Source organism: Zeus faber (genome assembly GCF_960531495.2).
Source record: "Zeus faber genome assembly, chromosome: 10".
Classification (NCBI taxonomy): Eukaryota; Metazoa; Chordata; class Actinopteri; order Zeiformes; family Zeidae; genus Zeus; species Zeus faber.
Genome location: NC_137199.1, coordinates 25,555,798 through 25,627,886, shown reverse-complemented (window position 1 = coordinate 25,627,886; position 72,089 = coordinate 25,555,798). Strand labels below are relative to the sequence as shown.

General features: G+C 43.3%; 4 protein-coding genes across 4 annotated transcripts in view; 2 read left to right on the top strand and 2 right to left on the bottom strand.

Annotated features, from left to right (window-relative positions):
• The window catches only part of tnmd (tenomodulin), a 46,576-nt gene extending 46,181 nt beyond the window's left edge, over nucleotides 1-395 (top strand). The window contains exon 7 of the mRNA XM_080008586.1: nucleotides 1-395. This exon is cut by the window's left edge and continues 1,127 nt beyond it. The gene's annotated coding sequence lies outside the window, so the exon portion shown is untranslated.
• Nucleotides 396-21,906: 21,511 nt separating this feature from the next.
• On the bottom strand, nucleotides 21,907-37,839 carry elf1 (E74-like ETS transcription factor 1; the record flags this gene model as incomplete). The annotated part of the gene is made up of 8 exons (XM_080007738.1): nucleotides 21,907-22,672; nucleotides 23,229-23,600; nucleotides 24,609-24,801; nucleotides 27,432-27,515; nucleotides 29,608-29,766; nucleotides 29,856-29,960; nucleotides 31,608-31,779; nucleotides 37,768-37,839. 8 exons carry the CDS (start codon nucleotides 37,837-37,839, stop codon nucleotides 21,907-21,909), a joined length of 1,923 nt encoding a protein of 640 aa, XP_079863864.1.
• A 26,722-nt stretch (nucleotides 37,840-64,561) lies between these two features.
• Nucleotides 64,562-69,810, top strand: ube2a (ubiquitin-conjugating enzyme E2A (RAD6 homolog)). Its single transcript, XM_080008102.1, has 6 exons — nucleotides 64,562-64,801; nucleotides 65,749-65,829; nucleotides 67,188-67,213; nucleotides 67,945-68,034; nucleotides 68,149-68,237; nucleotides 68,671-69,810. The coding sequence occupies exons 1-6, from the start codon at nucleotides 64,758-64,760 to the stop codon at nucleotides 68,797-68,799; spliced, it is 459 nt and encodes a 152-aa protein (XP_079864228.1). The 5' UTR covers nucleotides 64,562-64,757; the 3' UTR covers nucleotides 68,800-69,810.
• Nucleotides 69,811-69,821: 11 nt separating this feature from the next.
• nkrf (NFKB repressing factor) overlaps nucleotides 69,822-72,089 on the bottom strand; it is a 3,985-nt gene continuing 1,717 nt past the window's right edge. The window contains exon 3 of the mRNA XM_080008101.1: nucleotides 69,822-72,089. This exon is cut by the window's right edge and continues 720 nt beyond it. Within this exon, the coding sequence (XP_079864227.1) occupies nucleotides 70,564-72,089 (1,526 nt within the window). The 3' untranslated portion in view covers nucleotides 69,822-70,563.

Below are 72,089 nucleotides of genomic sequence, written 5' to 3'. Positions count from 1 at the left end.
TTATATTGGCATAGTTTGCATCAAAAAATATAAATATTTTCATTAAATTGTGCTCTAAGTAAGGACAAAAATAAAGACTTTCAAAAATATATAAATAAAGTATATATCATACCTAATTGCATATGAAAGGCACATAATATGCTTCTTCTGTTAAATGGATCTTATTATAGAACTGCGATGAGTGTGTTGATTGTGATGTCATCTCATTTAATGTTTTATCTGAACTGTCATGCTAAGTGATACGCAAAACAATTCACGTGTAAATGATGTATTTGAAAGAATTAGTCGGACTGAAATATTTAGGAGAAAAAAAATAAACAATAAGTTAGAAATTTGTCTTTTTGTTATGTGAATTTCTACCATTATTCTGATTAAAATTTAATTGTAGGAATAAACTGTTTGTTTTGTAATATGGCTCTGTCTAAAAATACATACATACATACATATGCTTTCTGCAACATCACTCACTCTGCCATTTGATGACTAAATATATTTAGACACACGCACACACACGCATTTACAGTAGACATCACATACTGCTATGCTAAATAGTGTGAGAAGAGTGTGGTAGACCATGATGTTTCAGTTTCCGTATTAGCAATGAATGTGTGTGCGTGTGAATGGTTAAATGGGTGAACGTTTCGCCCTGGTCTAGAAAAGGCGCTCTGGCAAATGCAACCAATTTAACACACGGTTCCCAAACGGCCTTGTCAAAGGAATTCTGAAGTTCTACAACATTCCCTTGCCGTCAAATTGGGAGAGGGGGGGTGAAGTAAAGAAATAAAATGAAAAATACTCTATAGTAAGCTCCATATTCAGATTTAAATAAGGTTTTGGCCCCCAAAGATGAGCGTGAAACACAAGTAATTACAGTCGATACGGGCGACATGATGGCGTTCCCGCTCCTCAGGGTGAAGCGGACGATCCAGTTCCCTTCAGCCAAGCCCGAGACCCATTATAAAACTTTGCAGAAGATATATCAGGAAAACAAATTATAAATTCATTTTCAGGATAGATTTCTTCCAATAGCCTCTGCTCCTGGAGAGGAGGAAATATATACAGGTTCCCTCCTCGCGGGAAGCAATACCTCCTCAATCCCAATGTACCTTGGCAAGGAAATGTTATATATTCAACAAAATGTGCGGCCGCTGGATAATTCATGTCTCTCAATCTAACAGTGGAGGGGTGAAAATCCAACAAAGGCCACAGACGTTGCGGGAAAGGAGCGCTTGGATCCGTTCCAGAGCACAAGAAAAAACATCATTTTTCAAACAGAATAGATCCACCACAAAATCAATGCTCTTAAACATCTCGTTCTACATTCTCCAACAGAGGTGATAATGCACATTTTAGAGGCAAAGTGGGTTTCTTCTAATTGCAGTCGTTTTAGACTGTGATGCCGCAGCCACACATGGTAATATTATCCCAATTCACGCTCCCCCACTTCGTTAGTTTGCTACCCACGGAGGTTCACTCAGCCAACCACATCCGAACAAATAACAGCACGGTTTGTTTGATTTGGAATTTGTTTATTTGCTTTCAACCTTAGGTAGTTTTACACAAAGTACACACATTTAACACTGTATGGTCAGGCAGACAGTTTTCTGTTTTATTAACCCTTTGTTTCTTTGTCTTTGAGTTAGGGTGGTTGTTGGGGGAGGCAAAGGCACTTAGCAAAAGGCAGTGAAAATGAATATACTACCAAAAATAAACTATATATTTTCAATGACCCCAGTCCAACTAATGGTAAATTGGTTTAAAACTCTGGACCAGCGGTTCCCAACCTGTTCGGACTGACGGCCCATTTGAAAAAAGTGTTGGCGGCCCACATCCGACCGGAAGTAACACGTGAGCCAAAGCGTGCCTACTCAGAGGACGTATATTTTAACAATCATATGCATTCTCATACATACAGTGCAGTAGCGGTAAAACAAAAAAAGCGGTGGGTAAAAAATAACCTTTATATCTATGGAACTTTCGCGTAACGTTCGCGACGTAAAACCGACGTCAACAACAGAAAGCACATTGATACGAACTCAGATTGATGTCTGGCTTCAGGGACGACAGTCTCAGGCGTAGAGCTGGCTCAACACTCAGTTCATTCCTGTATTTCGTCTTCAACGCCACAAGCGCCGAAAAGCCAGCCTCAGCGAGACACGTCGTCGGGGAAAGGCGTCAGAAATCGCGAAAGCTCTGTCGGTCAGATCGGGACACTCGGACCCGAGATGAAGCCAGGGGTTTGTCAGGTACTTCTGCGGGGAAGCCGGTTTCAATGCGCCGTCGCAGGGGGAGAGATCCCCAGGAGCGTCCTCCACCTCCACCTCGTCGCTGTGGCCGTCGGAGGACGCACACGACGTTTCTTCTCGCCCTGATGCTCCTTGATCTTATTATCGAGAAATTCCAGCGGCCCATGATTTGGCGGCCCACTTGCAATACCCTCCCCATAGGTCCATAGGTTGGGAATCGCTGCTCTGGACGGATTAATCAAGAAATTCTATTGGAAACACAAGAAACCGAGAATTAAAATACCAACACTACAGAAAAACAAAGACTGCGGAGTCCCGGCAGCCCCAAGGTTCAGATACTACTATCTTCAATTTATAATTAAATGGTCACAACCAGAGTTACAAACGGGCCATGGATGGTGAGACATTGAACAAACAGAGTGTCAGGATTTATCAATATCTGATCTCCCCGTCCTTACAGAATCAATGAGGAAACATAATTGCTTTAAAAAGCCATTCATCGCAACGACTTTGTCAGCCTGGTGGAGATTCCTCAACATCAGTGGTCACACTCTATCCCCAAACAAATTCAGCCCAATCTGGCACAACGTGGATTTTCTGGTTAAAAAAACAGACCAATAATCTTCCAGTCTTGGAAAACCCAAGGAATTACTCATCTGGAACTTATTTTTGAAAACAATTTGCTTACATCCTTGCCAACCTTACCCCAAAGGTATAATAATGGTGGCCTCAGTTTCCTGCAGTTCCTTCAACTGCCTTTCTCCAAAGGTTAAAATCAAATAGACGAACAACATCCTACAACCACCTCCGATGATTGAACATCTTACTCATATAGGTCATTTTAAAAAAATATTTCCAGAATATACAAACTTTTATTAAAAACAGATGACACTTTACCTTTATAGACCTTGCTGTTTCTACTGATCAACCTGTGGAAGCTTATTTATAATAACACCTTTTCTATGATCCTCAATTCCAAAATGCAACTCATCCGACATAAGATTGTGCAGAGCTCATATCAAAATGTTCAAAATGGGTTTTGTGGATACAGATGTTTGTTCTCACTGTTCCCTTAATAGCAGAGATGACTACTTTCATGTCATCTGGCTCTGCTTACCTATTCCAAAACATTCCGGACCAACATCACCAAGAAGCTATCATCTCTTCTGGGTCACAGCATTCCAGTCTCCCCGTCTGTATGTCTCCTCGCTGACCTCTCCTCAGTTGACCCACCACTTAAACACCACCAACCCATTTTGATTGCCTTAACCATTGCCAAGAAAATTATATATTACGCAATTGGAAAAACAAAGATTATCTCATCACATCCCAATGGTTACATTTTTTAATAAAATACATCTCAATTTAAAAACTATTGGCAATATCCAAAAACAATGTTGATTTATTTAATGAAATATGGGCTACTTTTATCACTGACATAACTCCATTAACTAACACTTGAGTCTTCCTAAGTCGTGGCAATGTCGCAGTGTTTTGGGGCATGTGGGGGTCCCTTGGGTCTCACCGGGGCTCTGCGGTTGCCAGCCGCCGGCAGCTGTGGGGCCGTGGCACTTGGTGCTGTGGCCATGGGGGGGTCCCAGGCCACAGCAGGGTGTTAGGGGCGCCGGGTGGGTGGCCCATTGGGCTGGGGCCAGTTAAACGTTCCGTCTGGTCCTGACACCCGGGCGGGGTGTTCTCGGTGCGGGCTCCTTATGTGGTCTCCTTCGGTGGAGGGCGGACTCCTGTCGTCACACCCGACTGCCTGGGTGCCTGTTCTCGAGCGCTGTCAGTGCACGGGTCATTCGTCGCTGGGTGGCCGGGCTGTGGGTGGGGGGGCCGTCTGCCCCCCTTTGTTCTGTGGTCCGTTGTGGCAGCTGGGGCGTCTAGCCGGTTGCGGCGGGGAGGGCCTCGCCCCAGCGCCGGGCGCTGGCAGCCGTGGGGGGACGGTTTGGACGGGTTGTCAGTTTGTCGGTCCGTGCCTGGCGCCAGCGGCCCGTGTTCTGCGCCTGCGGCTGCATCTTGTGCCTGCACGTGGGGGTGGGTTTGTATGTGTGCGCCTCAGGGGTGTGGGGGTCTCTTCGCGCTCCCTGGGACTGGGTTATGCTCCTCGGGGCCGGTTGTGGGTGTTGCTCCGCGGGCTTCCAGCTTCTCTGGGGGCCGGGGGGTCTTCTGTGGCTGCGGGGCGGAGTGCTCGGGGCTTTCCTGCACTTGTGGGGTGTCTATACGGCCGCAAGCCTCGGGGGTGGCGTCGGGCCTTTCCAACTGCTTGGAGGCGCTACGATATATGTAATACCGACCTCATACACCACAACCAATTTGGACAAGCACCCTACATTCACCGGTGGACACTTCACACGCGCACACACCACATGCAAATGCACGCACACACACACACACACACACACATACACATATACTGTACATACAGGCGATTTCCTCACAGGCACACACACACCACCAGCACCTGATTTGAACACACCCCAGCACCCTCCTGCTTACATTCCTCTCCTTTCCTCCCTCATTTACTGCCATAACCATGACAGGGAGAGGCCACGTGCCCAATTGCTGTTCCAGTTTTCCTGGACATAATTAACTCTGTTTGTTCTCACTGTTCCCTTAATAGCGGAGATGACTACTTTCATGTCATCTGGCTCTGCTTACCTATTCCAAAACATTCACAGCATTCCAGTCTCCCCGTCTGTATGTCTCCTCGCTGACCTCTCCTCAGTTGACCCACCACTTAAACACCACCAACCCATTTTGATTGGCTTAACAATTGCCAAGAAAATTATATTACGCAATTGGAAAAACAGAGACAATCTCACCACATCCCAATGGTTACATTTATTAATAGAATACACCTCAATTTAAAAACTATTGGCAATATCCAAAAGCAAGGTTGACTCATTTAATGAAATGTGGGGTACTCAACTAATACCTGGGTCTTCCTAAGTCGTGGCATTGTCACAGTGTTTTGAGGCATGTGGGGGTCCCTTGGGTCTCACCGGGGGTGTGAGGGGCGGTGGGTGGTGGCCCATAGGACTGGGGCTAGTTAGACGTTCCGTCTGATCCTGTCACCCGGGCGGGGACGTGATCCTGGCCGGGTGTGCTCGGTGCGGGCTCCTTATGTGGTCTCCTTCGGCGGGGGGGCGGACTCCTGTCGTCACACCAGACTGCCTGGGTGCCTGTTCTGTCGGTGCACGGGTCATTCGTTGCTGCGGGTTCGGACCAATTTGGACAAGTCCCGTACACTCACCAGTGGACACTTCACACGCACACACATCACACACACACACACACACACACACACACACACACACACACACACACACACACACACACATACAGTGGGGCAAAAAAGTATTTAGTCAGCCACCAATTGTGCAAGTTCTCCCACTTAAAAAGATGAGAGAGGCCTGTAATTTTCATCATAGGTACACTTCGACTATGAGAGACAGAATGGGGGGAAAGAATCCAGGAAATCAATATATCCAAGGGAGAAAGCTTTCATTTTTTGATCTACCATTGACTTGTCAGTCTTTTGATGTGCTGTAGGTTTACGTTTTTCATTAAGGATCAGACCCTGAATGTCTCTTTTATTATGTGTTTGATTATGTTAATATGTCATTTAGAACCAATTTTTCTTTGAATTATCTTAGGTAAAAGTTGTTTTTCGATGTCATTCATGTTCCTGTCAAAGTCTTCTTTATGTCTATAAATCTGGCTGAATGGGAGCCTATTATCTTTTATTATAAAAGGTGTTAAATGGGGATCTAAGCCATCCAAGAAAAGTGGTTTGTTTGCAGTTCATAGTGGGGCTGCTGTGATTTTCTGGATTTTTTTTCTCATTTTGTCTCTCATAGTTGAGGTGTACCTATGATGAAAACAACAGGCCTCTCTCATCTTTTTAAGTGGGAGAACTTGCACAATTGGTGGCTGACTAAATACTTTTTTGCCCCACTGTATACTGTACATACAGGCGGTTTCATCACAGGCACACACACACCACCAGCACCTGATTTGAACACACCCCAGCACCCTCCTGCTTACATTCCTCTCCTTTCCTCCCTCATTTACTGCCATAACCATGACAGGGAGAGGCCACGTGACCAGTTGCTGTTCCAGTTTTCCTGGACATAATTAACTCATAATTGTTTTTTCGATACAGGTTGTCGTCTGATGTTTATGTTTTTCCATGTTCATGCTGTTGTTTGGTTCTATGTTTATTTGTCTCACCCGTGGTGACTCTCCCCCTCTTGGAGTTGTTATTCGTTTTTTAAAGACTAAAACATGGTAAGATAGTTCTCCAAAGAGGGGGATTGGTGGCGGCTCTGTATAACAAGCTGTGCTCTTCTCATTCTACAAGTCGTCCACAGGACAGAGTTATTGCAGCAGTTCTTGATGATTAAAGAATCTATAAAGAGTTGCGTTGCAGGTTGAGAACTTGAACTCTACTTGCAGACTAACTCTGTCCTAGATGCAATGGCATACAAATACTCCGTGTTGTATGCCGAGCATAGGTTATAAAAAAAAAGAAAAGAAAAGAAAAGAAAAGAAAAGAAAACATAACCACATTGGCCAAGCTTAGCGTGTAAAAGCGTCCTTCTTACCACAATGACTTTCCAGGGCTTCTATGAGTATTATTCATGAAGCCCTTGATAGTCTCACACACAATGAGGAAGAAATCCTCTAGAAATGCAGAATAGATATTCCCAAAAATGGAGCATCCCATTATTCACCGCATTTCAGGCCCTACCAAAAAAATACATAAAAATCCTTGAACACCCTCTTGGAAGAACGAATGGCAGATCCCTCGCTGCTCTCTTTGTTTGTTACTGTTGCAGATTACTTTATTTTATCGGACCATTAGGTCCTTCCTTCATAGGGTACCTAAATACGCCTAATGCCTTTTGTTTTCACCCTTTTTCCAACTTGTGTATAAATAAATAAAAGTAAAGTATTGGTAAAATAGCCTTTTCTTTTTTCCTACGTATATATTTCCTCCCTAGCTCTTGTTTGGTGCCCTTAACTGTTCGCGTTGTGCACGAGGGACATGAGGGACCTCATTCCTTCACCGTAATGAACGCTCTGGCACGTTATTTAGACCACGAGCAAAATTCGGAAACAGATTTTTATCATTCAAACGTCTCTCGAATCCTCAAAGTCTCATCGTCAATTTCATGTGTCAGTGATGTTTTCACGCCCAGGCAATCAAACGGTGCGCATACATTAAACACTGTGTCTGTTTCAAAGATGTCAGGGAAGAAGCAGAAAGATCTGTTTTCATTCCGGGCGGCGAAAGGGTCAGCCCCCTGCCGAAAAAGTTGCCAGGTCAGAGGAGACGGTGGAGCATAAGTAATAATAAATAAAACAAACAAAAGAAACATTTAGTCTTTCATGGAATGTTTTACATGTCTTACAGAAAGCTACTGGAAAGGGTGGGAAACAAAAAAAAAAAGATATATGTATACATATATATTCAGTATATATCTATATATATATATATATATAGATATATACATAGATGAATCTTTTTTTTAAATATATGTGTGTGTATATATATATATAAAGATATATATATATATATATATATACGTACACACACACACACACACACACACACACACACACACAATTTCAGTCTGACGTGCAGCTTTAATCTGACAGACCTTATCATTAGCAGGACGAGAGAAGACGAAACCCACTCACTGTGCGGGTCTATGACAGTTGACACCGGAAAAGTCGCCCACAGGTTTTTGGATATGCGCACCACCAGTGGGCATAGCTGCGGCGGCAAAGCTCAAGTGATCTATCAAAAGATGAACGAGGCCTCGCAAAAAAAAAAAAAAAAAAAACGCCATACCGTGAGGAAACTGTATAAGTAAAACAATGGATAACGCACCTGTCAGTAAGCATAGGTGTCATCTTCGGGTGGGCATCGGTGTGATTTGGGCGGCAACAACAAAAATGTTGCCTTGCGGAAACAGGGTCCGTAAACGAGGGCGTGGTTTAATTTTGAGGCCCGAAAAATGCCAGGGCCAATTTTTGTCCCTGTCCAGCTGGAAGTGAGAATATGGAAATACTCCAGCACATTTCCATTCGATGGTTGAGCCCGGAGACGTGTTTGACCCGCTATCTGCGGCAGCGTGAGGCACTGTCCAGCTACTTCAAGTCATCAAGTAGGTTCTCATACGTCAATGTTACGCACACAAGAGACTGAAATGTAAACTCGTGTAGTATGCGCAACCTGTGCTTTTTTTTATTCACAGATGAGAAACAGCCGAGGTTCCAGGAGGCTGTTGGAAGCAGTCCCTGACCCAGTATGGGAGGCGTGCCCGCTCTTCTATCAAGCAACGCTGGCAACGTCTTCTCCACCTTCAACCTCCTCCTCCAGAGAGAGAAGTCCTCCATCTTCCTTTTACATGATGAGGTCAAACGGGAGGGTTTGGCTGTGTTTTTTTACTTTTTTTCTTTTTTTTTTTTTTTTCACTTTACAAAACCTCAGGTTTTGAAAATCTTCTCTGAAATGCAATTTTTTTGTAGATGACAAATTTCATCCGCAAGTTGCGCTCGACGTTTTTGAAGCCGGTGTGGCGCCGCAGAGCCGGGAAAGAAAATCCTCGATAAAGGACCCATCAGACCGAGTGCCCGGTAATGCTCCAATTTACCGAGTTTAACATGAGCCGATCCACGCACCGACCTCGTTCGGTCATCACGATGTTATTGTAGACTCATCAGTACTTACCTGTTCCTCAGGCTAAAGTCGTTGATTTACTGCATGAAAAAGCCGAATATCGACTTCACTTCTCGAGCTACGCCCAACAGGCTCGTTGAGGAGGCATCACAGCGCAGCAAGTGGAGCGCTTGTGCTTGGTCGACAGGTGAGGGTTTCACATTTTCTCAACATTTTGAACAGGTCGAAAAGTGAGATGACCGTATCTGAAAAAAAAAATAAAAAACTTTATCAGATTGCGCTCTTTTCTTTGGTCTGCTGAACTTTCCGCCTACCGCGGACCTCGAGGGCGCGACCCGCCGAGGAGTGAGGGGTTCCTGGATGACTTGCTCCGTGTTTGTGTCCTCGCACATGGAATTTCGCTTGCAGCAACGGGTCCGGATTGTCTCCGTTTAATTTTAGTCCCAAAAAGTTGATGAAATGCCTCTGCGATCGCTCCGTCGCCACCATCCCCCTCCAGCCATGTGCAGACAGGGCTCCTACATTACCCACAATGCATCTCACCCACAATGCATTACCCACCGTGTAATTGTTTGCGATACACAAAAATAAAACGGACATTACAGTAGTTTTAAATTTCTATGTTTCATTTATATTCATTGAATTATTTAAATTGTTTTTCCCCCAGATATTGTTTTTTATTTCAAGAGACATTTTTGTTGAGTTAAGAAGAAACTATCCATCTATTCATATCGTATATAATGGTGTTTTTATTTTTCATATAAATGACAAAGAATGAATATCCTATGTCTGTTGTTAATCACATCACAATTGTGCTGCAATTTGGGATAGGGCAAGATCATTGCCTACTCCGTGTATTGGCTTAAAAATTCATATACACTTTGGCTTAATACCTTAGGCTTAAAGTATAACGGTTTAGTGGCTTAAAAACATATTACATATACATTTCCACATTTTATAGTATTTACGTTTGCGATCAAAGTTTATGTTCATTATATTTAGCAATTTAAACACGTCAGCCCTGCAAGTTTGTTTGCTGACAGATGGCGACGGGTGGTTGGGGTGGAGTTATTGTTACCACACATTACCTGCCTCTGAAGTGTGAAAAACCTTCAGGATCTTTAAGGTGGATTTTCTCTGCTGGAGGAGTTTAGGTGTACCAACATTCAAATAAGCATAGCTTCTTCAAATATTTTCAGATTCCAATGTATGACGCATCATTTGAAAGCTTTCACTCTGCACTTTCACAATTCTGTAAAGAAGAAACTGGAGAATGACCTTGGTCAACCCACTTTATGCCATGGGCACACGACACAACTTTCAAAGTTGTCAGGTCGCTGTACCGTACACACTACACAACTCTCTGTCTTGTGATCGGGAATCTGTCGGGTCTCCAAACTACGTTCTGTCACGAAAACACACACGCGAGAAGTGACACCAGAAATGACGGGATAACACGCGCGGGACAGGAATATTTATTTATTATGAGATTCTTGATCGCTGTAAAAAAAAAAAAAAAAAATTTTATAATAAAATCTGAATTTAAATAACAAATATATTATGTATAATATATATTATTACAATGAACGACAGTCAGAAGAGTGGGTGCGGCTCTGAGTTGTGAATGAAATCCTCACAAGAATCATTTCATTCTGTCAAAATTATTTCATTTGGTGGACTGAGAAAGTGTAAATCAGTCACATTCACTTTGGCCAATAATCTCCCTGGCCTCAGGTTGGCACCGGGGGTATGTGGTGTGGGGATGAGGGGGGTTTGAGCAGCCACACCTGAGTGGGATCTGGGAAATTGGGATCGGAGTGGCTGCATACCTTATTGATTGATTGATTGACTGATTGATCGATTGATTGGTCTAACGAGCAACAGGTAAAACCCTCATCCCCCCTTTTGCCGCGTGTGACTCCGTGCTCCTGAGTCATTAAAAAAGATTTGTTCGCTATGAACGAGCCGTCAGCGAGTCTTGCATCACTAACTATTACCACCACTATGTGTTTGTGACGTTGTGAGTGTTCAACAGGATAGTGATGTGCTGTGGGATTATTTCATTGTAAAAAGTGTGCCATTGCAGAAAAAAATCTTTGAGAAACGGACAAATGAAACAAATTAAATCAGGGCTGCCAAATTTCACCAAATGTTCGGAGTAAAGGTATGTGTTTCGTGGGGGGGGCATTTATGTTTACCAATTTTCTACAATTTTCCATGTTTTTCATAATTTAGCTCACGTAATTTGTTCACAAGGAGAAATGAAAAACAATTGGGAAATTTGATAAGTTGTTTTATTTATAAAATTTAAATGAATGGATGTGTAATTCACCCTCAGTACAGAGCCTAAAAGAAAATTGGTCCCCATTAATGGGGTTAAGGAATTATTCATATCAGCCCCTTGGTCAGCAGCAGTGTGTGTGTGTGTGTGTGTGTGTGTGTGTGTGTGTGTGTGTGTGTGTGTGTGTGTGTGTGTGTGTGTGTGTGTGTGTGTGTGTGCGTGTGTTTCGGTTTACAAACGGTTCCATGTTGTAGGTGTTTGTGGCAGATTTGGATGCCTTGATAACAGAGGTAGGCTCCCACTTGAAACATCGTGGCTCGACGCCGGCCATCTTCACCGACATGATGGCCGGCGTCGAGCCACGATGTTTCAGGTTTTGGGTTTTGTTCAGCCTCGCCACAGGGAACACTCGTTCCGCATCAGAATTTGAATGTGGAAGTATCAACACCAGTTTGGCAATACGACAAAGCTTCCCAAATCTGCTCATTCCGGTCACCTTTGAAAACTGTACATAGGAAGACTGATTAGTGTCATAAATATTTTCGTATGCATTAAGTTTATTAAGTCAATGTTTATGTAAAAGGGTGCAGAACAATTACACTATGGATTTACTATGAACTGCAAACAAACCACTTTTCTTGGATGGCTTAGATCCCCATTTAACACCTTTTATAATAAAAGATAATAGGCTCCCATTCAGCCAGATTTATAGACATAAAGAAGACTTTGACAGGAACATGAATGACATCGAAAAACAACTTTTACCAAAGATAATTCAAAGAAAAATTGGTTCTAAATGACATATTAACATAATCAAACACATAATAAAAGAGACATTCAGGGTCTGATCCTTAATGAAAAACGTAAACCTACAGCACATCAAAAGACTGACAAGTCAATGGTAGATCAAAAAATGAAAGCTTTCTCCCTTGGATATATTGAATTTCAAACCCAATGTTCTTACATGCGTCTTTCAGCCCAGCAGCAAATTCCAGGGATTCCTTGGGAGTCCAATGTAAAGTGTGAAAGTAGTTTTGATTTCTGGTGCGATTGACTTTATTGTGACTCTCAGGCTATTTTTCCAAAAACCCAGGATGTGCTGTGTGCTGGTATGAGGGATACATGGGATATATTTCCTGTCACTGTTCGTTAAAAGTGATGGGTTCGGCTCCAGTCCTCCACATTGTCGACCTCACCCGGGGGTTTAACATGATTGTGTAATCGCTATCACCATGTGCCAGTACCATGTTGCTACTGTGTTGCTGCTGTAATTGTCTTTTAGGCTGTAATTGCCTCGTGTTGAAGACGGCTGTAGGGCCGAAACCTCAGCGAGATGAAAGCGAAATGGGTATGGAGCTCGAGTGTGCAACGCATGTTCTCTCTTTCCTGTAAAGAAAATAAACGAATCAAATAAATGGAACATGATGGCAACAATAAACAGCCTCTTATGTAATCATAGTTTATTTTGTTGTCATCTGAACGAATGCTGAGTCCTGTCTCCTAAGTCTAAATCGAAAAAGAAAGAAAATCTCACAAAAAAAAAAACGGAAGGGAAAAGGAAGAAAGCTTAAAGCCCATTCCAGAAATGCTGAAAATTCCCTTACATAGAAAAATAAAAGATAAACCACATATTGGGGAGGTACAAGGTGCTAGTGGCTGGGAACGGTAGACCTGACTTAAGGCGAATTGATTTATATAGCACACTTCACATCTTCCCTACAAGTGCTTTCCACTTGTATGAAAGGGCCTATGTTGGAAAGATGATGAAATTAAAAAAATGATGAAAAGTCAATAAAATCAGAGCTAAGAGCGCAAAGGTCATTTTAAAACGGACTGATGACTCACTGAATGGCAGCTGCAAATATAAACGGAGCCTGGGTTTAAAAGTGGTAAGCTTGTTAGTAGTGTCGCCCAATTACTGCTTCTTCTTGTCTAGTCTTTACTCGAGCCGACCGGTCCCAGGTGACCTGAGAGGTCTGAAAGGTTCATGACGTGACAGCCAATCAGAGAGGAATTTCGGCTCAAAGGCGTTGACAGATTTAAAGACGATGAGCAGTATCTTAAAATAAAATATATGACACACTGGAAGAATGGTCTGGTGTTCTTGCTCTTTGGTAGAACTAGAGCAGCAGCGTTCGGAGTGAACTACATTTGTTTTGGAGGCACATGAAAAAAAATAAAAGGGCACTGCACCGGCATAGAGCAAATAAAGGCACGGGTACCTTTGTCTAGGTCTTATTTCATCATGAATCCTCTAATTCTTGTTATATATTTTTAGATGAAAATAAGAATGTTTTCTTACACACTTAATGCTGCTATTAAAATGTTGATCTTTGATATGGGGAGATGAGGAGTGGAGATCAGGAGATCAGGTCCATTTAGTCTGAGGAAATTCTCACAGTTCTTCTCGTCATTGTAGTTCAATGCACTATGGCATAGATCTATTGGACCATAATCCTCTGTTAGATGGATAGATAGATTCAGTGTCGTCAGCATAGATATGGCTTGCAATTTGCTTATTTTGCAGCATTTGAGTTAATGGGGGCTCGTAAAGGTTGACTAAATGGGGCCCGAGGATTGAACCTTGTGGAACCCCTCAACTGATGTTAGTCCGCTCAAAATCGTAGTTTCCAAGGGAGACAAAATAAACCTGTCAAAATAAAACCCTGTCTTGTAAATAAGACTTGAGCTTATAGGAGATCATGCCCTAGAGTCCAATTCATTTTTCCAGTCCGTCTAGTAGAATTGTATGGTCCATTGTGTCAATAGCACTAATGTCAAGTCACACTATGATTCAGTCGATGTTTAGATGGATGACAGTCATTAAGGATTTTGAGTGTTGATGTCTGTGATGTGCTGTGATGTGGCTGTTATATTGGAAGTTGTCCAACACAACTCGGTGGTTTGAGATTAGAAAGCTGCTAACTTGTTGCAAGACAAGTCTTTGCTTTTTGCATTTTTTTTTGCTTATCAAGACTAGATTTGATTGTAATTGTAAATTACAGAAGAGTCGAGGCAAGGTTAAAATTCTCCTTAATAACTGCCCAAAGCCTGTGGAAATGCGGTGGATGGGAGAGACCTGTTCACTATTTGCAATAAATCAGCGGAAAAGCACTCAAAAAGCACTTTTAAAGAAGCCTGCAGACAGAGCATCCGGGCAGCAGGTGGAAGGCTGGAGATGCTGCTCAGTTTCCTCGTGAGTTTTTTAGTCCACGGCATTGGGTTGTGTCATGTTTACTTATGTGAGTAAGACATTATGTGAGTGTATTGGGGTCATAATATTTTAGTTTTGTCTAATATTCTGAACTTTGTACCTGTGAAAGCAAACAGACCCATTGCATTTGTTAGTGGAGAGGAGGAAAGTGACGCTTACTAAATGGCTAATGACTAAATGACCTGACCAAAAAACGGAAATGGACTATTAAGCTGGGCTTGGCCAAATGATAGAAAATAAAAAAACATTTCAGGGTTTTATTTAAAAACTGCATTTTAGCAAATGTAGCTTACAAACAAACATAATGGTTTGTTATTGTAAGGTTTGTCCATTGTCTCAGTGTTAATGCACCTGTATTCCAGGGATATATTCTCCAACAACCGGCACTCTGACAACTCTTGACAACAAGAGTGATATCTCTAAAAAGTTCCCTTTCTAAGTCGCTGGGATGTGATTTTGTAAGAGCCAAACTACCACCGACCCTCTTGAGAGTGCCATCGACAAAATCCACCTTCCAGTTCTTGCCATTATGTTAGGATTCCATGTCATTGCAATAGTCAGTGACTGAAATGGCAACTGACACGGAAGCGGTTTAGGAGGAAAATAAGGGCAAAACATTATAGTGTGTTAATGTTATATGGATAAGCCGATAAACTGTGGAGTTCACAGAGCAGCCATGTTGTATTTTTAAATCAATAATGTCAATGGCCTAAAGCAATATGTCAAGTAAAAATAGTGGCATTAGTGAACAAATTTGCAAACATAGTTCAAATAAACTGACAAGGGCACTGCCAACCACCGAGGCGGTCCTGAAAAGTTCATAAATGTGTTGATATGTTCAGATTCTCTTTCCTTCTCACTTCAAATGGTGCAGTGTTTGTTAAAGCTCACACTCCTTAGCCCCTTTCCCACTTGCACTGAAAGCCGTAAATATACTGGCAACGTTCCATACTGGCGTCATGTGGGTAAGGAGGGCGGTGTCGCTGTTACGGGAAAGCGGCTCCGTAAATCTCCCCCCTCTCGACCTTGTAACATTTCCGGTAAAATGCCGGTACGGCTGTGGACGGAAGTGTGTGGGAAAGGAAGCGTCAGATTTCCGTAAAGTAGGGGTGGAGACATATCCAAATAAATCACGAATAGTGGGTTTTAACGAATATTTATTTCGTACAAATATTTGAAAAATGATTTGTTTTCGGGAAGAAAAATAAACCTTTGGAAAAAAAACGCATCCCATCTGAACCGTGGAGCTCGGCTGCAAAGACAAAAAACCCGAAACACGTCCAGTCTCTATGGAGACAGGTCTTTATGTTCTTAAATTTTATTATTTTTCTTCTAAAAAATACAATTCAGACCCTAGATGTGTCTTTAAGAGTTGTGGCAGGGAGACGGGGAGCGAAGCGCTGGTCTAAAAATGAAACCATTCTGTTGCCGTGTCTCGCGTGATATCAGTGACCCACCGCAGCGAAACCCGCTGTCTCACGCATTTCTAAAATTGCCAGGAAAAAACCTTTCTTGACAGAAAATTCGATTTTTCCAGATTTGTGTTCCTTTGTGGTTTTTCTTTCAAAACCGATTTTGATTTATAAATAGTAGAAAGATGTTAAACCGTGTAGTTAAATATTCCCATTAGATTACATGGGGTCACTTACCGAGACGCTGAACAGCGTGAACAACGACGATCGATGGTTTCATTTCATTTGGTTTCAAGCGAGCGTCCAGGTGAAGATCATTCCTCCATATTCCATGTGATGAGTGGTCAAAATGTGAAACCATTTTGATAGAGTTCAGCCTTTAAATTGTATTACTTTCACACACACACACAGACATCAAGAAGAAATGCTGACGTCACTGACGTCACTTCCGTAAACAAGACGAGGATCCCTCGGTTTCACTTGCCTGTGAAAACTTTCATTTCCCTGTGTTGTTATGGATTACGAGAAGCGGGTGGAGGAAGATCTAAATCATATTTCGGACCTAAATCTGACTAGTGCGATAGATCCAAGTCAGTGTAAGCGGCGCGTACTGGACTTCATTTTCCGCGATGATAGTCAGTTCTCCGATGGCGACGCTGAGAACGACGGGGACGCTGAATCTGATATTACTCCGGACATTTCAAAAAAGCGGATTTCAAACTTAATGTGACGATGAAACCGTATATTTTCAAGAACCACCGGAGGAGACCGACGATACGTCAGTTGTTACAACGGAAGAAGCTTGACTACGCCCCTTTGTCCGCCCACATTTATATTTTGAATTTTATTTTCAAAATTGTAATTTCTCTTACCTGTTTTACTTTAAAATGACACCGAATAATTATTTATCACTTGTTAATTGTGATGAAAAATCTGGGCTCAAAATTGTCTGCGAGCCATATACCGTCATGGAAAGAGCCATAATTGGCTCGCGAGCAATAGGTTCTCCACCCCTGATCTATATAATGTATATCAAATATGGAAAAGGAGAGAGGTTTGAAATGTTTGGCACACCCACAACAGCCAGTCCATTTTGAGCCAACACACAAACGCTAGGTGCACAGAAGCACCGTCGCCGGCGGCATGACCTTACAGCGACGGGAGGAGAGCTGCTCGGCCTCACGCTGCAGCTGCCTTACGACTCCAAAAGGAACCTTTCCATAAAGGAGGCGCAATGTGTGAGTGACATTGGCGGATATTTTTTTATCCGGCAATGTTATGGGTTCCACGTGGTAAAGGGGCTTTTGTTTCCGACCGTTGCGCAGCGCTGGTGAATGAGAGGTTGAGAGACGGCGTAAGGCGCTGGTTTATGAAAGATGTTGTTTGTTGTTTGCCGTGGATCTGGCAAGGTCTCACAGGACACAAGGGCCTTCTGGGTATTGATGGGAGTAAATTGCCATGGGAACATTTGAGTATGAGTTTAAAATGCGATATAACTCAGCCTTCGATGGCGAGGCTGAAAGAGATATCACAGCTGGTTCTCGCAGAGCTTTTCATGCCTGTTGGGACAAGTGTGGTAAAAACCATGAAAGTCAAACTACTTATGGGCAATCCTAATGTGCTTTCTCTCACAATTAAATGGGAGTTCTGGAGATTCGCAAAGTCAAGGGACGGGTTTTTCGCCGTGCCCGCCCACGTCGAACCAAAAGGTCAAAGTTCCCAATTCCAAACAGTGGGTCTGACTGATTCTATATGAAGAAAAGGCAGTAGTACGTCAAATAAACTTTAATCTAAGATTGAAATAAACTGATTTCATATTATTTCTTATCTGCCTCTCATATGCAAAATACCTCCAGCACTTGATTATTGTTGCTATAAGAAGAATATGAGCGAATCAAACACGACTTGTTGTATTATTCAGAGGTTTTGTCCATGGAGCAGGTATGCATGGTTCACAAATGCGCCAGTGAATAGTAGGCGTCAAATAGGGGAGGTGAAACGTCTTACCTCCGGCTGTTTATTTTCATTTAAAGTATAACTTATCCATCCGTTTAATTTCTTTGAGTTTGTATTCTGTAAACCCGATGTGTGGTTATTATATTGCATATATTATATTACTCTGCAGATGGATAAGTCAGAACTGAAGTCTGCGCTTTAAAACACGTATCAGCAGTGCCATCTAGTGGAGGGATGGGTGCACTGCACTTGCGTTCCGTTCCCAGGATGCAATCATTGTACAACCTCAAAGTTTTAGTGTTGGCATACTAAGTGATTCCAATAAACACAAATATATTTTTTCCATAAAAGTTCCTCTTTGAGAATCCCGTTTTCATTATCGCACTCAAGGTTGCTAGGCAATACACAACACTCTGAGGCTGCAGTGGCCTTAAGGCGTCCACGACTTTGTTCCACGCACGTTTGGTGGCCTGATGGTTAAATAATCTCTCCCTGTACTGTCCCTGCAACAGGCTGCAGGCACAGTATTGTCAGCCGTCATCCTTCAACGGCTCCTGCCGCGAGAAGCAGGATGGGCGCGGCCATAAACACTCGAGCTGTGTTGCAGGCTGCAGGCGGCGCAAAAAACACAGAGCTCTCCCAGGGCCACACTCCACTTGCAGATCAGGGTCTTTGACTCACTTACCAGAGAATAGCAGACTTTGTGGCTCTGCAAAGACTTTCATTCTCCACACAATCTATCTGTTGCAATCTTCTCTTGCCGTGCGGCTTCCTTTCAGCCACGGTGCAGGGGGGGAAAAAAATAAAACCTATTTGAAGGTTATTTGTTGTTCCATGTATTTTTTATTTTTATTTTGTATATTCTCTATTCGATCTATTCTGTGTTGTGCCTCCAGAGACTGTCAGGAAGTGCATTGAAACCTGCAAAGGGTTGGGAAGTCGCTGCAAAGCGGAGAGCGTTACGTGTGTGTGTGTGTGTGTGTGTGTGCTTGCATGTGTGCGTGTGTGTTCACCCTATAGGAGTCTAAATTGTGTGGCACACAGCTGTGTGTGTGTGTGTGTGTGTGTGTGTGTGTGTGTGTGTGTGTGTGTGTGTGTGTGTGTGTGTGTGCGCGCGTAGAGAAAAGGGCTGCATGGACACAACAGATGAGCCCAGCTGCTCGACAGCCCTCTCAACAGAACGTACTCACCACCCCCACCCTCAACACACACACACACACACACACTATCCTCCTTCACTCAGCAGGCCATGGTAACCAGCACAGTTTTCCCCAGCTCTGGGCATGTGACATGCTAATGTATTCACCACCCACCGCCACGAGAGGAAGATTGGGAGGGAGCGGGTGGGGTTCTTAGTGGAGTCCAATCAGTCTCTGGCTTCCTAATGGCTGTGTTTCACTCCCCTACTCTTCAGACTACACACTACGCAGGATTCTGTCCTCAGAACAGGCGACATAACGCAAAAGAAAGAGCAAGAGAACTCTCCATTGTTTTATCCGAACCGTGAAGGCAAATTGTATCAATGGCCCTTTGGAAATCGCCGGGTATTTCCATTGTTTTATGGCGACGGCGAACCAAGCGGATCGTTTCTGCTGGTGAGTCTGGAGGCCTGTGCTCCCATGTGAACAACGACAGATTATCACGGAACCTCACTTGCCCAAAAAGAACAAATGAGAAGGTCGCCGTTTGATTGGAAACATGTTGCGCTGTTGCAAAACATTTACCTCCTTCATTCCAGCCACGTCGGTCGCTCTGCGGCTCCTCGTTTTGTTTTGTTTTTTCCAACTTTTGAAGCAAGTAAAACACGAGGTAATGCACGTCGTTTAAAGGAAAAATTTGTTTTAATTATAACAATCTCTTTCCTCAAAAATCTAAATCTATCTCAGCATAGCGGATGCCTTCTACAACAAAAGACAATGCAAAAATAATAATAAAAACCATCGGCAGAAATTAAAGAGCGGACATACCTCTGTCCCTTACACACAGCAGTGCTTCGGAGGGCGGTATAGTATAGACACTAAACTATTTACAAAGAAAGCCTTTGTAGAGCAAAAAAAAACAACAAAAGCAGCTCCCACCCATGGATGATGCTAACATAATTGAGGATTTAATGCTGATTTCAATGCAACCCAGTGTAATAGATTGTCTTTTTTATTTTTTTTTGTGTGTATTTTTCCAGTTCGTGTACATTCAGATTGTCATTGGGGCAACACCGGTGTTGTAAAAAGCAGCCTCCCCCCCACTCCTGTTCTCGTGATGCCGGAGTCGGATGGAGGTCACCGTGTCTGACCGTCCTCACTCTCCTCAATTCCAAAAGTAAAAAAATAAAATAAAATAAAATAAAAAACGACATATATACACCAAATTTAGCCCGGTCAGCAGTTGCGATCAATAAGGCTTTAGCACTGACAGCGGTTTCTGCGCCAATCACACTTGTTGCCTGAGAGTTCCTTAACAAACCAGGAGACAAATTAGAAAGCACAGACCCCACCGGGGGCAGGAGAGGAGCGTGGGAGGAAGATGGAAAATACAGGGAACGTGAGAAGAGGACAAAAAAGGAATGATGCTGATTGTTAACAGTGTACAACGTCATTATTGTTAATGGACATTTTGGAAAAAAAATGAAAACAGAAGTATGTCCGCTGAAAAGGGAGAAACCAAATGCATTATGTTACATAAGACCCACCGTGGGCGATATCTATAAACAATTAATCCGACAGCGGCAACGAAGCTGCATTCTGTCCCACGCAGAGCTCCACCGACGATACAGGCAAACTTTACACATGGGGGGGAAAAAAATGCTGGTCTTCCTGATTTACGACATTATTTGTAATATTCCCTCGTGATGTAGCTAAAAAGAAGGAAAACAAAAACACAAAACGGAAAAAAAAGAAAAAGAGATGTGCCTTATTTTTTCGAGACAGAATTTAGAAAAAAAAATTAAAAAAAATAAATACATTTATCGTGGCCTTAATATTGAATCTCAATTGGATATTATACGTCTATATATATTCTCATATATATTTCATTTAATATAGACAGGACTTAAACCGTTGAAGACACAAACATCTGCAGAACTCTCTCTCTCTCTCTCTCTCTCTCTCTCTCTCTCTCTCTCTCTCGCTCTCTCTCTCTCTCTCTCTCTCTCTCTCTCTCTCTCAGCTATTTACAAACACAACAGATAGTAGTCTATCCTTGGCGGACAGGAAATGCCCGTATCCATAGTAACACAGTGTTTTAAGGCCAGAAGGTAATGGGAGAATTATTGAAAACATGGATAAAAAATAAAAAATACAAATGAATCAGCTCCAAAGAGTCACAATTCTCCGAGAGTTAAAAAAACGTCGACTCCATATTATCTTTTTCCCTCCAGACATTTCCATTTCCAGAGTCTGTTTGAACTTCCTGTAAGGCACTCTTCAGTTCATGTCTGTGGTGTGGTTTCATCTCACACCATGGCATTGCATCTCTAATTCCTGTGTACAGAATCGAATGTGCGGTGGTTTTAAAAAAAACAAAATAAAATTAAAATAAACTTCTTTAAATAAAAAATAGAACTGAACTGACTTTTTTTCTTAAGTCTCGAAATTTTTAATTGCACCGTTTGGCTTTCATCCCTCCCGCTTTTTTTGGTATGTTGCATTCTGCTGTTGAGCTACAGTCTCTGTATGCATTTGCGCTAATCTAATGAGGCTGCTCATTAGATTAGCGTAGAAAAGGACATAATGGAACTGGCACATTTTGGTTCAAAGGGATCCCTGCTCTATCCGATGGCTGTTCTCCTAGTCGCTAAGGATCACTTGTGTGTCTCTGCGGTGGTGGTAGTCCTAATGGCATCCGTAAAACACAGAAACAGAACCTGCACACGAGATCAAAAACGCAGGTTGAGTAGACAAACAAAAAAAAATTAAAAAAATTAAAAAAAATACACACCCCAGAGGGCATCCAGGCGTATCGACCATGAACCTTTCAAGAGGAACACGCACGATCCCTTGCTCAGACGAGTGAGATTATTATGGGGGGGGGGGGATCAAAAAGAAAAACCTTAAAGTCAGACGTAATGAATTTCGAAGGAGATAAGTTTGCCGCGCGCGAAAGAGTCCCTAGACCTCCGTGGGCTCCATCTTTATCGGGATAAAGTTTGCGGGGAGCTGGATGGAGACGGGCAGCTCCTGCAGCCCCTTCAGCCCCTGCTCGGGCTGCAGGGACATCTCGCCGCGCACCTCCAGCTCCTCCACGGGCGTCAGGCCCTCGCTGAAGTGTCCGTTCGACGGCGCCTCGTCCCCGTGGAGGTCCTGTCCCTGGATTTGGCTGGTGTCGATGATCACCGTCCGGTAATTGAGCTCGGCCTCCCCGAAATCCCGCTCGTCTTTGTCGAAGCCGCTCGCCAGGGACGGATCGCCGTTGACCAGCGTCTGGAAGTAGTTGCCGTCCAGCAGCTCCTCCTTCACCTGCAAGCCGTGGAAGTCGGCGGATTTAAGCACCGTGGCGATGACCGTGCCGGGCTGCTGCGTCACCATCGTCTGGCCGCCGACGCCGTTCAGGGTCAGCAGGCGGGGGAGGCCGTTGACGGTGGAGTGGGCGGAGGAGAGGGTGACCAGCGGCTGCTGCTGGTGGTGGTGGTGCTGGTGGAGTTGGAGGTGGAGGCCGCCCTCCTGGAGGCCGTCGGCCCCGGCGCTCTGGATGGTGAGCATGTCTTTTCCGCCCGCCGTGGTGGTGGTGGTGGAGGAGGGCATCGTGTGGAGGAGGACCTGAGGGCCCGAGACGTGGCCCGAGTCCCCATTGGCCAGAGCACCAGAGAGAGGAACCGACTGCAGGGAGCCCGACGAGGTGAGGACAATGGGGAGGGAGACGGGGACGTTCATGGTCCTTCAGGGGGGAGAAGAAAACAAGAAGCACGTTGGAGGAGCAGCAGGTTAAAAGATTCACATCCTGATATTTATAATCAAACAAAAATCGAAACATACTATTTTGAGAGCAATCAAAATATTCTTTAAAACGCAGAACAAGCAGCTGCATTTGCATCCAGTCGCTTGAAGTTATTTAGCTGTGTTGCTCCACGTTATTAAATAATCAAAAAATGTTACAAATATTGATTGGCCATAGCTAGTATTCGCTCACTGTCAGCACCCCAACTTAATAATATAAGATTAGATTAGATAAGATAAGAAATTGCCGCCTTGCAGCAGCTCGGGAGTGGAACATGAAGTACAGAGTAAGAGCATATACACAAAATTCACAAATACAGTGTTTGAAAAAATAACTGGCCAGTTATTTTTTCCTCCAGGACATAGTACAACGTTAAATACTGCTGCTGTGCTGTAAGTAAAAGGCTTACAGAGAGAATACGTGTGACAAGCGTCTCCATCTCTCATCATACTACGACTTTCGAAGCCAAATATATGTGTGAGTGTGTGTAACTCACCTCATGGCTTGTGCTGGGACCGTCATGGCCGCCGCCTGGCCGGGCTGTAGGAGGTGCACCGCCTGCAGGATCTGCTCCGCCTGCTGCCCGTTCACCTCCTGGTACAGGCCCTCGTCGCTCGGCTCCTTCTTCACCTGCTTCGCCTGGTGGTGGTGGTGGTGTTGGAGGGGTGGACCGGGGGTCTTGCCGTTCCCCCGGGCTCCGCTGCGGACCACGGACCGGCCGCCGCTTCTCTGGTTCCCGTACGGGGGATTGGCGTCGCAGCCCTGGTCCTCGTCCTCGATCACCACCAGGTCGGACGGCATCTCCTTGAACTGGTAGACCAGCCGCTGGCCTTCCACCTTGGCCAGGATGCCTCTCTGGTAGTAGTACCTGGAGGAGAAAGTGTGACAAAGAGTGTGGGATCACCAGTTCAGTGTACACTAGTGATGCAATGCCGGCAAACGATTCGTTCGCAGCGGACAAATCTTTTAAATGTTTGAACTTTTGAATGGAGTCGGTTGTTACTCCGCTACTGAAGATAATTACTGTGGATTAAATGAATGTCGAGAAAAGGTCCAAATTAAATGATTCTTGAGGGAGTTCCGTTCACAACTCAGAGCCAAACCGACTCTTCTGAATCACTGACATCGACTGAATCAAACAAATTAAAAGCCAAATATTTTTATTGAGTCACTCGTAAAGAGGCAAAAAAAAACCCCACACATTTTATTCATTACACAGTGGAATACTAGATTCTGATTGGCCAGTAGCTGCAGTCAGCGCTGAGTTATTGCTGAATTGTGACGGCTGGTCTGTTCACAATGACCCTCGTCACCGGCAACCCAGTAACCACCCAGCTCAGCCTGGATTCACATCCCTCGTATCCCTACGCCTACATGCTCATGATAATGCAAACACATATTGTGACGTTGCAGAGAAACTACAATGGAACCCCTGAAGAGATGACTTTGAAAATGTCTTATGTCCCATAATAACAGTAAATGTGTTAGTCGTACGTAGGGAGAATGTTTTGCTGTAGGCAAATAGTTTGCTACGTTGCTGCAGTGTTTTTTTTCTTTGCGGAAGCTCTTAAACTGGGCCTACTAGTAATAAATCATTTCAAATCAATATTCCGTCTCAAGTTTTTATTTTACTTAGCCGTCTAATAAGTGGGATAATGTGCAGGTCGTTATCCTTTACATACGTTAAGGAAGTGAGTTTTTCGTTTACATATTTCTTTGTAATGCCACTGGACACACTACATGTCTTTCAAAGTCCTGTGGTCGGGAATCTTGGGAGTCGTGGTTTCACACGCTTTACTCTGCAATCTCCAAAAAGACCTGTCGGCGAGCAGAAAATTGGGCCGCGATCACGTAGTCCGAATTCGGCATTACTAACCTGAGCGCTCTTCCCATGGTTTCGTAGTTCATGTCAGGCTTGTTCTTGTGCTTGCCCCACAGCTTGGACACGGCCTTCGAGTCCACCAGTTTAAATATGCCCTTTTCCCTTTGGGTCCACTTGATGTATTTGGGACACGTGTTTTTATCCTGGAGTAAAGCGAGGAGGAATTCCCACAGGTAGATGGTGTTGCCTACAAATTATGGGCCAAAAAAAGGACACATTTTCATTTTCAGTATAATTTGGACATTTCAATAGATTTAATTGAGCAAATGCAAATTGGCTATTATGCTACCCATATTCATATATAAATAAATTCACAGAAGCATGTGTACATACACATGTGTGGGTGGATTTTTGCATGTACTGTATGTATGTGTATGTGTGGGTGGACATATGTATGTCTATGTATATGCTCGTGTGTGGGTCTCCGTGTGTGTGTGTGTGTGTGTGTGTGTGTGCATGCGTGCGTGCGTTCGTGCCTGTGTGTGTGTGTGTGTGTGTGTGTGTGTGTGTGTGTGTGTGTGTGTGTGTGTGTGTGTGTGTGTGTGCGCGTCAATGCGTGTCTGTGTACCCTGGCAGGGAATTAATTATGCGGGTCTTGGCAGTAGATTACTCTGGTTTCCGAGAGGCGCTACGGCTTGAAGTGGTTAAAAACAGCATCACTTCCAGCGACCCCCCAAGGCCCCCAATGTCATGATAGAGTGATGAATGTGTATATACTGTATGCGTGTGTGTGTGTGTGTGTGTGTGTGTGTGTGTGTGTGTGTGTGTGTCCTCCATTTTACGTCTGGCCCCATACAGTGCGTTCAGAGGCCACATCTATCCAAGCTTGCGTGCCTCTATTAGCGGTGGTTCTCTTTTGCCTCGTGGCTCCACACTGGCTTCTATTTTGGCTTTTTCCCGGTGACTGCTGAGAGCACCTCATCAATTAACTCTCGGAAAAACTGGCGTTCTAAAAGAGTGGAGCACCAGCGCCACTGTTGGCATACTCCACTCGAAAAAGAAATGTGGATTCAACGGAGGAGCAACCCCGTCACACACTTTTTTGTGCTCATAGTCACGAAAAATGTATCTGTTGAATCGTGTCGAGCTTTACATAACGAAATTTAAACCAATTCATTTGAATGGAGAGATTTTCACAGACTTTAGAAGAGGGGGCATGGGGATGGGGTGGGGGGGCAGATACGTACACTTAAACTTAAACTAACCTGACGAAAGTTCAGCACCGCGAGGAGGTGAAGGGGGGTGCATGGATTAAAATTGAAAATGCATGGGTTTAAATTTTGTTCTATCACAAAATACAAGCTTTTTCTCTATTGAATGGACTATTACATTCAAGGCTGGGCGAGAATAGCGATATGGGATCATACCCTCAGTATGAATTTCATTCATAGATACAATTTAACTGTATATAATAGGCGTTTGCGCGACTGTATACCCATCAGCCAGTGCGGTAAACATTTCTATGGTAACAGCGAGCTCCACCAATCAGAGACGTCACTGTGACACTTACTCGCGTAGTCTCCATGGCATTGTTAATAAAACATGTTTCTTAAAACAAGGTTGATATGACACAGACTTCTGGCTTCTACAGGAGCAAAAACAAATTTATATATATATTCTGTAATATTTACACAGTTCTTTATAAACGTTTCAAACTCTAACGTAATCCTAATCCTAGAAACTGCAAAAAATTAGATTCTGTTAATGCAATTAACTCATGGGTAAAGTTGTTATATTATTAAAAACCTGAAAAAAAAACTATTTTATGGGTTAAAAACGACATGCATGTGTTCAGACAGATATGTTTAGATATCTTGGATAGATATGTGCAAAGCCATATATCTTATGCCATCTTAAGTGGCGCCCCCGATTGACACTAAACGACTAGAAAGAGTTAGTAGTTAAAAGAGCTACCAAAATAAGGTCTTGGACAGCTCTGGACATGTACTTTTAGCGGGGTGGTAGTGTCAATAGGAGGCGCCACTTATAATGGCCTAACAGGATTTTGCAAATTACATATGTCAATTATGTCAAACACAGGTATATTCACCAATGAAACTAACGCCTAGCAATACATGCATGTCGTTTTTCACCCATACCTATGGAGGTTTATAATAATACTTACTATAATTACTGCTTTACCCATGAGGTAATTGCGTCAAGACGCATAACAATGATTTTTGTAGTTTCTTGTATTTGTTCTCTTTATGATATCATAGTTATGATATCAACTTTGTTTTCAGAAAAGTATGTCTCATTAATGATGTCATGGAGACTACACAACCCATGACCCTAAGTGTAACAGAAACGTGTCTGATTGGTGGAGCTCGCTGTCGCCATGGAAATGTTTACTGCACCGGCACTACACAGGCATTACACAGGCACGTAAACACTGATATTATATACAGTTAAATTGTATCTATGAGTGAAATTCATACTGAGGGTATGACCCTATATCCCTATTCACACCCAAGCTTGAATTTGATAGAACATTCAGAGAAGAAGCAAAACCACTATCCCGTTTTTATTTTGTGATAGAAGGAAATTCAAACCCATGCATTTTTTAATACATCCACACACCCCCCTCAGGTTAGATTTAGTTTTAGTGTACGTATCTACGACCAACCTACTTCCCCATGCCCCCCGTTTCCAAAGTCTGTGAAAATCCCCCCATTCAAATGAATTGGTTTAAACAACAGATACATGGGCACGAAACAACATTAGACCGGGTTGGGAGGAGGGAAGACCTTATTTTTCATCTGCCCGTTGCCATAGAAGGTCGCTGGGTGTTTTGGTTAGCTGATGCGGGTTAGTTACCTTTCCCTTCCTTGCTCTTTTTCCGCAGCGGCAGGCTGGGGTTGCTGATTGGGGAGCAGGGGCGCGCCGCCCGCGGCTTCCGCACTGTGAGGAGCAGGGGAGGGGGGAGGAAGACGTCAGTGTGTTTCAACAGCAGGGAAATCTCACCCACATCCCTGTCTACAGATGTTTATTCACTACGTATGCAGATAAGATAGATAAGATGAATTCATGATTAATTCTATCTTTATCTATCATATATTTTATTTACAGATTAATTTATTAACAAATTAACAGATTATTCATTGGTTATTGCTTTTATTTGGTAATTCATTATTTACATATTGTGTATTTGTAAAACAAATTGTGTTTATAATGTATGTATTGATAACTCATTTTGTATTGAATTATGTATTCTATTATTTATTTGTTGGATTTGTTTAATTAATTATTTAAAAAATAATATAAATACTAATTTAAAAAACAAGAAAATCCTAACTTTTACCAAAGGCAAAGGCAAAATTCTGGGATTCAAAATCCTGAAATGAGACAATTAAAGGTGCAGTGTGTAGAATTTAGTGGCATCTAACTGTGAGTTTACAGATCGCAGCCAACTGCCCACCGACTCCCCATGGCGGCCTCCGTAGAAGAGACGGTCACCGCGAAACTTGCAAAGAACGTGAAAGTCCCTCTCTAGAGCCAGTGCAACATGGCAGCCTCCGTTAATGTACCCCCTCCCATGTAGATAAAAACGGCTCATTCTGAGATAACGCAAACACAAAGAGTCTTATTTTCATGGGAATATACACTGAATAAAAGATACTTATGAATATTATATTCCATTTCTGCCAAGTCTGTTCAGTAAATTCTACACACCTTTAAAGTGTGAAAGAGTTTCACTTTGTGGAGTTCATCTTGATTCCCTTTCCGTAAAGGCAATTATTATTGACTCAGATCAAAATTTTAACACCCACATCAAGTCAACAACAAAACTGGCCCACTACCATCTTAAAAATATAGCCAGAATAAGAGGATACATGTCCAAACAAAACATAGAAAAAATAATTCATTCTTCATTATTATTTCGAGTAGGTTTGACTACTGCCTAGCTGTCAACCCTCCCATTTTTTCCCAGGATTCTTCTATATTTTACCCTTCTCTCCCACTGCCCTCCTGTTATTTTCCCGTAAATATCCCGTATTTTTGACCTTTTAAAAAAAATAAAAGTTGACAGCATGCTGCGCCGCCAATCTCCACGATCTCCGTTCTACTGCGTGATCCGCTCGCTGTACGCCCCCGTATCTCCGAGGCCTGTTTTCTCAGGCTTTCCCAAAAAAGCACTTAGGCAGCTACAACTCATTCAGAATGCTGCTTCTAGAGTTCTAACAAAAACTAAGAAAGCTAAACATATTACACCAGTTCTCAGGTCTATAATTGACTTCAAATACTGTTACTTGTCTATAAACCACTCAATGGTTTAGGGCCCAAATACTTCTCTGACTTCTTAGGTCATCACGGGCTGACCTGAGAACGGTTCCTAAGATTAAAACAAAACGTGGTGAAGCCGCATTTAGTTATTATGCCACACCTAGCTGGAATAAACTTCTGGAAGATCTTAGATCTGCCCCAACGTTTCCTTTGAAAACAGTTTTTATGTTCACCTGTGCCTTTAAATGCTGTTAATAATTGCACTCTGACTCTAAAATGCACTGTGACCTTAAATTATTTTCAGGTCTTTTATACTTTTTAAATTTCTTTATTTTTCTTTGCTCTTTACTTTTTATCTATTTTACGTAAAGCACTGTGAATTGCCCCTGTGTATGAAATGTGCCACATATATGAATAAATAAACTTGCCTTGCCCTGTGCTTGTGTTTGTCCTTGGTAATAGTGTATTCCTCCCAGAAAAGGGAGTAACTGTCAACATGGTGTACACTCATATTTTATTTATATTGACTCATAAGGAGTTGGTTTCAAAAATAAAAACAGAATTTACTGTACATATTTAGTTAGGTAGTACTAACAGTATAGCATTAGACCCTTATTACAGGATTATTGAACATACTGATTGCCATATAATCCATGTTCTCAATTAGAGGCATCTACCATGCTTTCATGTGTCCAAAAAGCAGAACATCAACTTGAGAAAATTCATGTTGCAAGGGACCCAGAGAACCCAGGGAATTCTACTGCGTTACCTTTGGTTTTCCTCTGGGGTTTGGAAAGACTCTTTTGGGGAAGGTCGTCCATGGACGAGGTGTCTTCATCCAGGGAGATGTCCAGGCCGCCGGTGTCCATCTGGTCAGGCCTCAGCGGGTAGGCCAGGTCCGACTCCAGCAGGGGGCCGTAGGTGTGGACTGGACACGGAAATTCACTGGTGTTTATTATTGTGATCAGGAATAGGACGGCATTGGCATCGTGATTATCACATTCAAAAGTCACATACTCATGCGTTTCTCATCCAGAATGTTATTGGGAGACTCCATGTTGAGCAAAGCTGCTGCCGCCTGGCTGGTCTCTATGCTGTCCTCTGTACCAGACATGTTGCTTTCTGAGTGGAAAGAGAGACAACACATCGTCAATGTACTGGATAGATGGTGTGGTGTGGAGGTGGTGTGGTTTAGGCAGCCACACCTGTCTTGGGTCTAGGTAATTGGGTCCGGCAGAAGGGTGGCTGTGTGCCTGTTGCTCTTGCATACCCTTCCACACACACACACATACAGGGAGAGCCTCTGCCATGGCATGTGTACGTCTGCTCCAAGCTTGTTCCATCTTCCCACTCTCTACAATAAACTGGTGTGTTTGCAACATCTCTGCCTGTGTCTCTGCGTGGGAGGGCCCTGAAAATGCCGTTCGGGTGGCGTGTGGCAGGCGGCTCTGCCACAGATAGATCGACTGACAGGCTGATGGTCAGATAATACACAAAACTAAAAATTAACAATAAAGCAGAAAATAAACCTAAATATAATAAACGATGAGCAATAAAATTTGCCAGCATACAATAAGCAGACACACCTGTCTTGGGTCTAGGTTATTGGGCCTGGGATAATGATAAACGATAAATGTAAAATTCTAAATGTACAAAACAAAACTAAATAAAAAATTAACAATAAACAATAAAAAAATAAACCTAACAAATATTGATAAACAAAATTAAATGTCAAATATAAATTATGAAAAATATAAATACAATAAACCCAATGAGAAACAATATGTACAATATACAGTACATAGAATAATATATTATGTAATAAGATATATAAACATGTATATAATATATAACGAGATAAAAAATCCTGTTAATAAGGCCCCTTTCCCCCTTGCACTGAAAGCTGTTAATCCACTTGCAATGTTCCATATTGGCGTAATGTGGGAACAGGAGCCGGTTTCAATGTTCCGTAAAAGTAGTTCCGTAAATCTCCCCAAACTCAACCTAGTATCATTTACAGGAAAATACCGGTACAGTTGTGAATGCAAGTATGTGGGAATGGGAGCAGTTACATTGCTGGGACAAGAACGTGTAGCAGGGCTGGCGGCGAATCCGTATACCGGAAAAACACAAATATTGGGTTTTTACTAATATTTTGTTTGTACAAATATTTGAAAGGATATTTGTTTTCGGGAAGAAACAACATTTGGAAAAATGGCGAGTCCGAACCGTGGAGCTGGGCTGCAAAGATGACAAACTGAAACACGTCCAGTCTCTGCGGAGACAGGTCTTTATATTCTTAATTGTTATTAATTTTCTTCTTAAACTCAGACACTAGACGTGTCTTTTAGAGTTAGGGGTGCGGTGCGGGGACATTGGGCACAAGTTACTAGCAGGCTTTTTTTCTTTTTTTCTTTTCTTTGTTTCTATTTGTGAGAGCATCAAAAGCTTGCTTACCTGTTGGTAAAAAAAAAAAAAAAAAAGTACCACAAATTAATGTTGTGGATTAATTTGTTTTAAATACAACAAATAACATATGTAGGTGAGCTGGGTGATTCCGGGTGTACATTTCCCTAAAATATACATCTTGTATAATAAATTCAAATTGAAATGTAATAGTTAGTATGGTGCTACTCCATGTTATCCTGGTGTGTAGATAGTATTTTTATTTAATTTTAATTTGCATCGCTCTCTCTCACTGAATTTACCTCTGAGGATCAACAAAGTCTTGTCTGTTCTTCTCTTTATCTTGAATTCCCGGGGGCTCACCTGAGAGGTCGACGGTGCCGCCCAGGATGGGCTCCTCCACCACGTGCAGCGTGCTGTCCACCATGATGCCGCTGGCCACCTCGTCGGCCTCCATCCCGGAGTAGACCTGCATCAGGTCGGCGGCCGGGACCTGCTCCACGATAACCGCCGGGAAGACGGACGGGTCGTCCAGCTGCACGCAGAACGGCCCCAGCAGGAGGCGGGAAGCAGCGGAGGAAAGTGTTAAACGTCTTTTATGCCTTTTTCTTGTCCTTTTTTTGTTTTGTCTTTTTTACTGCCGGGCGGGCTGCGGAGTCTCCACGTGGGTTGGGGTTCGAGTCCTGTCATGTTTTAAGTCTGTAGGCCTGTTTTTATATTTCACTGTGATGTCTATCTGCTTTTACACACACACACACACACACACACACACACACACACACACACACACACACACACACACACACACACACACACACACACACACACACACACACACACACACACACACACACACACACACCTTTATTCTTCTTTGCTTTCATATGTCTTTTCATTTAATGTTATTTTGAGATGTATTTTATGTTGTCGAATCAATCTTCTCTTTCAATCTTCTATTTCACAATTAGGTTAATTCGATTGTTTGATGTATTATTGTATATGTGCTATTTTTTATTGTTCATTGTTTACTTTTGGGTTTATTATTCTGGTGTATTGTTTATTGGCAAATTTTAGGTTTATTGTATGTTCGCATTTTCATTTTCTATTTTTATTACATATTATTATTGGTCCCTATTTTTGATGTGAGCAGCTGTGACAGTGCAATTTCCCTCCAGGGGTGAATAGAGCATGTATTCATCCACCCATCCACCCATCCACCCATCCATCCATCCACCCACCCACCAACCTATCCATCCCATCTATCCTTATGCCTTATGCAAAGCCCCATGCAAACCCCACTGAATACCATCAATATAAAGTGAAAAAACTAGTTCCATACTCTCCAGCTGTGTGACCATCCATGACAGACAGTCTTGGAAGGTAGAACCAAACCACATGTGGTCAAAAAGACAGGAACCAGCCGTTTGGACCTGCTCTGTGTGACAAGGCTTCAGTACGTCGGTATATTAGCACATTAATGTTAACATGTGTCCTCTGTGTAAGTTATTTTACTGTACTATGATATTACTGTACTGGTTTGACTTCCCTAATTCAACAAAAAAAGGAAGATAATAGATCAGCTGTGTCCGATGCTGGTTTAGTGTTTTCCTAAGACGACAATGCCTGTTTCAGTCCTGGAGATGGCAGCAGACTTCACTTAAAAGTTAATCTCATCTCATATCGGAGCTATTAGTAAAAAAAGGGGCAGTTTAGTTTGTTGCAATTATTTCTCATTCATAATTCATGACAACAACAAAGCGGAAAATACACATTCTGATGGAAAAAATAAATCCAAAAGATTCAGCCAGAATGCCGTTCACACTGTACATTGTAAATACTCTTGGAAGGATCTTGGACGACTTTTTATTTTTTACAAGGAGACCATTGTTGACTAAAGAAGGACTAGAACTCAGTTCATCACAAAGCCCTGGCATTCACATCCCATAATACCAACGGCGTCAATGAAAAGAGGGAGGACTGAATGGGCAGACATTTAAATAGATATTTTTATGTTATTATGACACGCTCCGTACTGGCTTATTTAACCTTTTCTCAGTATTTGTATATATAGAATGATGGGACTGGCAGAACGAAGGCAACGAGCAGCGGCACAGGGAAATAATACAGTAATTCTAGGGGGAGGATCATTTCGGATAGAGGCTTATCTGTCTTTTCACACAAGTCCCCATTGTTGTGCTGGAGACACGGGGGCATTCCAGGTGTCGAGGGGGGTGGGATCAGTGGAACGAGTGGGAAGACTGGGCAGTGGAGTCCAAGGCCATGCTCACACTCTGACGCACAAATGATCAATTCCAATTTCAAATGACCTCAAAGCTATGGTGGATAGTTTGAGAATATTCTTATTTAAGTTGTATGATTTCCCATGTAAGATATTCACCATCAAACAAATACTAACTAAAAAAAATATATAAATAAAAAAAATTGCCAAATGTCTGGATTTCAGTTTGAGGAGATGTATCACATGTTTCACATTAATTAAATTCTACAAAAGTAGACTCGCTATCAGGACGTAGTGATGCTCGCTGTCTTTGAGAGAGAGAGTGAGAGAGAGCGGGAGAGGGGGGGGGGGAGAAAAGGTGAGAGGGTGGGGAGAGGGGCAGAGAGAAAAAGAGAGGGGGAGATAATGGGAGAGAGAGGGAGGAAGAGAGGAGGAGAGGGAGGGGGAGAGCGAGTGAGAGAAAGAGGGAGAGACAGAAGGTGAGGGAGGGGGAGAGAAACGGGGGAGGGAGAGAGAGGGGTGGGACAGAGGTGGGAGATGGGGGGAGGAAGCGAGGGGGGAGAGAGAACGTGAGAGAGGGGGGGATGGGGGGGGGCGGAGGGAGAGGGAGAGGGAGAGGAGATAGAAGGTGAGGGAGAGAGAGAGGGGCGGGGGAGGTTGGGAGAGAGGGGGAGAGAGAGAAACTGTGTGCACGTGCGTGCGTGTGTGTGTGTGTGTGTGTGTGTGTGTGTGTACGTGTGTGTGCGCGCGCGTGCGTGTGTGTGTAAATCTAAATATTTGGACACACTTCATTCTGATGAGTTCCCTGGTCCGTGCTTCCACGCCAGTGTTGTCTTTCCCCCCCTCTCTCCATCACTGCTCTCCCTCCCTCCCTCCCTCCCTCCCCCGCCAGACTGACTGACTCCCACAGTCTGCTGACGTCTCCCCCCCCCCCCCCTGCTTGTTTTGATATAAATGGACCTTGTTTGCAGGCAGTGTCTTTGTTGTTGTTGTTTTCCCTGCAAACAGATCTGGAGTTATCATGCAAACTACGGGACGTTTTGGCAACTGAAAACCTGCCGCGAAAACCAAATACAACCTCTGTGAAGGTCTTAGAAATGTGACGGCTTTACACAATGGCCAAAATGTTCGTCTTAATTGTTTTTAGTGATCATAGTTGGAGGGATACCTTCCTATAATATATGGTATAATATAAATTAAGGTCCTTACCAAATTTATGATTACTGCCCTAGATTGTAAAAAAAGATGTACATAGAGACGTACTATGACAAATTGCGTGTGTGTGTGAGTGTGTGTATGTCTGTGTCTAACTACCGTTGTCAGAATGAGTACATATAGACGACTTAAATATAGAAAAGGAAAACTTTTTTTTCACAAATTATAGAATTTGTAGTATCCTATTGAGGTGCTACTGAGTACCTATTGAGTTAAGAAGCCCATTTATAAATATCTACCCCAAAAAAATATATATATATCGGTGCGCAAAAATGAATCAAAATATTAAAAAAAAAAATTATTTAATATATAAAATTATATTTTACTATATATCTTTGATTCGCATTGATATGCATTATTTACGAGTACTTTCTCTGTACTCTGGATTTATAGGTAGGCCTGTATATTAGGTTTTGTATCAGATCCGAATTAATAGCTGCCCTATGTTCTGGAAAAACGCACTGTTTCAAATTATTTTATCACAAAAAAGTTGAAACTACACGGCTCGTTTTGTTTTTCATAGGGGAACAGGGGAGAGAGAAATTTGGCGCTATACAGTATGTATTTCTGAGTTCCCTGTTTGGGTGTTAAAAGCAGCAGTCACAGTTCCCCCACACCCCCCTTCTCTTCTGCTTTATCTGAAGTTGAACCGAGCATCTGTCCTCATAATAAGGATATTTCAGGAAGGGGGTATCATCGAAGGCCTTATCTAAAACGTGGCAAATGCATTTGTTTCCTCACTTAAAAAAAAAATGTGAAGGGCTCCATTTGCATTTACTAGTGCATTTAATAACGACTGTATGTTTCTGTATTAACCACATAAAATACCAACGCAGGGAGCTGCTATAGAATTAGTTTTATCATTTATAAAGTTAGCTACTGTGTGCGTTCGTCCAAAAGAAACCAGTTGTACAAATTGAACAACTCCCATAAGGTGAATTTGTTGATACAGTGGTGGATGCTTATTGCTAATTTATTTTGGTTTTATTGCCATTCTGTTTAGTGTTTAATTTTACGTTTGTTTTTCTATTCGCTGTTTTATTTAGGCTTATGTGTAATGTTTTGCGATTAGGTTAATAGTACATTACAGTTTTTTTCTCATCTTAGGTTCATGGTTTTGATTCAAAGCTCACACACACACACACACACACACATACATTATATACATTACATTTCACTGCATATATGTATGAAAGTATGTATATGTATGTGACAAATAGAAAATCTTGAAATCTTGAATACATATATACACATATACACACATATATTGTTTTTTTTTAGGTTGTATATTTTTTTGTTTAGTGCATAATGTCATGTTTTATTGTGTACAGTACATTGTATATTGTATATTGTATATTATACAGTATTGATCTGACTGATCCATTTGATTTCACTCAGTAGTTGGACCTCTGGTTCATGCTGATTGACAAATCCAAACAGTTGAGTGGAATTTTACTTTCTGAACCCCAGATTTTCCACCTCTGTCCATATATTGCTATTTTCTTCGTCAATCTTCTATTTCATGGCTTTATTGTTATTATTATTGACATCATGTAAGCTGTTGCTGACACCGCAATTTCCCTCAGAGGATGAATAAAGCATCCATCCATATCTTTCATTTCACAATAGAAACAGCGATACGCAAACAAAATGATAGAAGCAAATCGTTCACCGGGCTATTCCTGGAGCTACGTTTGGGGGATGGGTGAAAGAAAAGTGACGGCTGAATTGTCTGTGTCAGGTGGAAGGAGGAACAGAACAGGGCTGGTTCTGCTGGAACAATGAGAGAGCTTTGAGAGGCAACCGCTGCTCCGACTGGTCAGGCAGGTTAGGCCAGAACCTGTTCCACTCAGGGTTCACACTGACGTCACACACACACACACACACACACACACACACACACACACACACACACACACACACACACACACACACACACACACACACACACACACAGACAGACAGACAGACACACACACACACACACACACACACACACACACACACCTCGTTCACCCCCTTTCCCAAGCAGCGATGGAGGAGTGAGATAACGCCTCAGCTGGCTGGACACTGAAGACACTTGAATACATAGGTGTACACACACATACACACACACACACACACACACACACACACACACACACACACACACACTCTCTAACCTTTCGCACCAAAAATATATTTTGTGTCCAAGCCACACCCTCCCCCTCCCACGCACCAACCAGGCGAGCGAGGCACCAACTGCAGATCTCTCACTTTTTCCATCCCCTGTTCTGTTCTGCTCTTCTACCAGCCTGCTCTCTCTCCTTTCCGCCCCCAGAAAATCTCCTCTCCTCTCCCCTTTACTCCTGTCCTTCCCTCCTGACCTCATCAGATAATAGATCAGATGCTTTGGCCCGAGGTTGTAACTTTGGCCCAGCGGCCATGTTATTTAAAAAAAAAAGCTTGTTTTTTCTTGCTATGAAAAGTCGACATTAATCAAACAAGATCCCAACTGAGGTGCATCTGGAGAGACAATAAAAACTAACAAAATAAAAACAAACATCCAAAGGCCCGTTTTCTTAATTTATACATTTGTTTTAGTCAGAATGTGAACTGTTGATACAGAGGTTTATTATAATGTTTACTGTATATTGCCAACATTTTTTTTCTATTTTGTTTGTTTATTTTTAAGTATATTGGAATTTATTTAGATTTTTTATTGTTATTGGTTTATCAATAGTATCAATAGTATGTATTCTGTCTCTTCTTACTGTTATTTTATCGTTGTTTGTTTATTGTTTTGGTCAATATTTATGTTTATTTGTATTGTCTATTGTTTATCATTAGATTTATGAAATACTGGCATTTAATGTATTGTTCATGGTTTATTTTATGCTTATTTTTATGGCTTATTGTTTATTTATGATTGATTATTATTTATATATATGATTTATGATTTATTGTTTATTTTTTATTCCTTTATTAGTGTTTCAGATAGTTTGTTGTGTTTTGATCTATCTATCTAGATGGTATGCAGCTTCTAAAAACACTGGAACTGTTGATATTAGTATTCCCTTTGATAGCTACCTGGTTAATCTCATCCATCCCGTTGCTGGCGAACTCAAACACCAGCTCACTGGGCTGGACTGCAGTCGTCATGGCAACGAAGGTCAGCGAGGAGGTTGGGCGGTGGTGGAAACCCACCCCGCTAAAAAAGCCGTCCAACCGCACCAAGTGGTTTCCTTTCGGTGAGAGTGTGACCCCGACCCTCCCCAGCCGGCTTCTCACTGGACCCGGGGCGTGCTTTCAGGCGGGAGCGGCCTCGTCCCTCCCCGATGCAGAGACACCTGGAGGAAGAGGAGAAGAACCAGAGGAAGAATAAGAGGCGGAGGGCAGGAGAAAAAAACTGGACCAGTTCAACTCTGAGACTCCCAAGACTAAAGGGATGTTTAAACACACCCGAACACACACCAGCCTTAATGGAACATCGGGATTGTCAGGACTCTTTAGCGTCCTCGTAATCTTTTATCAGGCTTTAATGTTCTTTTAAAATTGTAATCTATTCCAAATGCATGTGCTGCATTTCCACCAGTTAAAATAAATGAAAAATTTAAAGGCACTGTCAGTCGTCAAACCAGCATCCATTTCCACCATTTGTTGTCTTTAGAGACTAGATGCACATATGCACAGATATGACTTTTTATTGAAACAACATATCATATTGAAACTACAAAGATCATCAACCAATCAATCAATCAACCAATCAATCAATCAATCAATCATTCAGTAAAACACAATTTACATCATTAGCAAAAAAAAACGACATTTAAAACTGGATCCCTGACTAATTCCCACACTGTTTGCGCGGCACATTTACAACCCTTAGGTGAGGGTTAGGTTAGCGGCATGGGAGAGAAATGTTTATTTTAATTGCCCCTGCTATGTAACAGCGGGCGTTCCCGCCTCAAAACTGTTTCTACTGTACCTCCCTGCACTCACACAGACATAAGGACACACAGGCGCACACACACACACACACACATAAACGCAATCCTCCCTGATGTATAACCCATTCAGTCCCCTGATCATAAGGCTCAATCAGCACGAACCAGGAGGCTGCAAACACCACATGACTGACTTCTGAAGTGGAAAGCATCTGAAAGACACACTGCACCCCCCTCTCTGACCCACACACAAATAAAAACACACACGCACGCACACACACACACACACACACACTTCTGAAGGCACGCCCCAAGTCCCACAGGCCCCTCAGGCAGTGACTTATTGCATTGGGGTGGGGGGGTGGTCTACAACTTCAGGTCATGTGTCTACAGCCACATTGGTGTGTGGGTGTGAGTGTGTGTGTGTGTGTGTGTGTGTCAGTGTGTGTGTCATTGTGTGTGCATGAACGGGTGTGTCCCGGGATGTGTGTGTGTGTGTGAGTGCAGCCAAAACAGGTTTGTGTGGCCGAGGGAAGCGTGAGGATAACGTCAGGTTCTTAACTGGAAGGAAGACATGGAGAGTGGGAGAACTTGCCAGTCCTTGTGCCCCCCCCCACACACACACACACACAGACACACACACCAGAGACTGACAAGACAAGAGAGAGAATACATGGCAGTGCTTAGTAACACCCCCACCCCCTTCACCCACTCCATTCCCACTGCTGCAGGGTGGGGCCTATTTGCTTTGAAATGCCTGTGGAACTGACCGAGTTACATTCCAGGCCCAATTGTGTTGGGCGTTAATAGTGGGAAAGATATTGGAGATCGGAGGAGAGTGTGTGTCTGTGTGTGTGTGTGTGTGTGTGTGTGTCTGTGTGTGTGTCTGTGTGTGTGTGTGTGTGTTTCCCCATCTATGTATGTGTGCATGTTACCCATTACTGAATCAACAGTATGATTCATTTTTGCGCACCGATTTGTTGTTACAAAACATGTCTTAATATGTTTCTGAGGTCAGAACATCATACTTTCATATAGCTGTGTCAGCCTGTGTGTATCTATTTGTGTGTGTGGACTGAAAATGCGTATGTGTTTGTATAATATAGTTGTGTGCGCGTTTTTGTATGCTCCCATCTGTTGTATCAGGGCACTGGATCTGACAAGTACTTTTACTTTTAATACTTTAAGCACATTTAAGAGCGGGTACTATACTTACTTTAGTAGACGTTTCCATTCGGTACTTTTACTGAAGTAAACGATCTGAGTACTTCTTCCACCACTGGTGTGTGACAGAGTGTGTGTGTATTTAAGGGGAATAACAACATGTGTTGTCATTCTGGAAAGCATCAATTGGGGAGAACAGGAGCGATAGAGCCAAAAGCTTCCCTATAATAAACCTTTATTATTATTTATTGTCCCTCAGCTGGATGCCGCCGTCTGTGGGGAGACTGTCTTTCTTGTTTGTGTTTTTTGATTTGTTTGTTGTTTGGCACTACTGGTGCCTGGTCCCCTTGCCATACCCACTGCAGGGTGAGCCAGGCTGGACCAGACTGGGGGAGAGGGGAGTGGTGGGAAATATACAAGGTCTCTTTAAGTCTCTTTAAGGGGAAAATACGCTCAGATCTTCTTGAAACCCTCTGTGAGCAAGCATGTCCCCGTAAGTCCACCCTACTAAGTGACTCTCCACATGCAGAGTGACATGGAGGCACCAGGCACCCACCCATCTCGCTCTCCATGACCCCATATGGTCAGAAGTCGGCATCCGGGGATCTGGGTCATATGAAAATTGGGCAGAACCGATACCTCTTTTCTAGGCACGAAAAAAGAGAAATAACCCAAATCCTCCAGGCTTCCCCAATACTTAACTGACTTCCACCACTGATAGTCTGCGAGTTCCACCAACTCTGGCCTGTTAGAACACAGGCTTGGATGGCTGATTAGATGACAGGAAACGTTATCAAATCAATCTGCGGTACTGTACGTGTACTATTTTGGTCTGTGGTTTTTCACCTACCTTCCTGCCAGTGCCTTTTGGCCTGGATGGTCCAGTTGGCATTGAGCAGGATTAGATACAACGGGACCGTGCCCATTAGGCCCACACGGCCTGCACATTATCCCCAAAGCATATGACAACAGCTGCCTTCTCCCAACACAGAGGCAGCGCTGTGAGCGAGCTCTTGCTACGTCAGCTTCAGAGCAGAGGAGGAGGAGGTGGAGGAGAGCAGGAGTGAGAGACAGGAGGGAGGGACTCGGTTGGAGGCTTAGTCAATGTGTAACGCTCCACACAGCAAACAGACTGTCTGTGGCTGTGCCTGGGTGGTGCCTCGTAGGACAAACATAAGCGTTTCACTCTGGTTTATATGGTATTGCTACCATGCTGTGACTCACGTCAGGTGACAAGGGAGCTGAGCTGCTTCCCATCCCCTCGTCCCAGCTTGCCGGCCCGTTGTAGATTGTGTGTTCTATGCCTTTGTATGCAGCGGCGCAGAGGGAACAGTACGAAGCAAACATTGCCCTACTCCACCCCCTCTTAGCGCAATGGCTGTGAGTCGCAATAACAACCAATTAGAGTTGAGATTCATGAACAAATGTAGCATTCCCAGAAGGCCCGACTTCCCCCGCTTTCGTCTCCTCAGTCTCTTCAGCTGAGCTCATTGTTGACCATGAAAGGAGGTAATTTAAGCCAATTGAATGACTACGAAATGAGTCACCCTGAATGTGGTAAGCACACACATTGTGGAGTAAGAGCACCGGGGCAAACTATACTTATCTGGCGTTTACAGCTCAGGTTACAGAATGCATATCTTCCTCGAGAAACAAGATGTTCCCCCACAACAGAGGCGAGGTGGTTGCTATAGAGCCATCGCAGGTGATGCTACAGCTCCAATGAGAACACAGACAGTGCAGTCAGCATTCTAGGAGAGAGGAATCTCAGAATATCTCTGATGTGATAAGCACTTTGGACAAGCAGCAGCGTGGAAGACAAAGGGGAGGCATTTGAAGGTTCTTCCTGCTAGCCAAGAAGAGCGAGTGGCATTCCTGGAATTTTAGAACATTCCTGTTTTTTCCGACACAAGGTTAGACAGAACAGATAGCCCAGGGAACACTGAACTGGGCCTAAGTCAAGAGACTTCCCCACATCTGCAGTCCAAGACGAGAGAAGTTCTCGAAACAGGTCATCACACACGACCCTGTTATGGTCCTTGCTGCGAACTTAGAGCAGGTTTGGCCTGAAACTACGCCCAAAGACCTTGTCACCTCTAAAGGGTTATGAGTGAATCACCCTTCTGCAAGTAAGGGAAAAAGTAGAGTCAACAACTCTTTTTACGTGGTCACTTAATAGTGTCAGCAAAAGAGTGCTGTTTTTTCAGGATCCTGCAAAGGAAATGACTCAGTGATAATAAAGCTTCAGTTGGGTCCTGAAACCTAGCGATAGTTCGTGTTGGAGCATTTGAGAACCCTGGCTGTTATTTCTGGAAGCACATTTCCAGCTTTTGGTACGATCCTGTACTGCTGTTGGTAAAACAACAGTACTAGATCATACATACCCCAAATTAGTTATTCCCCAAACTTTGATGATTGCGTGAATTTCCCTTTTACAGTTAAAAAACATTTTCATATGGACGCAGAACCTGGCAGACTGTTGACTGTGAATTATATAACACAGAAAAGGTCATAGTACTTGGAGGTGTTTGCTAATTCAACAGCATATGAGGACGGTAATTAAGGATTTTCCTTGACAGCAGACAAAGAGCCCACACAGGTGTGTTTTTTTGTTTTTGTTTTTTAGTCTTTGTATCATAAAAAAAATAATAATAATTGTCTATGCAATGTAGGATTCTGCTATGGCCCTACTTTTCCCCACCAGAAGAGGTTGCACAATGTGACATGCCTCACCATGTTTCGACTCCCGCTCGACTGTATCGGCAGGAACCCAGGCCTGGCCTATAGCCAATCATAAAAGGAATATATATATATATATCGAAAAAATGTATCATATATAAATGCACCATGCCATACATGAAGACACAAGAGGCAAAAGGAGCATGTGTGTTACTATAAAAAAAATATGCAGCTGTGGGGTATCAGAAGCACAGACGGATCAAACAAGCTTCTGCACTGATGTCCGTCTGTGGCGCTGGGGAGGCTGCGCTGCGTGTCTGAGCCAAATGAAGACGAGAGGAAAAACGTCACCTCGAGGAGGAGAATGGAATTTAATCTCATCTCTCGCGAGCCTTGTATTTTTCCACTCGGCGGCCTGAGGCTGCGGGAGAATGCTATTGCCTCTCTGATTGTGCTAACTAATGGTCTGCTGGCGGTAGCACTTACGGTAAAAGAAATATAACGGTGACTTTGATAAGGGAAACGTGGTTGTCTAGACCAAGAGAGAGGAGGTTCGTTTTCCATTAGTTCCCTTTTCTCTTCGGGCAAGGACTCCCTTGGATTATGTAACTGGCTAGAATCACTTCGCTGGCTGGTCTCTGTGTCCTATCTGCAATCATCCCCAAACCTTTTTCTTAGAAGAGCAATCCCAGGCATGAAAAAGTAATTATAGTAAAAATAGCTGGAAATAGATGTTGGTGTAAGGTAGATGAAAAAAACAAAGAAAAAACACCATCAAAATGACCTGTGATTTTTGCACACACAGGAAAAGCATCAGTGAGCAGTCGGTTTCTGCTTCTTCCTGTCTGTTAGACCACATTGACTAGAAAATATCTCTCTTGCTGTAAGAGTGGAAAGTTCTCTCAACCCCTGCCCTTCCCTTCTGACTCACTGAGATAGTGCTCAAAATATTTATCTTCAATAAATGCTTTTTAAGTTATTTTAGTAGCAGTATTATAATATGAAATATATACAGCGTATACTTTTATATATATATAATATATACACACACAGAAATGGTATCTGCCTTTTTGACAAAGCAGTTCTCCATGAGCAATTCAAATACCTGCACATGCATTGTACAGTATAAGAGCAAATCCACTGACATAGTGATTGATACAGTTAAAAACCGTAGGTATGAACTGTAATAATAATAATAATAATAATAAAAAAAGAATAATAATAATAATAATCATCATCATCTGCTGAAGTGGTATGTATGTATATGACACATGTCCTTATAGGTTATAACTTGTGTAAACATGTAATACAAGAGTGTTTTTATGGCAATGTTGCTGAAGTGAAAAGCAACCCAAACAGGCCTCCAAAAGGCCACGCCTTGTGCCTTTGCCAGCATCCACCTGACCACAAAACAAGAGATACAAATAATGACCTATGAACCCCTGCTGCCTCCGAGGGCCCAATTCTGAGAAAGACACTTCTTTTCTGCTACACTATGATCTTTCAGCGTCTTCCTTCAGTGAGTGTTCTCTCTCACCCTCAAAAAACATACGTCACCATCATCCACTTCAGATAAGTTCAAGTTTCTACGTCATTGATTCCTCACCAGGAGTGGACTATGGGCCCCAAATCTATGTGTTATATCTCTATATTACTCATTACACACAGCCCCAACAGACGTGACGCTACAAGGAAGAACCGTTCGAGTTGTGAAAACCCGACAGGAAGTTGCAGCACAGCCCTAAATAAGACATCTGTACTCTGGCCTGTCGCAGTTTGACATGTTTTCCGTTACTCTACCTCATTCTGGAAAGTCTACTAACATCAGATTCACATCCAGTAATCTACAAAATGTTTTACACTGAAAACATGACTTTTTAACATACCCTTTTAACTGAGCATTTAATCAGCTATAGTCAGAAAAAAAGAGTGTAAGATTCTGCATTATTTCTTTTAAATCTTGCTTGATGCGCAGGCTGTTTTATTCTTTTTATTCTCTTTTGATGTGAAAGATTGTGGACTTTGTATTTTACCAAAAAAAATTTTTGATTTATATTTTCATTGAGTTCTTATTTATATTGTATTTTTATTTGTTTGATCTTGGGTTTTTTTTATTTTACTTTCTGTGAAGCAGTTTGAGTTGGATCTCCTGTATGAATTGTGCTATACAAAATAAAGTTGATTATTAATATTATTGTACTACATTTTTATACCAACAAATGTAACGGCCATGTATATTTTGGCTGAGATATTGACAGTGTTCCCTCGTTTATTACATTCACCCTTTAGCAACCGAGATTCAAAAAAATAAAAATAAAACACACATGGGGAGAAAAGAAAAGAATATTCACAGCAGCAAATCTGTCGGTAAAAGGCTGCAAAGATTTTTTATTTGAAATCCTCCTCCTTTCTCCAACGCCATTCAACTTCTGATCTTAGCTGATCAGAAGTTGAACGGCGTTCTTGTTCTTGAAATAAGTTATGGAGTTAATGACTAAAATCATAATACCCTACACTGTGTCTTGGATCTCAAGCTGTAGTGTTATCACTCCTTTGCACTTCTTTTAAAAAATGCTTGTTTTGGGGACATTGTCAATCTACAAATTGCAAAGGACGAGGCCAAAACCAAGGACAAATACACGCATTTCTCCTTGTCTGCCTCAGCCCCTTCAAACCCGCCGTCCTGATTGCGTTTCCTCTCCAGACATATTTGAAAGGTTTCATTTCGGCCCTCTTGTTTTGGCTGCTGCGTGGTAGAACAATTTGATGCATGGCACGACTTAAAAATCTCCTTTTTTTTATTGTTTTTGTTTTTATCTATTCTACATGGAGAGCCACTCATGAACCACTCAACCTCACTAAGAAAAAAAAAAAAACATCAGACAACATTGACAGATAGTACCTAAATAGTACACTTCCTCCACTCAAATTAAATCAACTCCCTTAACATTAATCAAATCGGCATTTTTTTTTAATTATTAATTATAACACAGTCTTGCCTTAAAGCGGTTGTGAAATAGCACGGCTGCTGATACCGAACTCACACACACACCCATCTTTCATGTGTTTACATTCATACCGATACCGGCATGTCAGAGCACAGTACCACTGGCTGTGGATGTGGGGAGGGATCGCACCCAAAAAACACCAGTTGAACACACACACACACACACACACACACACAGACACACACACACACACACACACACACACACACACACACACACACACACACACACACACACACACACACACACACACACACACACACACACACACACACACACACACACACACACACATTCACAAGCAGGATTCACTCCTTCAACCAACCTTGGGTGGAAAAAAATAAAAAAAGATGTCTAGCTTTGTTTTGTGCAACTTATATACGTAACAACCGCAGTTTTGATAGGACAAACTCACTCAAAGCCATCGTTCCCAGTGGGGATTAATCCCACCTGACGACACACTGTCAAACATGTCAAGAGATTGAGGTGGAGAAAGAAGTCCCAAAATCTCAAGGGTTAAGGGTTGAGGGTTGAGGGTTGAGGGTTGAGGGTTTTGTGAGCCGGGGACCTGGCTGTTCCAGGGATGGCTGCTGCATACCAAACAGGTCCGGACACAAACAGGCTGATGTGTCCACCCATCACCAGGTATGCAGCAACATCCAAAAGACGAGCACGCCCTTCATGTTGACGCCGGAGTCAACTTGTCCTCTCATCTTTTGAGAGGCAAAAACACCCTTTGGACACAACTCTGAAGTGCGATCAAGCCACTGATTGAGAAGTCGAAGGTGCATTTAACACACCCAAAGGAGCTTTAGGGAAGGTTTTTCATTGACACCAACAGGTCAAGCTTTAACTTGGCAGCGGAATAATCTCCAGATCATCTGACGGCTTCTGGAGGCTTCCAGATAAGACCACTCCAACCGAGAGAGCCGAGCCTTTTAAGAGGGAAAAGCTTATCTGATTTCACACAAATCAATACTGGGTTAGTGGGATACTGAGTATCTTTGGCCAATATTTATATCTAATCTCAAAGCCACTAAATGAGTCTCATTTTTCTCTGGCTGGAGATATTTCCAGGCGTGGCTTAGGGACGGAGCTGGGTGATGTCAGGCGCTTGCCTCAGATCGGGGCCAAGGATAAAAAACGCTTGCGAGACTGAACTAACGGGTCCTTAACACCATCCAAGTCATCTTCACAGGAAGTCGTGGTTAGCGTGCCCCGGATAGCGCCATTACAACAGCAACTTGGTCTCTGGATCATGTCACTGTCGTCGTTCTCTGTCACGCAATGTTTGCTTATTTGATTAAAATGAGCCCAAATGGTGGCCATATGATGTGAGCCATATCAGCTAGCGTATGTCCCCGTGTCAACCATCAGCCTTTCTCTTGAACAAAGTCCACCAAACAAACAAACAAAGTGTGGAAACAACATGGCGGCCGCTGCCGCTGCCGTTTCATTAGCCCGGGCTTGGCGGACAGTCCACAATTGTCCCTTTCGGTGCAGGGTTTTATGACACGCAGCAGAAACGGGGGGCGATCGACACAAGAGTTTTATGAAATGGAATTTGTTTGCCAGGGGGAAGTTGGAGCAGATGAGCCTTATAAAACCTCCCGGTCACATAACAAGTCTATAGGACATTATGGTTTAACTTAACTGCAATAACAATTTGGAAAGTATGAAGGTGTCCATATAGATAAAGGTCCATTTGTAGAAAGTACGGAGTAAGAGGGTGAGTTTTCTCACATTTCTCAATACCACAGATTCTATCAGTATGATGATCTACTAAGTATTTCGGGTGCACTTCCACTTTGGAGAACACAGGTTAACGCTAGCGTTATGTAACAGCTACTTTGAATAAGGAGAACTGACAAACATCTCTGAGGCGGGGGGTGGGGGGGGTCTTGCAAAAAAGGCAAAGGTAAACAAGGAGTGGCTGTTGCTTAGCAACAAGCAGAGGCGGAGGGCTGGTGAGAGAGGGAGGAGAGCAGGTGGGCCTCGCTCGCCCTGCGAGGTTGCTGCAGTGCAAGCTGGACACGACATTTCACGTGTACATATACCCCCCCGTGCAGGAGAAAACGACTTGGTTAATAAGAACAAGGGACGTATGCATTTTGAAAGTTTTATCAAATTAAAATTTTAATAAAGTATTTTTTGCAATAATTCCCCTTTTTTACAACCAATCCTGGGTCAAGTGAACGTCAGGTACCAGGTATATATAGTGGGTTGATTGACATATAATCCATTTCTATATATTATATATATCTAACATGCTTCTACTGTATGCGTCAAAAAATATAGCCTAGTTGCTTTTCGATTGTTTAATATGGTTTGTAACAAAGCCTATATTTTTTTTATAACAACTGATATCTGATACCACCATTGGAATTGCTATATTGGCATTGGTTTTTAGCGAAAATATAATACTGATGTCACCAATAATAATCATAATAATAAATAGAGCTGCAAGCAGCAATGCAGAAATGTGAAAACAAGCCAAAAATGGAAATAAATGGTAACTAATGTACTACTACGCATGGTTAACTGGAAACCCCTCATTAACCACAAATAATATTAACTTACACAAACTCTTGCGAACATTTCACAGCTTCACCGGTGATTGCTTGCTGGCTGCATGCAACAACGTTCCATACTTCTCCGACGAAAAGACAACGCCATTGTGAAAATCTTCACAGGAGGTTTGCAGGAAAAAAATTGAAAAAGGTCTTTGTGTTTTCTTGGAAATGTTGATGGGAGTGACACCGGACTTGCCATTTTGCCTGACCGGTGTTCCAACTGTTCTTCTGGGCATGTGGCGTGGGCGCGCATTAATTTTGTCAATTTGTGCATATTCCTCACAAAGGGCAACATCACAAAGGACCATGTCCTTGGTGTTTGTGATGCAGTTCTACAGAGGAGATGATGTCATCTATGCTCAGCAGATGGTGTCTCTCAATCAAGTGACCTGTATATGGAAATATACTTCATATATCATTTATAGTTTATTTTTAGCTTTACTTAAAACAAAGGATAATGCTTAATTAATTGCAAATGGTACAAATACCAAACGCCCTTCTCTAAGGTGCCCACCTAATTCATGGAAACAGCAGTTATCGCGGGGAAATATGAATCACAATACTGCCGTGGTAGTGGAAGTATGGTGGAGTCACCTCGACGTCAATGCAAGACGTGGTAAAATCTTTGATGTGTCCATGATCGACTAATGTGGCATTTTCGGTAGTTGCTTCATTTACCAATTGAGAATATGCGCATTGCTGCGGAACATTGTGAACGCGACATGCATTGAATCAATTTTCATTGAAATCTCCCGTGATTATTTTACCTCCAGAAAATGTATCCCGGTTGTCTACCAAGGACGGAAAGCATCAAGTTTGTATGCAGGTGGACTATAAAGGACAGTTGCTTTCAGAGATGCTACACTGAATATTATGCATTCAAGGTGAAGCAATGATATGTATTTCGAGATCAATTTTGGAGTACGCTCCAACATCCAAATCATATAAGGAATCCATGGACACAAGAATTGAGTTTCTATGACCAGTGGTTCAGAAGTTTTTTGAGAAAATGTAAAAGTGGTTGTTATTGTGCCACCATCTGGCTGATGAATCACAATTTTTGTCTTTCCTTTTTGTGTTTCTAACATGCTAACCTGTCATCTTAGTTTTGTGTCCGTGGATTTTACGTTGTCTGAGCGCCAGGCACCTTCAGCGGAGAATAATAATAATAATAATTGAAACTAAAACAATAGGGTTGCTGCAACTCATGCTGGACCCCTAATAATAATAACCATCATCATCTTTTTAACTTGAAAAAAAGTTCTGTCACCATATTCTGTCACATCTATGGTTGAAAAATCTAAAATGACTAAAAATGATGAAAATAAAACTACAAAACAACTCTATCTGCATTTTTACCATTTTATGTTCTAGGTGTTCAGGCAGGTTGTGCACCAGACTGTGTTATTTGGTAGCATTGGACAGCAAAAATGATAATAAAGGAACCTGTTTAGCCCTCTTTCCGTTCTTAGATCCTCCTTAAAATACGGGGTATATATTGTTTTTCAAATATATATTTTTTAAATGTCCAATAAATGTGGGTTCAGACCACCTATGTAGTAGCAGGGCTGCCAGAGAATCACATCAATTATTGTGCTCTGGTTTTACAGGCATTACTAAATATCGTCATGGTTTATGGTTGTCTCGTTGATTTAAGTTAATAAGACAAAAAAAAACCTTGTTTTTCAATTTCAATGTTCATTTGAGAGCAGTATTCATGATTTAATGCTGTAAATATCATACACAGCCAAAATGTACAGGTACATTTTCCTCTTGTCCCACTGATGGTTTGAGGGCAGTTTACTGCTTATAGCACTGACGTTTAACTCCCACAGTATGTTTCTGTTAATTGGTAACTAGCTTTCCATTCAAAATAAAGTGAAAGTAAAAGCAAAATGTGAACAATTAAAGGACAAGATTTGCAGGGAAAGAAAACACCCATTTGAGGTCACCTCTGATCTCCATGGGTTTGGACCGAATTCCACAGAAGAAGAACTGTGGAGTTTTTGATGCCTGAGTCATCGTGGGCATGGACGCTTTTCCATGAGCGCCTCCACGCTCAGACACCTTCTGAGCCAAGAGTCTGGCAAAAGCCTGCCAGAACTCTGTGGAGACTCCATTTAGCTCCATCGCAAGAACCTTGTTTGGTACCAAAGGCATTACATTACATACATTACAAAGCAGATTTGGAAAAGATGGATAATTACAAGTTAGAAGATGGACATGGAGAGAGAGAAGTTCTGCTGCTCTGCACGTGTCCCATAATGTGTCACCGAGTTGGGATCCTAATTTCTCTAAGCCATATTACATCATGCGGGGTGGAACAAACATATCTGGAGAAAGAAAATATATGATTTTAAAAAGGCTGATCCTAGCCGCTGGAGCTAAAAAATTAATTACTCCATTAAATACAAATGATGCACTGTGGTAAATCCGTACCATTACTATGTTATGAGCACAATGTCGGCCTTTCATGACAGAATTTATCAAATATCTGTGTGAAACGCTCTCTGTGAAACACACTGGCGAGCTGATGCGTTGCATAACCAGGTGTGTTATCAAGAGGTGTGAACTGATACTCCACATAACAAATCTGTCTCTCTTATTCGGAACACGGCCCTCTTGTCTACTGGCCATTTATACCAGCGGGGTTTGATGTGAGACTAGGATGGCAGCCCGCTCCTGGGGGTTTTGTGTGCCAAAATGAAAAGGAGAGAATTTGGGGGATAGAGACAGTGAGAGCGGAACACCCGTCGGGGAGATTCTGGTGAAATTCGAGGGAAAGCCAATGATTTTTCTGGCGGAATCTCATTAAATCCCCTGCTTCTCGTTCACTGCCGGCAAACGCTGTGACACTTCCCTTAAGGAATTCTTTGGACAGTCGCCGCCGCTTGAACGATTAGAATCAAGTCAAAGCTCGTTCCTCCAGATTGAGAGCTCGGATCCTGCTGTTTGGGTTCAGTTTTCTCATCTCATCTCGGGACGACGTGCTTCCAGTCCCAGCTTGTTCGGCCGTACGAGACAGTTGCAACATTGGCTGAGTTGCCCAATGTTTTTTTTTGTTGTTTTTTTTAAACCCTGATGGTTTTGTTTAACCATAACTTGTTCATGTCTGCTTCTCAATGCTCATAAATAGTTCCCTTATATCTATCTAACCAATTAGAGCCCTCAGCGTTAACTACCTTCCTAAATGGCCTCTCAGAGTGGAATCCTAGGATCTAATTTTGCTCAAATTTCCCCATCCTGGCAAGAAGTGTCCACCTTCCACGAACAAATCTACCTACCTCTATAACCCCCATGCTTAGAACTACTCTAGTCATTAATTTTAGTCTCTTAAGGTAATTTAAAACTAAATGAATTGACCACCGTGAAGGCATCGTACAAATGTCGAGGAAAAGGGGAATATCTCTGCCAATTAATTAAATTAGATAAATAATATTGGAGATACTATTCAAGTTTCAACTTTGTATGGCTGCTCGTTTCATTAATGCCCATTAGCCGCTCACATCCCGCTCGTTTTAAGGAGCTTAGCAGAGGTGTGGTTTACAGGTCGCTAAGTAGTTGAATAAGCTTTTGTTAGATTATTTTTCCTTTACACTCTTGATGTCTGCTGCTTGAAACCCTGAGCTGCAGACCGACGACAAACGGCCATGTCTGGAATTGGAGAAACTAAATTTGTATGCAACCAAAACAGATGACTATGTACATACAGTAGATGGGATAATTGAAAAAAACATATATTTGTCACGTTCTAATCAATATCACATAAAACAGATGAGGTGGAACTCCAACTTACAGGGATCGCTAAGGGCTACACATGATCTATTTCAGTAAATGTATTTTTGTGGCTGATGCTTGATTTATGTCATTAACAGCTATGATTTGTCTTATTCTGAATACATTTTACCCTACGCCTGAAACCGTTTATATGATGTTTGATTAAAACGTACCTAAGGCTTATAATGATTGAAAATAAGAGCTTGAAATATAAACCTTCAAGAATGTAAAATGATTGCTTCGATCAATCATTGCACACTATAGTAACTCTGCTAAAAATCCTAAATGCCCAAATTCATCTCATGAGACTCCTGCTCCACTTCAGGGTCATTTGAGACCTCTTGACACAGTATTGAAGAGCAAACCTCCCTCCATCCATCTATCTATCTGTCTGTCCATCTATCTATCCACCTATCCATCTATCTATCATATATCTATCTATCCATCCATCTATCCATCCATCAGTCTCAGTGTGACAGACAGAAAGTGCTTTCAAAAAGGCCGTCGCAGAGTCCCAACGTGCTGCTGTCGTGTCGATCACCTGACCAAAGCTCATTTACAAACCAAATTAGCAGGGTCGGGGCACATGCTGTCGGGTCGGATGCAAACCCACACCTTCTGGACGCAACCAAACCATTCAGCAACGTGTGAAGAGGGGGTGCCAAGCGCTGATGAAACTACAGAATTTTGCCCCCATGTTAATAACCTAAAAATGGACCAATAATCCGGCAAAAGGCGTGGAGATGTCGGCCGTGCTTCCCTCTCTCAACATAATCTGCCTCCTGTTGCCTTCCTTAGGCCCCACTGCCGTTCACGTCATACGTTTGAACAAAATCAATCCTGGATGCCGATCGGATGAAGTCATCGACGTGCATGGTCATTTGGCGCGTAAAAAGTACAACCCAAACCGGCAACTAAAGATATGCCTAGTTAAGGATTTCTCCTGGGTTGGCTAACATCAGAGTTGCTGCATCCTGTAGCTAAGTATAAAGATAGAACCAATAAAAACTGGGTGGGATGTATGGCTTTTGCTCAAACCGCTCCGATGTTTATTCAGCGGTGTGTGCACAATGTCTTGTGTGGGCCACAGGTTTGTCACGGTGAAGCAGATTTCTGGGGAAACAGGAAGCGTGTGTTTCTATCTCGACTTTCTAACTAACATTCTGCAAAGCTATTTGAACTATTCCGTGGAAGAAGACACTAAGATGGACGCAGACACAGAGGGGAAGACACCATGGGTTGGTTTGGTTTGCCCCCCACGTCAATGGTAGTGCTGGTATCAATATTAAATTTTTTGAAATTATAGCATTATGAAAAGACGAGTGACAGCAAAACATATTTGATCTAACCAATAATTGCTGGTATTGCTGCACAGCCAGAAACACGTGTGGGCTTGGTTCGGGGCTTGCAAAATATGGTTCCCTCCCTCGGATACAAAACACCATATAAGGCAATGATTTATGCAACAAATGCAACAATCTGATGGATCGTCTGAAGACCAAGCTAAGAAGAATATATATGATTATCTGAAAATCAAGAGGCTAAAATAGCAGACCTGTGCCATACATGACCTCACAGTACATACTTAACATTTTATGAACATTGGGTGTGATCGGTGCATTTCAACATTTGCTTCAACACTGCTATGTTTAAGCGCAAACGCTGACCAAATACATACATTTAAGAGTAATCTTCATGTAATATCGTCCAAAACAAAGTCTTTCAGCGCACGCCCTAAAGATGTCATGTGAGGGAGGGAAATTGTATGAGGAACCTTTACCCGTGCTATGGTGACACAGGCACAGAGCTTGTAAGCGGAGAAGAGCTTGTTGTTCTTTATCCTTCCTATCCTAGATAGTCAAGCAGATCAATTCATGAAATAATAATCCTTGAAAACAGGTCAAATGTGAAGTGATTAATTCATGCTAACCTCAGACGAACTGGAGTTGGGTGTCAGGGTCCATGGCAGCGATGGAAGTGTCAGATCTCAGTGACCAACAAAAATGAAAAGAAAAAAAAAACAAAAAAAAACTAAACAGGCAACAACAAAAAAAGCAAAAGGGAAAATAATCCAAGGTGCGCCTCCTCGGGTGGATCTGAGTGCATAGGGGTCAGATGTGGTCGAAGGTATGGACCAGTACCACCGCCAGCAGCAGCAGCTTTGCCCAGAACTTCTCACCTACGGCAATAAAACAAAACAAAACAAAAAAAAGACAGGACCGGGGGGTCGGGGGGGGTCGAAGGTAGAAAAAAACAAAAAAAAAAACAAAAAAAAAAACTATGCAATGGCTCTTGTTTGAAAGAGCAAAAAAGGAGAAGTGTAGTGAAGCAACTTGTCCTCTCCCAGTGAGTCACGCAGCTCCGTCGCCATTGGTGGAAGAGCCCTCGGGCGCAGAGCTTGCGCCCGGCCAATCAGGGGCCTGGGATCGACTGGAACATGCAAATGGGTTCAGGTGAGTTCTGCTGCTCACCGCGGATTGGCTAGAGCCTAGGGGACGGGGGGGGGGGGGGGGGGGAACCCGAGAGCGGAGAGGTCTAACCTGCAGGCCACACCTTGAGCAGGATAATAGACTATAAAAGAGGGAGGGGGAGGAGGGGGATGAGGGGAAAAGAGGGAGGAGGTCGAGTTTCTTCCCGGATCAACGCATAAATACAGTCGGACAGGTACGCTTGGTTCAGACTTTGACCGGGAAAATAAATATGGCGCAATCATACATTAAGAAAAGGAAAGAAACGCCGTGTTGGAATGACAGCGTGAGACGGCGCGTCAGATCGAGGGAGAAACCCTTTAGTTGTTTGCAAGTCTATTGAGCATCGTGAATGTGACAGTTGAAAGAGTTGGGGTTTTGGGGATGGAGGGTGGGGAGGGTGGGGAGAAACCCTAATAAACCAACCTTTATGTTCCCTGGGGGGGGGGGGGGGTCCATAAAGATCGACTGAGCGGCCTGACCTCACTGCACTGAGACATGGGGAGTGGAGCCGGGGCCGAGCCGCAGCGTGCCCAAAAATACTCTCATTCCCACGTTCACTCCCTCAAAATTCAAAGGCCAAACATGTGCATGTATCATATATGAATTGCTGTATTATTTACGGAAAGAATAGTGTATTCTTTGATTATTTAACCACTCTTAATGATCATTTTCTGCTGCCAACACCTCAAAACTATACTATCTACCCCGATGGATAGACAGACAGACAGAGAGACAGACAGATAGACAGATAGACAGATAGACAGACAAACAGACAGACAGACAGATAGATAGATAGATAGATAGATAGATAGATAGATAGATAGATAGATAGATAGATAGATAGATAGATAGATAGACAGATAGATAGATAGATAGATAGATAGAGTAATAGAGTATTTCAAATTTACCTAAAAAAATTTAACATTTGGCATAAACCGAAAAATGTACCAATAAAGAGTAAACTACCGACTTAAATTCCCCACTGCAAAGTGTGTATGTGTGGAGACAGAACTTGATGATATCTTTATCACAAATGACACCACCAGCAAACAGGAAGAGGCTGATACTGTGGTGGATACTGCGAAAACAAAAAAGTTTTTCTGTTTTCTAGAATTAAAATGCTGCGTCGGCATTAAAATGCCGAAGACCTGATTTAGACCCAATTAATTCTGAAATACACAGTCAAAAATAAAATGGATTTATGAGTATAGAAATAAATGTAAAAAATGTTTAAATAATAGATTTGGGGTAAGTGTACTAAGACATAGAGACGTTTGGAATCCAACTGCCTCCTATGCATCACGTATATATTATTCTGTATTAATTCCAAACCATGTACTACACCTACATTGGTCTCCCCATCTGTGGCTATGGTCATAGTTTCAATGGAGTCTAGATGGGACGATTCAGACACTTTGAAGCAGCTGAAAGTTAATATTTCACCACAAAAAGTGATCACATGTAGCTCCAACACAGATCAGAGACAAACCGTTTACTTTACAGCAATTTTTGCGATTGGGAGAGATCAATTAATGCAAAAAGGTTCCAGACAACTTCATCATTGGAGCTTTATTTGTTCATAATCCTAAACTTCAGTAATGTGTGTGTATCTGTGTGTGTGTGTGTGTGTGTGTGTGTGTGTGTGTGTCTGTGTGTGTGTGTGTGTGTGTGTGTGTGTGTGTCTGTGTGTGTGTGTGTGTGTGTGTGTGTGTGTGTGTGTGTGTGTGTGTGTGTGTGTGTGTGTGTGTGTGTGTGTGTGTGTGTGTGTGTGAAAATACATTTAATTCCACCGACCAGTTAACAGTGTGGATTCCAGCGTCTTTCTCACGTGCACTGAAAATGTGACCAGATGCCAGGGCAGGTTGGGGAGAAGATGAACTCATGGTTGGCAGAGTGAAACACTTTGTGACTCTTTCTTTCTCAATAATAAATACCAAGGACGCATTTGTTGTACTTTTCGCCAAATGTCTGCAAAGTGCATTCTTTTTGGCTACTTTCATATGCATATTTTTATACTATAGGGCTGATTTTTGTATATTTGTACACAATGTATATTTGAATATACAGTGTGGCAGGCTACAGTACGGCTCTTACAAAAATCTTTTTATTTAAGATTCAAATGTAAGATAATACTCCAAGAAAGTCATGAAATAACATTTTCTGTGGATAAAATGGTAAAACAGATGTAAACAAATATAAAGAAGGAAACTTAAATATTAAAGTATAAAACTGAAACTGTTGTTGGAATGATCTTGGACGGTTTAAATGAATGGGGAACTTATTGTTATGGTTAAAAGCACCAAAAAAGCTTCTCCTCAATGTAGTAGAAAATACACCTATATTCAAAAAGAACTACCTCCAGCACTGCCAAACAGGCCATCTCCCCTAATGTTACCAATGACAAAGACAAAGCAAAACAAACAGTACCTACGTTGCGGGTCAGCCCCTTCCCAGAATGAATTGCCCCACCCTAAATGAATGAATAACTTAAAGTAATATGCAGTAATAATATAGCCTATAGCAATGCACTGCAGCAATGACGTCTGAACAATCTTAATGACACTGACGGCCCCAAATATAATCAAAACAAAAAGTAACACCGCCTGAATAATCACATTTCACTCCCGATGAGAGTCATGAGTGAAGCCGGTTTAATTTTCCTGCTTTCACATCATAAGGAAGAGACTGTAATTACCGCAATCTGACAGTGAAAATACTCTGAAATACACTTAATTTCCTCATCCAAGTGGCTGTCACTATGGTAACAACATTATGCTGATTAACTTTCCGGAAGATATGATTGGACAAAGCTCTGACTTCTGCGTTTTACCACCTTGGAGATACGTGGCAAAGCCATTTCAGGTTGTATTCACTCTGCACCTTGTCAACACAAACAAAGCTGTCTGTCATGTATGAACATAAAGTATATTTTTCTTGTGCAAACCAACAGAACAATGACCATTGTGACGTGAAAGATATTTGTAAGAAATTAGTTCTAAAATGAACTGCCATCCTGCTACTCACGTTTCAGTTTGTGCAAACTTTCATCATTTTGGTTTTTCCTACATGTTTAAACCAAAGTTTAAACCCGTTGCTTAAAGCCATATAAGTTAGGAAAATGATTCCAAACTAATGGCGCACCGAAAAAACATACAGAAATAACAATTTTACCGATCAGTAAAATAGTTGTTGCTGTATTTTAGATTTACAATCACATTTTGGTATTGTTTTACTAGGCAGCGTCGCAAACCTATGTTTATGTACAGTATTAAATCACTCAAATTATACACTGATCAATCACTGTGATTGGTTGAAAAGTCAGGCCAGAAGCAAATAACAAGAGCAGTGGTCATCCAACATCTGGATAACTTTTGCTTGATTGGAAAAAAAAGTAAACTTGTAAAACCTCCTGATATCTTCAAGGGGGTGTTGATATATTTAATTTAAAAAAGAGCCTTTGGCCTCTTTTCTTTAAGCAACAGGAGAGCCGTGTTCAAGTCTAGACTCTTACTGTTAATGTCACAAATTACATGGGTTGGGCTACAAACAAAAATGCCTTTTTCACAATTACATCCTCATAGGACTGCATCAGTCTTCCCATTATCTCTGTAATACAGAGCAGAACCCGTTCACATAACAAATCAAATCCATGTTCTCGGGGAAAACCAATATAATGACATTTAAATTGGAGGCGCTCCAGTATCTCAATGGGGTTGCACAAAAAGCTTTTTCTCCAAGAGCACTTTCATTCGCTTTATTTCCAGAATGACATCTGAGCGAGAGCAAAACAGCCCTGACGTGAGCAGAACATGTGACCGCGCTGACTAAATAAAGGGACACACCTTTCCTTTGCAGCCTAAAAATAAGGCTGCTGCCAACTCTCGTGTACTGGGCCAAACCAGAGTTGAAGACAAGCACGGCATTTTTTTTTTTTTTACATATGTCCACATTTAAAAAGGTAGAGCAGAGCAATAAGGCAAGAAGCTGATGTGGTTTGGGACTAAATGGATTTTGTCGACCTGAAAAGAGACACTATGAATGGAGCCTTGCCCATTAACCCTGAAAGCATTTTATCTTATCTTAAAAGACTGTTCCCATTTTGTAAGAAAGTCCTACCCAAAGTATACTCTTATGTATACTCTTAACGAAACAGCTGAGAGGAAAACAAAAAGAGAACTGTAACAAAAAGAAGCCAACATGGAAACAATTTTTGTTTAATTGCAAGATAAATCCATAATCAAGTAAATAAAGTACTATGGGTCACCACTTAATATAATTTGTTCAAGTAGGACTTAGGCACATCAGATTTTTCCCCCCACTTTAACTTTAATCCTCTGACACACAATCTAATGGCTGTTTTGAGTGTTGTTTCACTGACTCTCTCACTATAGTATATACAGGCATGGAAGTGTGGACTATACTATTGTATCTAGCAATAAAAATCTTCTCAGACTGGGGTTCCCAGAGATACAAAATCTTATCAAATGTGCCCCGTGGCCTTAACCCAAATTAAGGGTCTTTGATGCGAAAAAGGTTGAGAACGACTAGCACTGTAAATCCAACGACAGCAAACCCCGGTGAGTCCATCAAAAATTCAAGTTGAGGCCGATCTCTGTCGTCTTAATGATTAACACACTTTATTGCCAGACAATAATCCTGCCAGACAGTGGGTGTTAAGACCGCTTACACAGCGAGAAGCCCCTTTGAAAACACTGGAATTCTCACCCGGTGACCAGTGCACGGTGCGCTGCATGAGCCAGGGTGACTAACGGCACTGGGCGAGTAGAATCCGACTCATGTGGAACTCACAGGGTAGGGTGCAGGTGTGAAACTAAGTGGACAATACAACTTCCTGTTGCACGCGGCCGACGTGTTTCCTCTGAGCATGGTGCGATCACATGCCTTCACAAATTAACACTGGATGACCAACGTCCTCTGAAACAGACGTCACCGGGGGCAAATATGTGACCTGGACATCACACGTGGTTGGAAAAGATTATGGAAGCCATAAAACAAAAAGGTACTCTCAACTTCTGACAGCACTACAGCATAAAAAATATATACAATATGAGTTGGCCTAATGCAGCTCATTAAAGATGAAAAACTCACTCAGACCAAGGACAACAGGCTAGTTGGCCGTCATCACACCCTGGGTGGGCAAACGCAGTACTTCCCCGCATGTGGTGAGAAATAACAGGAAATCACCACTTTACACAACACCTACGAGTGAGGCCATCCAGCACGGGGGATAATCCGCTGGATTTGTCTATATACATCTACAGCCCCAAGTATCTTAAGCTCAAATACATATCTGACATGTACAAATGGCATAATGCATTGACACACACATAGTTTAGCATAGTTTGGCATAGATTAGCCTACATTCTGCGTCAAACTCATGATAAATATACCCCAAACAACCATGTGACTTACTAATGACAATGCAAACGTACTGTACAGTATAGAACGTCCAATTCAGATCGACTTTCTTATTGTGTTATACAACTGTGTTATTTTCCGAGATGACACTGATTCGATTAAAAAACAAGACGCCTTCTTCATTTATTACATCACAGGTCCGCATGAAAAGGAAACTACAAAATCACCACGGAAAAACACGCCACAGTTATCCTTTCCATAATCAGTTCTTATGTAGGCCAAGCGGGCTTACGGGAAACGTTATGTAGGGAACATCCAAGTAAAACATCATTAAGTTGAGAAAATACTTTGACCCTGGCTAAAAAAATAAAAATAAAAATAAAAAAATAAAAATAAAAAAAAAACAGAGAGTGTGTTCCTTTTGGAGCCGAGGCGTTATTACGGAGCTGGGGCTACATGAGCCGTCCAGGTCAGGTGGTTTGGAGCGGGGAGAGGAGTGAGGTTACAGGTGGAATTTCCCTTTTCTCTCTGTTCTCTCTGACGTCACGTCCAGTGGTAAAGGATCAAATACACTCGGGGACATGAAACTACGTTGCTCTGCCATCCAGAGCTGTACTGAAACAGCCGCGTGAAATTAAGGAACTTGAAAAAAAAAAAAAAAGTAGGTTCCTCTGCAGTATTTCAAAAGAAACAGATATTGTGAGATCGTTTCTCTAAAAACAAAAAAAAGGAAGTACTGCACTTTTCGTTTGTTTTTTTTCTCACATGGTGGTTTCTTCATTTTGTGCAAGTCATTTGAAATTTCATCCACAGATAAATTGTTCAGGACACGACATATGAACATTGCCATCTTGTGGTTATTTGTAAGGTATAAACATAGACTGGTTTATGTAAATATGGTAATGCTTTGATCTTATGTCGTTTGGTCTTTATAGCTCAGGAGTTTAAGGTTTGGGATGATGATGATGATGATGACGACGATGATCATGAAGATGTTAAAGCTAAGTGTAACCATCTTTATCTGTAACACGAATAGAACCGTGTCGACACCAATATATCCTCAATATAACTGCTATACAAAGCACTGGGATCACTCCTTAAAGACACCAAACAAAACAAGTAGTTTAGCGCCATCATTTCCTTACCTGTATCTCACAAGGCCCAATGTAAGATGTGTAAGTCCATAGTGAAGCCCTGGCGGTGCCTTTCAAGCAGCATAAAAGCCGAATCCTTCATCTTGTGCAGCCAAATCAATATCCAGAAGCGCATTAGGACGAGTAAGAGGAGCTCCGGCCCGACTTCTGGACAGTAATACCCGCTCCCTTACAATAAGAGGATCACAACCCGGCACAGCACTCCATTGTCTGCGGGCCATTGACACACTCCTCAGCTGCTCCCACTGCTGATGGTGACATCACTGTCACACGATAAGTACAAGGAATTTCATTAGCCTTCACCACAGAGTAGTCTGTTCCCAGTGTGTGGGTAAAAAACAACAAAACAATTATTATTATTATTATTTTTTTTTTTTTAAAGGGTAAGCGAGTGCAATTCCATTCGTCTACAATAAGCATTGTGAAACATCCTAATTTTAGGCCATGAACGATCAGGGTCGGCCTCCAGTTGTTACAACGACCGTGCCTTAGGGTGTCAACGTCCGTTCGAGGTTAATTACGAGTGACAATCGAGACCGAGTGACGGTGAGAAAGGCCACGCGGTTTGGACTGCGGTTTTCCAGTCACGCACAGCACAATGTCTCCTTGATGGGAAACTGCCGGGAAGGCCGGGAAGGGCCAGGAGGAAAAGGTTTTGCCTTTCCAGCTGCTCTTCAGCTCGGCAGCCAAAAAAATAAAAAAGTTCCTATCTCTTCCCTGCCCTCAACGTCAGCGCTCTCCTAGCCGAGCAACAGCAACCCGACGTTAACCAATGAGAGGCAGTCACTCTGTCCCATGATACAAGCATCTTAACCCAAAAATGTAAACATCTGGCAAACATTTAGACTCCCCACAGAAGAGGGCTGGGTCCACTATTGGACCCAGCAACTATTGGAGACAACAACATTTCTGCGAAACACTGTTATATACACCGATTTTGTAGACAATTAATTTGACAATTTTTTTCTTTACTTTTTACTCTCTGACCTTACTTTCGTGTGTAGTTCCACAGCAGGAGACTGTACACCAAGGTGTCCTTCTGTGCTCATGTTCTACAGGTGCTTTGTTTACTATGGATAGAGACGTGCTGTTCATTCATGATGTAGATGGCTTTGGGAGTTTGAATATTACATGACAAACATTCATTCATTCATTCCTCCTAAGCTGAAATGGACAAAGAATCTCACTTTAGTGAGGATCGTTTGACTCTCTTAATCGTGTACAGATGTACACAAAGTCAATAAATCACTGCATTAATGGTGTACCCTGTAGTTAAGAGCTACCATGTTTTTCGCAAAAACATCCTCTATTTTCACAGTGTAAAGATGGACAAAAGCAACACCATGCCACCAAGCTACACAGTGGTTCTCAACATGGGGTCTGGGGACCGCCCAGGGGTCATTCAAGAGGTTCCAGGCGGTCAACCGGCAAAATGACAAGCAGTTCAACTTCGACCATCTATACAGTAATGACTGATTTGACCCCACTTTTACTGCCATCTCTGTAACTATGTTATAGACAGGTGTGGACGTTTGGACTCAACACCTATAACAATCAAAATCTTCTTGGATCGGCGTCCCAGCCACAAAATCTCATCAAAAGGGTATCAGATGAAGGGTCCTTTTTTTTTTTTTTTTTTTTTATGAAGAGTTGGACACACACACCCACACAAAACACGCAAACACACACACACACACACACACACACACACACACACACACACAAAACACGCAACACACACACACACACACACACACACACACACACACACACACACACACACACACACACACACACACACACACACACACACACACACACACACACACACACACACACACTAGTGTCACATGCCAGACGTGGTGGAGTCGCGCCTCCGAGAGGAAAGCAGACCAAGCCAGTGGGCAGTTTACTGTAATATATGAATATAACCTGGGGATAACTTGTGTCAGACCGGTAAACACGGGTTGTACATGCTGTAATGTATTCACTCGTCCGGTGCTGCCGGTGGTCCTCATTCTACAGCCTTCAAAAAATACGAAAACAAAAATTGGTGGCGAGCGCAATCCCACGTCCTCCAAAATGTCAACGTCCAAAATGGACATTTCCCCATAATAAGCACCGAAAAACGCGCATTGTGTACGTACAGACACCTCGGTGCGGACTTACCCTGCTAAGTTGACGCCCGTGTCTCCATGTTCGTCTAGTTTGAAAGAAAAAGAAAAAAAAAGAAAAAAAACAACAAAACAACAACAAAAACAACAACAACAACAACAACAACAAAAAGGGGAGGGGGGGGGGGGCAACGCCGTCGCCCCCGTCGTGACCCGGCAAAAGTGTCCGAAAGCGTCGCTGATAACGCGAGCAAGGCTGGTGCTTCAATGCGGGTTGGAGCCATGGACCAGCATCACCACACACCCCGTCCCCGTCCCCGTCCCACCCAAGCTCGGACTTTCCGTGCGCTGGGCTGCGCTCTCTCGGGGGGCGGTGGGTGGAGGGTGGGTGGAGGGTGGGTGGAGGGTGGAGGGCGGGGGATTCCTAGCGGTCACATTTTCCTGGGACGTGATTGGCTGAGAGCTGCCGGGACCAGTAGTAGGAAGGAGCGGGGGAACAACGTAGCACGGACCGCGCTGACACGAGGGGAAAATACACCGGTTACCGAGCCGCAGCGACGGGAGCGCAACCGACTCCACTGCAGCGTCGTTGTGTGTTATACGTAGAAAGTTTGAGGGGAGGAGAGGAAAGAAAAAAAAGATTCCTGTTCCCATACCGGGAGTCGAACCCGGGCCGCCTGGGTGAAAACCAGGAATCCTAACCGCTAGACCATATGGGAGCACGGCTAACGTGTAGTGTCCCTACCTCATGTAAGATCCCTACAAAAATCTACACACGTCAACGTCCGTCTCTCTCTGTCCAGATGGGTCTTTCTCGAATGGGGGGATACTCGTACCCGTGGGGGGCACTTTGAGGGGCTGCCCCGGACGAGCATACAGCACATCTTTGATGTTAACCACGTTTTATTTTACCACCCAGTGCCAGTGAAGGGGGGGGGGGGGGCGACGACGACGACTCCGCTTTCAAAAAAGATGTAACAAGTATTGAGAAGTCGCCATCTAGTGGACAATGGACGAACTCGGTGAATTGGTGGAACGTGCGTGAACTCTTGTCGTTGATGAGTCGATCGCCCGCGTCGTCCCCGGGACTCGTGACGCTGGTGCGCCGCGACGCCCCCTCCGCTCGGCGCAGCCCGCGCGCTCGTCGCTCCGACACTGGAGCGTCGCTCCGACGATGACGCGCGGGTCACGTGGCCGTCACGTGGCGGCCCGGTTGCCAAACAAATGACGTAATTTCCACTGGAACCGCGCACGTCGGAAGGCGGCGGGGGGGGGGGGGGGGGGCTCGGGATAAAACACGTTATTCGTTTCCCAACGCGGGCACCGCCGCCGCCTCGGGGGCCGCCGATCGCGCTTCTTTACAGCCCCCGGCGTGGAAGATGATGTGCGGTGCCTGCGCGTTCTGGGTGGAAACCCACAACAATTTCGAGTTAATCGATCCCCACCCCCTCGTCCCCCTCCTCGCCCCCCTCCTCCCCCTCCTCCTCCTCCTCGTCCCCCTCCTCGTCCTCCTCCTCCTCCTCCTCCTCCTCCTCGTCCCCCTCCTCGTCCTCCTCCTCCTCCTCCCCCTCCTCCTCGTCCCCCTCCTCCTCGTCCCCCTCCTCCTCCTCCTCCTCCTCCTCCTCGTCCCCCTCCTCCTCCTCCTCCCTACGCGCTTCGCCCACAGCGGCGGCGCCCGAGCAGCGGCAGCCGACCGAGGCGAGCGGACCGGACGGCGGCAGTTGGATCCCGGCTGGAGCGTCCGGAAACACCTCCGTTCTATTAGCGTCGGCGCGCGTGTTTGCGGCTAGCGGCGGGGTTGCCGTGTGAGCAGGATGTCAACTCCGGCAAGGCGACGCTTGATGAGGGATTTTAAACGGTAAGCGGGGGGCGGGGGCGAAGCCGCCGCTAGCCGGGCTAACTGAGGCCGGCGGTGGTTGACGCGCACTACCAGCCCCCTGTCGGCGTCGGCGGCCGTGCCCGCTCCGGACCGCGTACACGCCGAGACCCTTCGTAGGTAAACGGGTCGCGGATGGAGCCGTGGACGCTCGCTTGCAGTGGTCGCCTCGGGCTGCTCGGCTGGCGCGCCCGTTCCGGCGGCTGCTCTGCTCCCGTGGCGAGGCGATCACGTCCGCGCGGAACTCACCGTCGACGCCGGAGCCGCCACGCGTCCCCTGGCGTCGCTCAAACGCCGTTCGCTGGGGCTGCCGTTCACCCGCTTCCCGGCGGTTGAAACCCCCACCCGACACGTGCTTTAACGGCCGTGTTGGCGTTGAGTCGCCGGGGGGGGGGGGGGTCAGAGAACGTGTTGCGTTGCAGAGCGGTGAGAGTGGGGTCGGTGTTATCGCAGAGGCCATTGAGAGGAATTTGATGGGGTTTGTTTTGTTTTGGGGGGTTTTTTTTGCCAATCTGTGAACCATAAAGCAGGTTCAGAGTCATTCGTCATCACGACCAATTATGCTTACACGTAGGAGTTTGACTCGTGAAGTATAACAAAAAAAAAAGGAAAATAGCTAGGATCAGTATTAAGCATTATTGAGAATGTTCAAGAGATTATGTGTCACGTACATACATACATACATATATATATATATATGCACGTCATACATGTGCAGCATATCCAAAGAAGTAGACTGGCAACTGGTACTAAAGGGTTCATCGCCATATGGAGACTGAAACACGCCGCGTAAACTGTGGAGTTTGTGTTTTGTTTCAATGGTGGGAGCTAAAACGGCAGCGTTTTGATTGCATCGCACCTGGCGAATCGGTGAGTAACCAGTCTGTGGTCCTGCTTTTATGTACTCTGCATGTGTTGTGTTGTGGCAGGCTGCAGGAAGACCCCCCGGCCGGGGTCAGTGGGGCCCCATCAGAAAACAATATCATGGTATGGAATGCTGTCATATTCGGGTAAGTTCAGGTGATTTCAAAACAACATGTTTAACTACAACTAGGCACGTTAGACGTTTTGATACTTGTTTATTAAAATTGTGTGTGTGTGTGTGTGGCGAGAGATAAATACTGTATATATACACTCACCAGCCACTTTATTAGGTACACCTATTAATTTGCTAGTTAACACAAATAGCTAATCAGCCAATCACATGGCAGCAACTCATTGCATTTAGGCATGTAGACATGGTGAGGATGACTTGCCGAAGTTCAAACCGAGCATCAGAATTGGGAAGAAAGGGGATTTAAGTGACTATGAACGTGGCATGGTTGGTGGTGCCAGACGGGCTGGTCTTGAGTATTTCAGAAACTGCTGACCTACTGGGATTTTCACGCACAACCATCTCGAGGGGAGAATGGGCAGACTGGGTCAAGGCGATAGAAAGGCAACAGTAACTCAAATGACCTCTCGTTACAACCATGGTTTGCAGAATACCCTCTCTGAACGCACAACACGTGGAACCTTGAAGCAGATGGGCTACAGCAGCAGAAGACCACACCGGGAGCCACTCCTGTCAGCTAAGAACAGGAAACTGAGGCTACAATTGGCACAGGCTCAACAAAAATGGACAATAGCAGATTAGAAAAACGTTGCCTGGTCTGATGAGTCTCGATTTCAGCTGCGACATTGAGATGGTAGGGTCAGAATTTGGCTTAAAAAACATGACAGCATGGATCCGTCCTGCCTTGAATCAGGGGTTCTGGCTGGTGGTGGTGTAATGGTGCGGGGGGATATTTTCTTGGCACACTTTGGGCCCCTTAGAACCAATTGAGCATGGTTTAAACGCCACAGCATACCTGTGTATTGTTGCTGAGCATGTCCATCCCTTTACGAGCACAGTGCACCCATCTTCTGATGGCGACTTCCAGCAGGAGAATGCACCGCGTCACAAAGCTCAAACCATCTCAAACTGGTTTCTTGAACATGACAATGAGTTGACTGTACTCCAATGGCCTCCGCAGTCACCGGATCTCAATCCAGTAGAGCACCGTCGGGACGTGGTGGAACGGGAGATTCTCATCCTGGATGTGCAGCCGACAAATCTGCAGCGACTGCGTGATGCTATCATGTCAATATGGAGCAAAACCTCTGAGGAATGTTTGCAACACCTTGTTGAATCTATGCCACCAAGAATTAAGGCAGTTCTGAAGGCAAAAGTGGGCCCAACCCGGTACTAGCAAGGTGTAGCTGATAGAGTGGCCGGTGAGTGTATATTTGTAATCTTGTTTTATCAGGGGTTAGTGTGAGAGAGAAAATTTGGATTTGAAAAGTTGACTGAGTTGACTATTAGTTGAATATTTTGTTTTTCCTTTAGACCAGAGGGAACACCTTTTGAAGATGGTAAGTTACCACACAAACATTCAGTCAGCACTTCCCTTCATTTTCCGTTCCACCTGTGCCAACATGGCAGATTATTATGTGCATTTTAAACCTCACAATGACAATTTTCTGACGTTCCGGTTAACTCCTTGCATTGTTGCTCTATCTTCATTTACCCAAATGGTTTGGAATTTGGAGTTTTAGAGTTTACTGTTTGCCGGGGGCATATTTTCAAACAAAGTCTTTCTTTGTTTTAAGTTTTATATTGAAGAGAAAACAATCCATTTGATCAGTTTGTCGTATGGTTAAACCAGATGTGAGGAAGAAAAAGACCTCAGACCAAAACTTTGCCATGTCAAGTTATTTTGCAAGGTGCCGTTGTTTTTTGGCGTTAAATTAAAAAAAAATGATAATAAAATTGGCCTGGTGGGAGTTTCTCGTTGGCCTGGCTGTACAATTATAGGAGAAACACTGTGCATAACTTCGAAATGTTTTTCTTAATTTGAGACCTTTTTTCAAGATAAGTGTAATATTTAGTCAGGGTAATTTCTTGTGGATATTTAAAATATTGACAATAGATTAAGTTCACTCTTAACATCAAGTAAAATATTTACTTAGAAACCTTTTAATATTGAGGTGGAATACGATGCATTTGAGATTTGCCCATTATCCTACAGAGCTTGGTGCACTGGTTCAAAGCAGTTTTCTCCATCTGTGTTTTTAATTGGGCTGTTATCGTTTCTTGCCCGTAGGAACATTCAAGCTCACTATTGAATTCACGGAGGAGTATCCAAATAAACCTCCGACAGTGCGTTTTGTCTCCAAAATGTTTCATCCTAATGGTAAGTAGTTTTGGTGTATTTATACACTCAATGCAGACGCTTGTTTTTCAGCGGCACTTCAAAAGCTTGTTTTTTTGTTTGTTTGTTTTCCCCTGCGCTCTCTCTCTCTTGCAGTCTATGCGGACGGCAGCATATGTTTAGACATTCTTCAGAATCGTTGGAGTCCGACTTATGATGTATCTTCAATCTTAACTTCAATACAGGTATTTGTTCTGCACATTGTCAACACTCGTATCCAAAGGGATTTGGGGAAAATGTGCATAAGTGTTCATGTTGTAAATGCCCCCCTCCCCAATAAAACAGCCGCACAATATCCACAGGGTTTGCTGAGCATAATTTTTTATTTTATTTATTTATTTATTTTTTGAATTTCAACTCTTCTCTGATTCACAAAAATGAACACTGCCGCTCGGGGGGAAGTGGATTTAGTGGGCTTAAAACTATGCTTTTCATACACACACTCTGAACAGTGTCTTTTTATAGATAGATATATATATGTGTGTGTGTGTGTGTGTGTGTGTGTGTGTGTGTGTGTGTGTGTGTGTGTGTAATTTATTTTTTTACATTTGCCGCATGGTTGTGAAACGGTGTGTGAAAAGCCTCTGAACCGCCTCTCCTTTATCATCAAATATTCAGTCTTTACTGGACGAGCCAAACCCAAACAGCCCGGCCAACAGCCAGGCTGCCCAGCTGTACCAGGAGAACAAGCGAGAGTACGAGAAGAGGGTTTCTGCTATTGTCGAACAGAGTTGGCGTGACTGTTGACCCCTGTGACCGTGCACAAAATAGGAACAATGTCCGGCCCAAAATGAAACCACAGACGGAAAGAAACGTATCACACAAATAAAACCACATCTTTTTATTTCTCGGTATTTGTGTCCCAAGGCTGTTGCTAAATTTGTGTGCTGTTGTGTCGTGGCATTCCTCCCCCGGGGATGCTGTCGTTGGAAAAAAGCATACGTTGAGGTCAATGTGCGTTACATTTGGGTTACTTGCGACACGCCTTCTCCCTGCACATTTTAACAAAAGGTTAACCTCATCTGTTTCAGCCGTCGCCTTTGTACCAGTCTGTCGAGTCGTGTTTTTATTTTTCTCTGACACCAGATCAGTGAGTTGGACGGCGAGTTGGAGAGCCAACATTTTTCTTTTGCTTAGTGTGCTGTGCCGCGTGGGTCGACAGGCGCCGTGAAAAGAAGTCTTTTCATGGCTCTTCTTCCCGGGGTTGATTCTGCGGTCACCCTTTCTAGCTTCTCTTTAGCCTTTTCAATGCCATGTGAGGGGGGTTATACGCTGAGTAAAAAGAAGAGAGCGCGGCAGTGAGGTAAAAGATGTAGCCAGCACCGACATCCATCCCACTGACAAGTCATCTTTCAATCTATGCCTTTGGGGTACATCGGGCCAGAGTCAGGTCCTGTCTCTGGCCTGCGTGTACAAGCCATGCCTTCAACTCTGTTAGAAATAAAATTCTTTTTTGGGGGGCGGGGGTATATTTTTTACACCGGGACTGGTTCATGTGTCTGAGAGAAGAGGTTCCGTGCCCATTCTGGGCAAATGCCTTCACTCAAGGTACATAATTTCACTGCTGACAACTTATGGGTTGTGAATGTTATACTTTTTATCAGAACTTTACATATCAGCCGTCACAACCTGATTCAACTTGTCTGAACATGAGTGTATTTTACTGTCCAATTTTCTAAGGCGCTGTCTTCACAGTATAACTTTGCACTGGTGACCCATGTAACAAACTTTTTTTTGTAAATAAAATATACATCAGTTGTGAAATCTGGCTCTGGCCTTTTCATTATATCCAAGTAAATATACCTCTCAATCAAGTTCGGATTGTTTTTGGTTACATTTTATTCAACTACAGATGTAAAACAAGCAGACATGTTAACTATATCCACATAAACCAATACACCTCACATTTAACATTGATCACAGCTTTCACTTTCTATGTGAAGATAGTATTTTCACGGATGGTGACAGCTTTGATTTATAGAATGACCTCTGGCTCCAAAATGAGCAGAAAACATTGCAAGAGGTAATTAGGAAATGGACATGAGTCAACACTGACTAAGCAGGTACAGTTCACTGAAACTGCTTGTACTTTCTTGTAACCTTGGCCCTGATGTAATTTATTTTTAACAAAGAAAAAAAAAATTTCAATGATGTCAATATTCTGCTACGTTCCTGATATTGCCGAAAAACCAAATGGAACAAGACACTTGTTGCCCGAACTCTTAAGGTGTTTAATCAAGAAAGAACTCTATGATCAAGACAGCAAAGTAGATTACTTGTGGAATGGCAGGAGAAAACAATAGACAAGAAAATAGTTTATTCAAAAGCCCCTGCAGAGGCTTCAACTTAAACTATAATTAATGGCAAAGGAAGGCAGAAACATCTGAGTAGTTTCCTAAAAGATACCGTACTATTTATGTTGCAAGAGTCACTCAAAAGTATGAACATTAAGTTCTACTTTTGTTTCAAGGTCCATGCCAAAGAGTTTGGTTTTCGAACTCTACATGCACATCAGTGAGAAGCCTGAGGCTTGACCAGCTCGTATCGTCCCACCTGCCCTTCCTGTAGCAGCTGACCAATCAGCTGGTCTTTCTGGACTTTGCGGCTGACAACCAGGAAGCGCTGCTTGCCCTGTCCGTATGATTTGCTCCGTAGGCCATATTTCTGAGATATGTGATGGATCTGCTTGCGTTCTTCGTTGTTTAGGTCGGTGGAGAAACGCAGATCATCTTGACGGTCGGAGCCGGCGTAGTTACGGATAATGTCCTCGATGTCGCGTTTGCTCAGCTGATTCCCCGGTTTGTCCATATCCATACCCAGGCCTTCCCGGGAGAACTGCTCCTTAACTTTAATGGGTTCTGAGATGCCGTCCCCGTCTCGACCCAATCCGCCGCCCTTCCAGCCCATTTTACGGAGAAGCTGGTTCCCGATGTTGTCCTCCTTTATCTCCTGCTTTGTGGCCTCCTCACCAGAGCGGGCCAGTATCTGGTAACGTGATATTGCGTCAGCGTGACCCTCCTTCCTGAGGTTGGACTTCACCACAGCCTGAGTCTGTCTCAAAGTAGCCAGGGCCTCCTCCGCCGCAATGTGTTTCACAATTTTCTTTGGTCCAATACCCGCTGCTACATATTGTCCTTCCAAATAAACCTCACACCGCCAACGGTGGTCAGGCAAAACTGTAAACTTGTAGTCGGCGGCGACTTTATTAAACTGAGCAGTGTCGTTTATGATACAGATGGCATTGTCAGAGTTTTCGAGAATGACCAACTCACTGAGGTGCTTCTTCCTGCTTTCCGGTTGTCCAAAGCGCCCACCAAAGGAATCCGGCAGATAATTCCCTCTGGAATACTTGGACTGCTGCTGCTGCGTTTGCCGCTCCGCCTGGTTCATTCGCAGCTTCCTCACGGCGTCCTCGGCCGCGGCGTGCTTGGAGCTCTTCTTGGTGCCCATAGCCTGTGCTACCAGCTCATCCTGCAGGAAGACACTACAGAGCCAAGCGCTGCTGTTGGGGACAAAGTCAAACTTGTAGTCAATCTTCATGCGGTTGAAGGCGGCGGAATTGTTGAGTATGCAGATCGCATCGTGAGCGTTATCCACAACCACAAACTCTGTCCAGTGTTTACGTTTGTCGGGTTCATATTGGCCCTTGGAGCTGGGCGCCACCTTGTCCTCCGGGTTACGAAGGGCCGGCAAAAAGGCGGGGGTGGGGCTGTGCATCTGGCATACGACAATGTCAGTGACGATAGAGTGTCTAAATCTGCGCTGCACGACACGAACTTCGACCGGCTTTAAGAAGAGTTTAACGGCCTGCTCGGAGGCGCGGTCCCTGGCCCCGTTTTTACTGCCCGAGTATCCCGTAGCGAGGTACACACACTGACATCTCAACTCACAAGCGTAGCCGTCGCTTGGTACCTTCCGGTTCTTCGGTAGGTCAGCTTGAGGAATATCTTTCAAGTTGACGTAAATGTACTCGGGGTTGGTCTTGCAGGCCTGGATGCTGCGGCTCAACATGAAATTGTAATTGGGGGAGTCCGTTC

Excerpts from the sequence above, each read along its gene's own strand:
- ube2a (XM_080008102.1), top strand. The coding sequence starts at position 64,758 with ATGTCAACTCCGGCAAGGCGACGCTTGATGAGGGATTTTAAACG. Across the intron at positions 64,802-65,748 it reads TTGATGAGGGATTTTAAACG|GCTGCAGGAAGACCCCCCGG; the intron begins GTAAGCGGGGGG and ends GTGTTGTGGCAG. Across the intron at positions 68,238-68,670 it reads CAATCTTAACTTCAATACAG|TCTTTACTGGACGAGCCAAA; the intron begins GTATTTGTTCTG and ends TCAAATATTCAG.